At 42.8% G+C, this 72,089-nt stretch overlaps 4 protein-coding genes and 1 pseudogene across 5 annotated transcripts in view; all 5 read right to left on the minus strand.

Moving 5' to 3' along the window:
* The window catches only part of LOC146975404 (protein NLRC3-like), a 4,875-nt gene extending 3,450 nt beyond the window's left edge, over positions 1 to 1,425 (minus strand). The window contains exons 1-3 of the mRNA XM_085796628.1: positions 1,167 to 1,425; positions 715 to 1,014; positions 1 to 543 (exon numbers count right to left, since the gene is read on the minus strand). The exon at positions 1 to 543 is cut by the window's left edge and continues 790 nt beyond it. Of these exons, the coding sequence (XP_085652754.1) occupies positions 1 to 543; positions 715 to 1,014; positions 1,167 to 1,425 (1,102 nt within the window). The remainder of the gene's footprint in view (positions 544 to 714; positions 1,015 to 1,166) is intronic.
* Positions 1,426 to 9,028: 7,603 nt separating this feature from the next.
* On the minus strand, positions 9,029 to 16,419 carry LOC146975405 (NLR family CARD domain-containing protein 3-like). The gene is made up of 8 exons (XM_085794612.1): positions 16,403 to 16,419; positions 16,213 to 16,291; positions 15,824 to 16,052; positions 13,963 to 15,670; positions 13,589 to 13,762; positions 9,426 to 9,472; positions 9,084 to 9,326; positions 9,029 to 9,051 (listed from the first exon to the last, which is right to left on the minus strand). Exons 1-8 carry the CDS (start codon positions 16,417 to 16,419, stop codon positions 9,029 to 9,031), a joined length of 2,520 nt encoding a protein of 839 aa, XP_085650738.1.
* Positions 16,420 to 35,125: 18,706 nt separating this feature from the next.
* LOC146975406 (protein NLRC3-like) lies at positions 35,126 to 45,354 on the minus strand (annotated as a pseudogene). The gene is made up of 8 exons (XR_015037440.1): positions 45,164 to 45,354; positions 41,543 to 41,650; positions 41,279 to 41,357; positions 40,890 to 41,118; positions 38,910 to 40,737; positions 38,360 to 38,798; positions 35,895 to 35,941; positions 35,126 to 35,795 (listed from the first exon to the last, which is right to left on the minus strand). The product of XR_015037440.1 is annotated as a protein NLRC3-like (transcript).
* Positions 45,355 to 46,886: 1,532 nt separating this feature from the next.
* LOC146975407 (uncharacterized) lies at positions 46,887 to 58,869 on the minus strand. Its single transcript, XM_085796629.1, has 6 exons — positions 58,762 to 58,869; positions 57,797 to 58,016; positions 54,342 to 54,452; positions 53,364 to 54,302; positions 52,713 to 53,111; positions 46,887 to 47,023 (listed from the first exon to the last, which is right to left on the minus strand). Exons 1-6 carry the CDS (start codon positions 58,867 to 58,869, stop codon positions 46,887 to 46,889), a joined length of 1,914 nt encoding a protein of 637 aa, XP_085652755.1.
* A 3,936-nt stretch (positions 58,870 to 62,805) lies between these two features.
* Positions 62,806 to 72,089, minus strand: part of LOC146975408 (uncharacterized) — an 11,053-nt gene continuing 1,769 nt past the window's right edge. Inside the window, exons 3-7 of the mRNA XM_085796630.1 lie at positions 68,499 to 68,699; positions 65,103 to 65,226; positions 64,485 to 65,003; positions 63,742 to 64,148; positions 62,806 to 62,825 (exon numbers count right to left, since the gene is read on the minus strand). Of these exons, the coding sequence (XP_085652756.1) occupies positions 62,806 to 62,825; positions 63,742 to 64,148; positions 64,485 to 65,003; positions 65,103 to 65,226; positions 68,499 to 68,699 (1,271 nt within the window). The remainder of the gene's footprint in view (positions 62,826 to 63,741; positions 64,149 to 64,484; positions 65,004 to 65,102; positions 65,227 to 68,498; positions 68,700 to 72,089) is intronic.

Consider the following 72,089-nt stretch of genomic DNA (forward strand, 5'->3'; position numbering starts at 1 on the left):
TCCAGTGTGGATCTGTCTCAGCTCCTCCATCATACTTGACCTTCTTCAGTTTTAGATGAACCACCAGGAAGTGGATGTACATCTCAGTCAGGGTCTTGGGCAGCTCTCCTACCTCTCTGGTCTTCAACAGCTCCTCCAGAACTGTAGCAGTGATCCAGCAGAAGATTGGGATGTGGCACATGATGTGGAGGCTTCGTGATGTCTTGATGTGGGAGATGATCTCTCTGGCCTGCTCCTCATCTCTGAACCTCTTCCTGAAGTACTCCTCCTTCTGTGGGTCAGTGAACCCTCTGACCTCTGTCACCATGTCAACACACTGAGGAGGGATCTGATTGGCTGCTGCAGGTCGTGTGGTTATCCAGAGGCGAGCAGAGGGAAGCAGTTTCCCCCTGATGAGGTTGGTCAGCAGCACGTTGACTGAGGTGGACTCTGTCACATCAGTCAGGATCTCAGTGTTGTGGAAGTCCAGAGGAAGTCGACACTCGTCCAGACCGTCAAAGATAAAGACGACCTGGAACTGATCAAAGCTGCAGATTCCTGCTTCTTTGGTTTCAGAGAAGAAGTGATGAACAAGTTCCACGAAGCTGAACTTTTTCTCTTTCAGCACATTCAGCTCTCTGAAGGTGAAGGGAAATGTGAAGTGTATGTCCTGGTTGGTTTTGTCTTCAGCCCAGTCCAGAGTGAACTTCTGTGTTAAGACTGTTTTCCCAATGCCAGCCACTCCCTTTGTCATCACTGTTCTGATTGATCGGTCTCTTCCAGCTGGGGCTTTAAAGATGTCTACATGTCTGATTGTTGTTTCTGGTCTGTCTGGTTTCCTGGATGCTGTTTCAATCTGTCTGACCTCATGTTCATCATTGACCTCTCCAGCCCCTCCCTCTGTGATGTAGAGCTCTGTGTAGATCTGGTTCAGAAAAGTTGGGTTTCCTGCTTTAGAGATCCCCTCAAACACACACTGGAACTTCTTCTTCAGGGCAGATTTGAGTTCACGTCCACAAACTGGAGCAAAATATTCTGAATGAAAACACAAGAAATAAGATCAATAAGAAAATATAACATTTAATTCCTCTAAATAACGACTAAATGAACATGTTTCCCTCCATGTGTTGATGTCAGTGAACGTCTCATTTGTCCATCATGTTGAATCTTTAGAGAAATCCTCTTACTGCTCTCCAGACACTCAGCCAGCTCCTCCTGCTTAATCCTCCTCAGGAAGTTCACTGTGATTTTCACAAATGCCTCTCTGCTGCTCCTCCTCTGCTCTTCATCCTCACCGTCCAACACCTCCTCATCCTCCCTCTGACTCCCTGAGCATTCTGGGTAATCTGGACTCAGATCCTTGTGGATCTTCTTCAGCTCGTTCTTGACAAAGGTGACCATGTTCTCCTCCAGCAGCTGGAACAGAAACTCTATGAGTGACAGCATCAAACTAAAAATATGGAGCTAAACATCAGATCCATGTTGGACAGACTGACAATCCACTGGTGTCAAAGTGCAGCATGGAGATGATGGTGAACACAACAGCAGCTGTTGGACATGTCCTCACCATAAATATGGAGTCCTGGGGCCGTATTCACAAAGAATCTTAAGGTTAAAAGTAGCTCCTAAGGGCCGAGTTTTTTTTTGTTTTTGTTTTTTGTTACAGTAACATTATCTACAACATTTTCGCTATAAAACGGGAGGAGTGACGGTGACGAACTGTCCAATATAGCGTCACAACGGTCGGACCGAGGTAACTGCGACCGCTGCGATGCAGTCATGCTGATGTGAGCCAAAAATATTTTTAAAAAGTTGGTGGGTGAGCTAGACACACACTATATCAGTTAGTAGTAATAACTCACGTGATAGGGCAGCTCCCCTAGTAAACTAAACTTGTTGTCAGTCTGGGTTCAAATCCTTCTATAGGCTACAAATTTGGGTAATGCATTTTCTTTTCTCATCATTATTATTATCACCATATATAATATTAGGGCTGTCAACGAACGTGAAAATTAATATTCGAATGTGGGAAGAAAAAAAAATCAGCTGCTTTGCGAGTGTGCGCACTGACCCTCATTGAGTTGCATTTGCACAGCGTATTCACAAAGAATCAGAAATGGCTGCAGCCACGCAAATGTATGGAGGACTGCGAATTGCTGCAGAGGGGGGGTGCTGGAGCACCTGCCCCTTTGCCCTTTGATGCCCAAAGTGCCTTTTTGTCGGTGTTTTTTTTTTTTTTTTTTTGGTCATCTACAACATTTTCGCTATAAAACGGGAGGAGTGACGGTGACGAACTGTCCAATATAGGCGTCACAACGGTCGGACCGAGGTAACTGCGACTGCTGCGATGCAGTCATGCTGATGTGAGCCAAAAATATTTTTAAAAAGTTGGTGGGTGCGCTAGACATACACATCTGTTAGTAGTAATAGCTCATGTGATAAGGCTGCTCCCCCAGTAAACTAAACTTATTGTTAGTCTGGGTTCAAATCCTGCTATAGGCCACAAATGTGGGTAATGCATTTTCTTTTCTCATCATTATTATGATCACCATATAGGGCTGTCAACGAATGTGAAAATTAATATTAAAATGTGGGAAGAAAAAAAAACCATGGCACTGGTCCGACCACCCATTAGTCCGACTTCCCATTAGTTCGACCTCCCATTGGTTCGAACTCCCATTGGTCCGACAATCGGAGTAATGAGAGTTCAAACTAATGGGAGGTCCTCATTAGTTCGAACTGGACTAGTTATTAGCATTAGTCCAACTCTCCATTCTTACCGTTTACTATGCATTTATATAATTATTAATATAGGCTCCACCTGTCAATAAGACACACGTGGAAGAAGAGGTGCAGTTTATTGTGTTTCACCAACGAGGAGCTGTCATTACGCAGGACTTTTACGCACTGCTGCGCGCTCATTAGTGTCCGTAATTAAACCTTGACACTCATATCAAATCAAACTTACATTGCAGACAGGTATACAGACAGGTGAATTGGGTTCTCTCTCTCCCACTCCGAACAGACAGACGGACGCAATCAGAAAGGAAACAGAGGCTGAGCATTGATCCTTTTTTCCTTTCTGGGATCAAACGGATCATGTGCAAAACAAGCACTTCATATTAATAACGTATAACGCTCATTATGCTTCCAGCCTGTCTAGCCTCTACCTGGTGTTTTTACTAAACTTAACCAACTCCTTTCTTCATTGCCTGGACCTAACCAAAGCGAAATTTACTTTTTTTTTTTCTCTCAGTCTGCTGTCAGCAGGAGCAGCGGCTGCAGCAGGCTCGGGCCCGTGAAGTGAGCTCAAGCCGGCCTGGTTCAGCCACGCTCGAGCGGAGGGGGGGAGAGAAAAAAAAAGTGTGTTTCTTTTACTTTGTACTCTGGGAGGGGGGGCTTTGATTATCAGTTTACACATCTTGATCAGCATTTATGATGGTTGTGCGCGATCTGACATGATCTGGCTTCTTTCTGGGCCGCGTGTGTGTGATGTGTGTTTCTGTGTGTTTCTGAGAGCTGTCTGTCTTTCAGTAATTCTCGTTATTTTGCTCTCTCTCACAGAGAGAGAGAGAGAGAAAGCTACATGCTCCTATGGTTGTCACAAAGTAGCGTTGACAGTTCGAACTAACGGGACCACCCATTGGTTCGACCTCCTATTGGTCCGATGTGGTTGATTTTGTCGGAGTAACGGGAGATCGAACCAATGGGCAGTTCCCGTTTTTTTCTGCTAAGTCCTGGTTTCTTGCCCTGATAGTGATTTTAACACTGAGGGCCGGTTTGCAGGTTTGCGTGTATTAAAACGTGTGCAAACATGATTGCACGCACAAACACATGTGGAACCTGATCTACTAACCGGGCGCAACGAGGATTGCGTCTCTCAAACAGGCAAAATAGCACGTGCGATCCATTTAGCGTGTTTGCCTTGATGAATATGTAAATATGGGCGTTTCAGCCAGAACGTGCAAAATACTGGGAGGAGTAGATGCAAATAGATTTATTTAGCGCGCGCAATGTGATTTACCAAACCAGGAAGAGATTGTGGTGGCTGTTTTTGCGTCTTTATTTACCACGTCTGAAAACCATGTATACTAACTGATACAACTTTGTGAAAACGTATGCGTTTATTGATTTGATGCCTACTAGAGCCCCATGATCTTACATCTCTGCATTTCCTCACGTCTGGGTAATTCTGTAACAGTTTTTCAGCCCTGTTAAAAGTCTTTTACGCGCCATTACGCACGGGGCACGTCTGTCCTGCAGTGCGCTCCTCTCCTTTCCTCTCCTCTCCTCTCCTCTCACCTGGCTGCTCAGCTCCGTCTCTCAGTCCCGGTCCCAGACTGAGACTGAGACGTCACCGCTGCCTTCACCCGTCTTTGATCCCTCTGGTCAGTGGTCAGAGCGTTTAGATCCGTGTGTCCCACCTGAGCTCTCTATTAATCCACTGGATCATGGGCGACACACACACACACACACACACACACACACATATTATAGGTGTGTGATTGTCGCTGCAGCTGCTGCCTGTTCGTCACTATATGACGAGTTGGGCCCTGTAGCGCTTTGTGTTTATTAATCTAAACAGAGCGCGAGAGAGATGAACACACATGCTGTCATTGTATGCATCGGATCAAATGTCATTCTGTCCCTTCGTCCGTCCAGCTCTCTGTCCACTCTCTCCATGGCGGAAATGATTACCACGCGCAAAACCCTCATTTGAATACTGCGGTTTGCATGTGTTGTCATTTAGCGGGTTACTCTTAGTAGATCAGCTGTTTTGCGTGCACTAACCAAACATGCAATATTTTAGCGGGTGCAAACAATTTAGCGCCCGCTATCTGGGATCTTAGTAAATCCGGCCCTTAATGTGTTGTGCGTACCTGGGATGCATGGATAGTGCGTTTACTGCGTCCTTTCAGGGTTTAAAGTATCAGCGACACATGGGCACATAGCTGGCAAATAATTTTATGTTTAACAGGGTAGGGCCTCATATGAAATATTGAAACGGGCCCCCAGATGTCTAAGGCCGCCACTGGACACGGGAGCTGGGATTCACTCCTCAAGACTGGTGATGTCATGGTGGATAATGGATACGGCGCATCCCATCTGATTTGCAGCCAGTTTCTACCAGTGGCCACTCGTGGTATTGCAACGAAAAATCCCCTGTGGCCCAAAAAGCATTTTCCCCCAGAGACAGCAATAGAAAAGAAAAGAAAATAATCGCTAATCTTTGTATACTTTTAAGCCATGGATTTTTAATCTTTCTTTGACAAATTATAGGAAGATTTCATGTCTGCCTTTGTCAATGCTGGTTGACTTTTTGAAATAAACTTAAAAAAAAAAAATCATAAACTATATGATTTTTTTTTCTTTTTTGCTGTTTAAATTGATACAACAATCAACAATACATGGCACAACCTCAATAGTATGCTACTAGGTAAAATACTGACATGTGCCAAAAGTTAATACTTACTTAATACTAATACTATTATATGTTAAGGTTTTGGTGGTCTAATAGCTATGATAATGCTGTCTGTCTTTGAAGTGATATAACCCAGTCTGACTGATCTCCAAGTTTTTAGAAAGCTTACGGCCTCCTGAACTTGCTCTGGTCACCATGTGTGTGTGCAAAAGGTGAAAAGGTCAAGATAAAGAACGCACAAATGTATGAATTGTCTCTCCTAGGGTGTGAGTTTGAATTTCTCACTTATTTGCAGTGCTGTGTGTTGCAGAGTTGTGGAGCAGCTGCCTACATCCCATATTGTTTTAATGAATAATTGATTCCAATAAAGGCTTGTTTTGTTATAAGCCTACCTACCTGACTGTGGTGAATACTCTTTTGGCTCTGATACTGGAACAGACCAGGGCCCGTATTCCTTAAGATTCTAAGAATCCTCTCAGAGAGCTCCTAACTTAACCTAAAAATTCCTAGCAAGGAGTCTTAGCTTAGGAGTGATTCCAGAACACTCTCAGAGAACTCTGAGCAAGGAGTGGACAGAAACTCCTATCTTAGTGAGGAGGTGTGGTTGACCCCCGTTGCTAGGTATGAGTCATCATTTCAAACGCTGTGATTGGTTGATCCTAAAAGTTAGATAAAGAGCACCCGCCCCATGTGTTGAGGCTATAGTCCTCACTGCAGGTGGCCCCGGTTCGAATCCTGTGTCGAGCAGTCCTATCCTGCATGTCTTTCTGCCTCCCATTTCCTGTCTCTCTCTCAACTGTTCTGTCAATTAAAGGCCAAAATGCCCCAAAAATATACTTTAAAAAAAAGCTAGATAAAAAAATATACTTTTGGTGATAATGGGCAAAGGATGGACCCTCAAATCGATAAATTTAACCATAAAATCCAATCTTATGAAGACTGTGTAATTGTAAAAATGATTTCACATAAAAGAAAATATCTGTTAAATGAATAGTAAGCTATACTTTAAAATTATCCTACAAAATGTGTGAAAACTTGCACAGTATTCACATAGTGAAACTTAGATTTATTTGCTTATATTAATTACCATGCTGGTCATTTTTGCACTTTCAACTTTCCAACTCAATTTGGTATTAACAAGGGTAAAATGGCTCAGCTTTAATCAGTTTCTGTGATTGCTGACCGGCCTATAAGAAGCAGTGTTGGTTGGCTTTGAAATCTACCACAAACCAGTGAACAGCAATGGAGAAGAAAAGAACAAGGAAACCCAACTGGACAGAGGAACAGGAACAATCTGTAGCGTTTCATTAATTCACTGACATCCAGTGTTTGGAGAATATCTCTCCTGCCTCTTCTGTCCACCATTTTGTCCTCTGCTTAGGGAACTCCTAAGCCACTTAAAAGTCCTCTTCCCTACTCTTAACAGATCCCACCTTAGGAGCTCTCTTAAGAGCTATGATTCTTTAGGAATAGCTTTTATCTTTACTAGGATCTACTCTTAACTTTTAGGAGAAATTCTAAGAAAACATCATGATTCTAAGAATTTTCTTAGAATTTGGCCACTAGGAGCAACTCTTTGCACTAAGAATCTTTAGTTAATAAAGGTGGTGGCAGCCAATGTTCCCTCTAATTTTCAAAACTCCTGAGCAGAAATTCAACTCCCCTGATGACCTGCTTGAGCGACTGTGAGCAACAGCTTAAGCGAACACAGTACGTCCACATGCTGGTGCTATGGCCTCACCTCTCCAACTCCAAATATCAATACTATTGGCTATTACTATAATGATTAATAACAGATTATTTTGACAACATTACCTAGGCTACTCCAGTTACAGTTAGTGATAACAAAACACAATATTGTTTTGGCAAAATAGAGTTTGCATTTATTGCCATATGAACAATATGAAAAAAATAACTAACATCAAGTTGGTGTCATCAACTCTTGGCACAGAAGCATTCTTGATATGAACAGTAATAACAATTCTCAAGCAAAAACTGAAATCGTAGTTGCACTACAGACCACGGTTAAGGTCATACATTTCACAATTTGAAGCGCACATTAGGGAGAAATAAACAGTAAACTAGTCGGGTACATTTGAGTGTGCAACTTTTTTTGTCTTCTGGGCAAAGAGGTGTGCAACAGTGTGCAATTGCACAGTAAAACACCTTAGAGGGAACAGTGGTGGCAGCATTTTGTCTTAACATCCTTAGGTCAAAACTCATCACAACATTTTCTCAAACTCTCATGAATCTCATCTTGCTTGTTGTTCTCGAGGCCACATTTCTTGGTGCTAAAAACAGAAATGGAGCAGTACATCTTGACCTTTGTCCATGTACAGAACAAAAAATAAGTTAAAGCTATTCATATTTGCACAAAGTTTAACATCTTTATTTGAAAAGTAATCTTAGATTTATTTGATTATATAATATATATTTTTTTAGGGCTGACCCGATTATCATATTTTGATAATCGAAGCTTCGCAGACATAAAATCGATTTTAATCGAAGCTTCGGTGGCCGGGGGATTGCGCAACCGTAACGTCTGTCCGGGGGGGGGGGAGGGCGCCGCGATCGTAGCGGAAATAATGAAAGTAATGGCAAACAAACACTGCATATCTCCAAAATCAGGCAGGTTTCCAGGATACTCATTTTAATGTAACAATTGCCAATGAGAACCGGTGTCAAAAAGGAAAAAAGGAAGAAAAAAAAAATCGATCACGGACTTCATGATCGATTACCATGGCAACGAACAAAGCTTCAAAGCTTCGATTTTTTTTGGGTCAGCCCTAATTTTTTTGTTCTATTAACCTATGTGTTTGTGTGTATTTATTTCATGTACATACTAAAAACATGTCGGCTAGGTTAATCCTCCAGTCAGTGCCCCTGACCAAAGGCACTGGCTCATAATCTGGAGTTGGTCCCCGGGCGCTGCACCGTGGCTGCCCACTGCTCCTCAGGGATGGGTTAAATGCAGAGAAAGAATTTCACTGTACTAGCTGTATATGTGACTAATAAAGTACCTTTACCTTTAAATGGTAGGATGCTGTGGACTGTTTGAAATTCAAAAAGGAGAGAAAATACATCAACGTTGACATGAAAATATTCATAACTTTATGAAATGAATTTGGCAAATATGAACAGATAAATGAACATAAAACATGTGGATACAAAATTAAAGCTGGAAAAATACATTTTTCATTTCATGAGACCTTTAACACTCTGTGTGTTTGTGACACTGAAGATCCAGTGGTTAAAGCTCTACCTCTGGAGGAAGGATGAAACAGAGCTGAACACAGTGAGACTAAACTGTTTGACAGTGAGAAGGTTTCTGTGACAAGAGGAGACAGATTCACTCAACACAGACTCACTAAGGAATCAGACCAGAGTCCAAACCCAGGATACAGAGGTTGAGTGAAAGAGGTTACAACACCACCATCCATGGTTCCACCTTCCCCCAACACCATGGTGTAGATGTGGATCAGTGAGTCAGAGGAGACTCTGTAGAAGGACAGAGAGCCAGCAGGACAGTCCACATACACTGCTACTCTGTCAGAGGCAGAGGAGGAGGAGGAGGATGAGGAGGTGATGGGTGTCATGTTGTGATTGTGATAAAACCAGTAATGACCATCAGAGCAGATCAGACTCCAGGACTGACTGTTCAGTCCAAACCAACAGTCTCTACTCTCTCCTTTCCTTCGGATTCCTCTGTAACTCACTGATATACGAACCCCTCCGCTGCACTCGACCTCCCAGTAGCAGCGACCAGTCAGACCAGTTGAACACAGCAGCTGAGGACACTGGTCAAATCTGTCTGGATGATCAGGATATAACTGATCCTCCTCCACACATGTCGCCTTCCTGTTGTTGTCAGAAAGTTTGATCCTTCTGTTCACTGTGTTTGTGTCGATTGTGAGTGGACAGGAATCTGATGGAGAGAACAAGACACAGCTGCAGTTATTGATCATGTGATCAGTTATTGACAGTTTGATGAAGACTCCTAGTAAGTAAGTAAAAACACACTTACACTTCCTCAGACCTGGTGTCAACCATGGGACTCCAGCAGGCTCCACCCTGAAAGGAGGAGGGGGGTCAGAGCAGCATGTTCTCTGTCAGCATGCACACATGGACATTACATGGCTCTCACACACACACTGTTTTATCACTGTGTTCACATGGAGGCTGGTATGTATGGATGAACATTGAGCACAGAGAAGAAGGAGCTGGAGTCTTTATCTAGTGATGATACAGAGCAGGAGGAGACGAGGAGGAAACACTTCATCATGTGTTTCCTCCATGTGATGTCACTTCAGTGTGAGACACACACTTTCACTCTCTGACTCTAAAGCTGCACAAACACATGTCACAGCAAAGAAGATGAAGACACAACAGATGATATCCCACAGAAGAAGAATCCACAGCGTTATAGTTTTTTTAGTGAAGATAAATAGATCACCCATCTACTTCAGCCAGCCAGAGTCAGAACAAGTTGCCTGACCGCCTGTGAGTTGCGCCTGCGCGTAGTCCAATCCACCCCCTTGGTTTCAACAAGGTGTTGGAGCAGACTACATGCAGAAGTAAGATGGGTTATCCAGTCTGCACTAAAAAAACGATTCATAACTCCCTTAGGGGTGTAAGAAAACATTGATACTCTACTGGGATCAGTAATTCATCCAGAGATGCTTTGAGCCAGGTTATAGCAACAATTGCTAATTTCCGCCTGTAGTCCCTGGGCAGGTAAAGTGCTAAACAGATACAATATTAAGATTAATTGAAATAAGACATAATAACCATAATATTTTAAAAAAATTGACAGAATGCACTAATAAAAGCAGGGAAACAGGAGCGCCTCATAATGCGCATCATAAAGTGCACAATAGGGCAATAGCAAGTGTAATTCATATATACATAATGTAATACAATTATAGAATAAGAACTCGAAATGTTTTCAGATACAGAAGAAGCATCTTTAAACATCACTTTAAACATCGTTGTTTAAAATGACTTAAGCATCACTTTAAACAACAAATTTTTACATAACAGGGGTGGAACGGTTCACAAAATCCATGGTTGAGTTCGGTGCACGGTTTTGTGGTCACAGTTTTTTTTTTTTTTTGTATTTTTGCCTTTATTTGATAAAGCGCAGTAGAGATAGACAGGAAAGGGGGAGGCAGAAAGAGGGGGAATGACATGCAGGAAAGGGCTGCCCGACGCAGGATTCGCCGCCTGCGTTGAGGACTGTAGCCTCTACATGGGGCGGCCACTTTAACCACTGCGCCACGCACCGTGGTCACAGTTTGGTTTGGTATACATTGATCATTGGGAAAATCATGTCTTCAGTTAAAACTGAAAGAATGAGGCAGCCTGACTACTGATCCATCATTTTGACAGTCTGAGGTTAAAAGTAGGTCAGAGGTATAAAGTACTTGAAAAAAATAACTAAGTAAAAGTAGAAATACCATAACTGAAAATGACTTTGGTAAAAGTAAAAGTCGCCCATAAGAAAATTACCTGAGTAAAAGTCTTAAAGTAGCTCACATTAAATGTACTTAAGTATCAAAAGTATCTTGCGAAAAAATATACTCAAGTATCAAAAGTACAAGTACAAAGTATTTAGCATAAAAAGAAGCAAAACAACCACTTGTTATGCTTGTGTGTTGTTTTATTTCACTTTCAGGTGAATAGATGTGGAATGATAAAACCAAAAAACACCTGAGCAAACATGTACTAGAGTGAGTGAATCAAGTGTCTTGTGACTGCCTGAGAGCATAAAGCAAACGTCTGTCTGTACCGTATATGACCATTAGTGGCCCAGGCGTTTAATACGCTCAATCAACTTGGAGCCCAGGCGTTTATAAGAACCAGGCGGGTATTTGCAACAGGCACTCATGCACGGTAAAAACGAAGCTTATCGGCACGTGAGAGTGATCGATCCTGAGGATCTTTGGAGCCGTCCGCGGCCACAGCAGCTCTCCGCCGCCGCCGCAGCAGCAGCAGCGGGTCGTAGTGACAGAGACTGTGTGAATGCTTCACTATCGCAGATTAAAATACTAGCCTAGTAATCGCCTGGGCATTTAATTGAACAGGCTTTTGACGGCCTTTGGAGCACATGCGCATATTTGCACACAGGCGATTATTTGGTCATATAGCCTACAGGTAGCCTAATTATATTTCTGTTTTAATTTGTAACGAGTAACGAGGTGGCAAACGTAAATGTAACGGAGTAAAAGTATATTTTTTAACTTTTAAATGTAGTGAAATAAAAGTAAAAGTCCTTATTAAAAAAAGAACTCCACTAAAGTACAAATCCTCAAAAAAACTACTTAAGTAGTGTAATGAAGTACATCTACTTCGTTACTATACACTTCTGAAGTAGGTGAGAATCTGGCTGCAAGGGAGGAGACATTGATAGTTCCAACATGATTTTCATTTATTGGGCAAAGAAAGTTATCTAACAAATGCTAAGAACAATTAGTTATTCACTGAAATATATAACCTATATTTATTAATTGTGGTTCTTACAAAAATTATATCTTATAAAATATAAAAAGCAAAAATGTCTCTTATGCTCTGCCCCTTGAATTAGTGCATACAAAATAATTTAACTTTAGCCTACTACTTTTACAACCACATTAGTTACCAGCAACATAAAGTGAAACAGAGGCAGAGGTGTCCTGCCACAGTCTTGTTTGGGCTCTCACCGAAAAAACAACAACACTATTATTATTGGTGTTTAACAGCATTCAGCACTGTCACTGTCAGTCAGTCCCTCCTCCTCCTCCTGCTGCTGCTGCACAGGTCGCACTGGACTCTGGAGCGCTAATAAATGCTAAACGTGCTAAATCGCTAATTGGTCGCGATCATCACGCACACGCGGACCCACGGACATGCGGTCCCATACAGCAGACCTATAAAACGCTGCTGGCGCATCTTCTAGCTCCGACTCTTTCACTCGCCTTGCTCACAAACGTTTCCACAAGTGACCAGCTGATACACTGCTCTGCTTCTACTTCTTGTTTACCCATAGCAGCCATGCTACAGGGCAGATTATTTCTTAGCACATGCATGTTTTGATGTAGCACGTGCAACATGTATATATCGCACTGTACAGCCTTGATGAAACAGTTACAACATTTCACAGACCTGGACAATCAATGAGTGACAGACAAGCAGCCAATAATTTAACAGCTGTGTAGTTGGGTTGCAGCATCATCGTCAGGTTTATTGATAACAGAATAGCTGGTGTGAGAACGTGAGGCCGAAGGAGAGGAGATTAAAAAGGGACTCGTAGCTCGTCGGTACGGTAACCGTAACAGTGCTTCTTTCCCGACTCTACAGCAGCGGCGGCATTAATGACGCAGCGTCAGGCCGCTCACCGTCACTGAAATGCTTGATTGAATCTGATTAAATACGCCGAGCTGCAAGCGTCTTGCATGCCCCACTGCAGCGACCCTGGGTTCAATTCCACCCGGGCCTGGTGGACCCTTTGCTGCGTGTCAATCCCCTCTCTCACTCTCTCGCCCTCCCTGTTTCTCTTCAGCTGTCCTTTCAAAATAAATGTGCAGGAAAAAAAAGATCTGACTCGGGGGCTGGTATATAGCGGTGAGAAATTTAGCGGTGAAGGTGCCAGCGTGCCAATGATTATGCTGCAGCGTGCCAACCGTGGCACGCGTGCCTAAGGTTGTCGACCCCTGATGGTGACTATTTATGGATAGTTTATGTGTGTAAATCTTTTATTATGTTTTGATTGTGAATTTCTGAATTGTATCTTTTTTTTATTGTTACACTGATCGGACCCCAAGAAGAATAGTTTATGTGTACTACATCAGCTAATGGGGATCCAAATAAAATCAAAGTCAGTGGAGTGGGCGGAGCTTCACTGTGGCCTACACCACCTGTGTGTGGCTACAGCAGCCTCTCCATACCTGAGAGAGTCCAGTCTCCAGTCTGGATCCTCCAGTCCAGCAGACAGCAGCTTCACTCCTGAGGCTCCTGGATGATTGTAGCTCAGGTCCAGCTCCCTCAAATGGGAGGGGTTGGAGCTCAGAGCTGAGGCCAGAGAAGCACAGCCTTCCTCTGTGATCAGACATCCTGATAGACTGAACACACACAACAACACACGGGAAACCTCTGTCAACACCTGCTGCTGTGTTCAAGTGTCATCACATAAACAGCTGGATGGATCCTCACCTGAGAGTCTCCAGTCTACAGTGTGGACTCTCCAGTCCACCAGACAGCAGCTTCACTCCTGAGTCCTGCAGGTTGTTGTTACTCAGGTCCAGGTGTCTCAGACTAGAGGACTGGGAGCTAAGGACTGAGGACAGAGCTTCACAGCTTCTCTCTGAGAGGTTACAGCCGCTCAGTCTAAAGAGATGATCATGAGGAATTAAAGAAGAATGGAATTTATTTTCTGTCCTGTTGAAAAAGACAGAAGTGTTGTTACGTATGTAATGATGAATAAATCCAACCATCTCTACACTTACATAGCTTTGATGGAGGCTTTGACCACTGGCACCAGCCTCAGAAGAGCCTCCTCTGAAGCAGAGTATTTCTTCAGGTCAAACTTGTCCAGATTTTCTTCTGATGACAGTAAGATGAAGACCAGAGCCAACCATTGACCAGGAGACAGTTCATTTGTGGAGAGACGTCCTGATCTCAGGGACTGTTGGATCTCCTCCACTAGAGAACGATCGTTCAGTTCATTCAGACAGTGGAACAGGTTGATACTTTCCTCTGCAGAGCGAGTCTCTTCAATCTTCTTCTTGATGTACTGGACTGTTTTCTGATTGGACCGTGAGTCATTTCCTGTCTTTGTCGTCAGACCTTGTAGGAGATTCTGATTGTTCGTCAGTGAAAGACCCAGGAGGAAACGGAGGAACAAGTCCAGGTGTCCATTTGGACTCTGTAAGGCCTCGTCCACAGCGCTCTGGTAGAAAGGTGTTGGTTTGTTTCCAAACCACCGGGAGGTTGTTTGTTGTTGTGACATCAGGTTGAGTCCAGAGTTAATGAAGGTCAGATGGACATGAAGAGCAGCCAGAAACTCCTGAACACTCAGATGGACGAAGCAGAACACCTTGTCCTGGTACAGGCCTCTCTCCTCTTTAAAGATCTGTGTGAACACTCCTGAGTACACTGAGGCTGCTCTGATATCGATGCCACACTCTGTCAGGTCTGATTCATAGAAGATCAGGTTTCCTTTCTGCAGCTGCTCAAAAGCCAGTTTTCCCAGAGACTCAATCATCTTCCTGCTCTCTGGACTCCAGTGTGGATCTGTCTCAGCTCCTCCATCATACTTGAACTTCTTCAGTTTTAGATGAACCACCAGGAAATGGATGTACATCTCAGTCAGGGTCTTGGGCAGCTCTCCTCCCTCTCTGGTCTTCAACAGCTCCTCCAGAACTGTAGCAGTGATCCAGCAGAAGACTGGGATGTGGCACATGATGTGGAGGCTTCGTGATCTCTTGATGTGGGAGATGATCTCTCTGGCCTGCTCCTCATCTCTGAACCTCTTCCTGAAGTACTCCTCCTTCTGTCGGTCAGTGAACCCTCTGACTTCTGTCACCATGTCAACACACTGAGGAGGGATCTGATTGGCTGCTGCAGGTCGTGTGGTTATCCAGAGGCAAGCAGAGGGAAGCAGGTTCCCCCTGATGAGGTTGGTCAGCAGCACGTTGACTGAGGTGGACTCTGTCACATCAGTCAGAATCTCAGTGTTGTGGAAGTCCAGAGGAAGTCGACACTCGTCCAGACCGTCAAAGATGAAGACGACCTGGAACTGATCAAACCTGCAGATTCCTGCTTCTTTGGTTTCAGAGAAGAAGTGATGAACAAGTTCCACCAAGCTGAACTTTTTCTCTTTCAGCACATTCAGCTCTCTGAAGGTGAAGGGAAATGTGAAGTGTATGTCCTGGTTGGTTTTGTCTTCAGCCCAGTCCAGAGTGAACTTCTGTGTTAAGACTGTTTTCCCAATGCCAGCCACTCCCTTTGTCATCACTGTTCTGATTGGTTGGTCTCTTCCAGGTGGGGCTTTAAAGATGTCTTCTTGTCTGATGGTTGTTTCTGGTCTGTCGGGTTTCCTGGACGCTGTTTCAATCTGCCTGACCTCATGTTCATCATTGACCTCTCCAGCCCCTCCCTCTGTGATGTAGAGCTCTGTGTAGATCTGGTTCAGAAGGGTTGGGTTTCCTGCTTTAGAGATGCCCTCAAACACACACTGGAACTTCTTCTTCAGGGTAGATTTGAGTTTACGTCCACAAACTTCTGCAGCATGTCCTGAATGAAAACACAAGAAATAAGATCAATAAGAAAATATAATATTTTACTTCCTCTAAATAACGACTATATAAACATATTTTCCTCCATGTGTTGATGTCAGTGAACGTCTCATTTGTCCATCATGTTGAATCTTTAGAGAAATCCTCTTACTGCTCTGCAGACACTCAGCCAGCTCCTCCTGCTTCATCCTCCTCAGGAAGTTCACTGTGATCTTCACTAATGCCTCTCTGCTGCTCCTCCTCTGCTCTTCATCCTCACCGTTCAACACCTCCTCATCCTCCCTCTGACTCCCTGAGCATTCTGGGTAATCTGGACTCAGATCCTTGTGGATCTTCTTCAGCTCGTTCTTGACAAAAGTGACCATGTTCTCCTCCAGCAGCTGGAACAGAAACTCTATGAGTGACAGCATCAAACTAAAACCATGGAGCCAAACATCAGATCCATGTTGGACAGACTGACAATCCACTGGTGTCAAAGTGCAGCATGGAGATGATTGTGAACACAACAGATGTAACAGCAGCTGTTGGACATGTCCTCACCATAAATATGGAGTCCAGGTGTGTTTGATGCTGCTGGGCAGACTGACCACTGGGAACCTCTGAGCTCTCCTGGTCCACACTGTGGAGGAATCAGTGTCAAGTCAACATCAGTACAGAGAGATAATACAAGATGGACTTTATATGTCCCCTGAGGACATTCACAACAGACAGAAACACTTGGATTTCAGACCTGGTCAAACAACACATCTTGCAAACTGGTTCTTTTCTACAATAACCTGAGTCTGAATGTCAGTTACAGCTTACATCTGATCAGCTGATCCACGTCCTCCTTTAAAGTTAAAGATCACTTCCTTTGATTTGTCACTCTTCAAAGACAGACAGCTGGGTTCAGGAGAGTCTGGTCTCTGCTGCTGGATCCTGAAACAACAACACAACTGATAAATGTGCATGTTGGAGAAAAACTGATGAAAAATATCTTCAATTTTTGAATAAACACAACAACTGACTTTTAGAGAGAAAAAACTAAGATTGTTTTAAATTCTGACCTTCCATCAACAGAATGACTAAAGTTAACAGGACAGTCCATGGAGATGTCACTCTTCTTGGACTCACAGCTGGATCCAGGTCCAGATTCAGATCCAGGTCCAGGTCCAGCAGACTGTGACTTGTGCTGCTGCTTTGGCCTTGGATACAACACACACAGAGTTTTGAGTGTGAATAATGATGGAGCAGTGATCTGAGTCATGGACAGTTAGAGATGCTCATCTGACCTTTGACCTGTGGTCTGGCTCTGACGTCCCCCACACAGAGTGGTTTTAGAGGGAGGGGCTCCCTCCTCTCTGTCCTCACACTGATCCATGCTGCTGAGGTCACATCCACATCAGCTCACACACACTTTGTAGCTTCACCTGCAGAGGAAACACACATCATTCATCTGCACAGCAGCTCACATGTCCATCATGTCTCCAGCTGCTCCTCCACTGATTGGCTCTTCTTCTCTGCTTCATATCAGTGTCAGTTAAATGCAGTCACACAGCAGTGAGGAAGAGGAAGCTGCCATCAGCTGCTGTACTTCTACTATCAGTCCACTAGATGGCGTCATGAAGCTGCAGTGAAGTGAAGAGCAGCCCAGCAACATGATCCATGGACCACTGTTTCCATCCACTGACACACACAAGGACTGAGATCCACTGAGTTGATGTGACACAGTCTCTGTGTGGACAGCGTCCCTGTAGAAAACCACTGGATCAAACACGCTACAGCTGATTATTACACACACAACAACTGGGCCTCGACTTATTTCACCTCACATCTCCACTATCACAACATTCAGTCATTTCACTCACACTGGAAATTCAAAGAGAAAAACACTCTCCAGCTGCCACTGACACTTATTGTCTCTGTCGATGCATTCATCGTCTGCTCCATCAAATGTCACAAAATACAGACAAATGATGCGTTCAAGTTCCTCTCAGTCTGAGGCCACATCTTGAAATTGTCTCATTTTGTCACAGCAACAATTAAAGAGACAAAAATATTCAGTTTACTGTCAAATCAAACAGAGAAAACAAGGAAATTGTCAGTACGTTTTTGAGGCAGAAAACTGAAAATTTCTGCTTGAAAAATGTTGATTGAAAAACTGTTGCTGCTATAAAAGATTCTTCACAACAATATTGATGATTTGTGTCCAATGATCAATAACCCAGAATGTTTGTGGGTGTGAAATACCATACAACCATGGCGGACACGGTTCTGGCAGTCCAGACTTTACAGTTACCGTTCTGACTCAGCTTATAATAACACAACAACACAACCATAAGTTGAAAGGGTGAGAAGTCAGGTAACGATGGGTGTTAATGAGCAAAATTTTAAAATGGTTCACGCTACCTTCACACGAGAACAAAAACTGCTGGTTCAAGGTGAAACTATGAAAGTTGCCTCAGCTGTTGGACATGAGAACGTGGTCTTACCTGGACTGCTCTTTGCTCCATTTCTCTCACTGTCAGTTGATAATCTAAGCAAGTGTAACCCTGCTCCATGAGCAGGTAGCGTGTCTATACAAATTAGTCTGTAATATATATTACTGCTTGTAGTAGTACTACAAACAATAATATTATTACAGACTAAATTAGATTCATAACCTTAACAATATAGGGCCGCAGAGAATGTTGATGTTTTTAAAAAGAAGCACAAGACCCATCTTTTTAATCTGGCTTTTAATTGATTTCTTTTATTTCTTTTTTCCTTTTAATCAGGCTTTGTACTATGTTTAGTTTTTTTATTCTATACGATTTCATCTGATTATATATATATTTTTTTATTTTATTTTTTATTTCACTTATTTTAGGCTATTTTTATTATCTATGATTTTTATATCTTTTATCTTATCTTTTACTTTCTAGCTTATGTTACTGTTGCTGTCTTTAGCTTTTACTGTCTTAATAGTCTTAGTCCGTACTGTACAAGCAGGAGCAGATGCTGAATATGTGTTCTCTATTCTTGGTGGGTATTGGACATGAGGACGTGGTCTTACCTGGACTAACCTGCTCTACTGCTCTTTGCTCCATTTCTCTCTCTGTCAGTTGATAATCTGAACAAGTGTAAACCTGCTCCATGAGCAGGTAGCGTGTCAGGGCCGTTGGTGTTGTGGGTCACAATGGTTCGTTCTTCATAAAAAACATTTGGATACAACAGTGAGACCGTTAATTCACAGCTAAACTTACATGCCCAACTCATGTCACTGCACGCCAGAGAATAACAACATCTTTACCTGTCCCCAGTAAAACAAAGGCAGGCGGAACCAAAATCATTCAGTAAAGGAACAAAAGAACAACGCACCACAAAACATCTATACAAATTAGTCAGTAATTGCTTGTAGTAGTACTACAAACAATAATATATATTACAGACTAAATTAGATTCATAACCTTAACAATATAGGGCCGCAGAGAATGTTGATGTTTTTAAAAAGAAGCACAAGACCCATCTTTTTAATCTGGCTTTTAATTGATTTCTTTTATTTCTTTTTTCCTTTTAATCAGGCTTTGTACTATTTTTAGTTTTTTTATTCTATACGATTTCATCTGATTTCATATATATATTTTATTTATTTATTTTTTATTTCACTTATTTTAGGCTATTTTTATTCTCTATGATTTTTATATATCTTTTATCTTATCTTATACTTTCTAGCTTATCTTACTGTTGCTGTCTTTAGCTTTTACTGTCTTAATAGTCTTAGTCCGTTAGTTTTTATCTCCAGTGTTTCCTCATGGGGGCCTGCCACTCTGGGAGTTGCTTTGGTCTACCGATGGGGGTGCTGTCCCGTGGATGGCTCTGGCCCGGGTGGCTAGAGGGCTCCGTGCCTTGGTGTGGGGCCTCCTGTCTGCCTGGGTCGGGGCTGCCTCTGTGGCAGCGCTCCCTAGTCGTGGGCTGGGAGCCCTCTCAGTGTGGTCGGCCCCCAAAGGTGGCTTCTCCTCTCCCGTCAGGTGTTGGTGCCTGGCCATGTCTCTACAATATCTCACTAATGACAGCTAGTGTGTGGGTGTGCAAGCTTGTGAGTGTGTATGTGAGTGTGTGAGTGTGTGTGTTGGTATGCCTCTACTGTATGTGTATGTATGTCTTTATGCCACTGTGTGTATTTGCGGGGGGTGGAGGGTTGGGGTTGTTTCTTCTTGTTTTCTGTTTTGTTCTCTTTCTTTGATTTGACTAACTGAATAGTTTTGTCTCTTTGATTGCTGTGGTCGCCTAACAATAAGTTGTGTTACTCACACCATTTAAAAACATCAGCTAATTTTGATCTGTAGATTGATATGTCTGGATCCCGGGTCAGTAGACTTAAAGAGGAACTAAGCAAGATTTCTCCCGTGGCTATGCTACATTTTTACCTTCATTAAAAAGCTCTGGAGTAATCAGCCCGCCACACTGAGTCCACACCAGTCCTGTAGTGCAAATCTAATGACACAAAGTCGGCGGCTCATCAGTCAACATGAAGTGCACACAAAGAACCACTCTGTGTTCAGCTACTGACCATCCACTAACTCTGCTTCTGCTCTTATTCCAGTGCTTCTACCGACAACATCCACACAACATGACGGACACGGTTCTGTCGGTCCAGGCTTTACAGTTACAGCTCTGATTTAGCTACAGTAACATTATTATAACACAACAACTACACAATTTCAAGTTGAAGGGCAGAGAACTCAGGTAACGACAGGTGTTAACGAGGAAAACATTCAAACTGTTCACCTTACCTTCACACGAGGAAATAAACTGCGACGCAACCGTTGGTTAAAAGTGAAACTTAAAAGTTGCCTCACCTGTTTTGACGTAAGGGCGTGATCTTACCCGTATGTTACTGACATGCTCCACTGCCCTTTGCTCTCTCTCTCTCTCTCTCTCTCTCTGCATATTTTCTTAAGATTGAATGTCCTGAGCTCTCGGAGACACCGCGAGATTCATCAGAGACTCGATTGACCTAAAAGTTAAGAACACAATTTTAGAGACACAATAAAACAACAAAACAGTTCCGATTGAGTCTTCAATCCAGGGTTTTATGTTTATTTTTTCCTCACTTTAAACGGTAACCGCTACATTAAAGCTTTTATTTTGTTAGTCCCTAAAATATGCATTGCGCATACGGACGTTTTATTTTGAAGGTCTTCCGGTAGTCGTAGCTCCTTGTTTTGGAGCTTCGTTTGAGTTTCGCAGGCAAAAATCATCATCAAAACAAATCAAATCAAATCAAACTTTATGTATAGAGCACTTTTCCTACATAGACATGTAACACAAAGTGCTTTACACACATAAAAAAGAAAATAGAAAAGACAATTACAAATAAAGCCCCTCCCTCCATACTACACACACGCATGCACGCACATGCACACAAACATACACACACACACCTGCACACTCTCACTACTGGCAATAGGGAGACATGGCATGACACTGATGATTGAGGAAGCGCTATCTTTGGGGCCATCCACACTGGGCGGAGTCACAGGCTGTGCCACAGGGGGCACCAGCGCCCAGCCCCCCCGACCCCGACAGACCACAGCCAAGTAACCCTAACCCACAGTCAGCCGAGACAAAGGGACCCAGGGACAGCACCCACAGCAGCCACCCAGGGACAGCTCCCAGTGTGGAAGACCCCCACTGGAAAAGCATAAGATAGGATTAAAAAAACATGAAAAAATAAGTAAAGAGAGTGAACAGCTTAAAAGGATAAAAATATATAAGACAATAAAATAAAATAATACCAATGATAAGTAAAACAACTAAAATTATTTAAGATTAATACCATCAAAAAACAAGATAGAAGCAAAAATATAAAATAAGATAAAATCACATAAGAACGTAAGAAGAATCTAAAATACTAGTTAAAAGCCTGATTAAAAAGGTGTGTCTTTAACCTTCCTTTAAAAATATCAACAGTCTCCGCGGTCCTGAGGCTCTCCGGCAGGCTGTTCCACAGGTGGGGGCCATAGTGGCTAAATGCTGCCTCACCATAGGTTTCAGTTCTGGGTTTTGGTATGGATAAAAGGCTAGTGCCGGAGGACCTTAGGGTCCGCGAGGGTTGATATTGTAAAAGCAGGTCAGATAAATAAGAGGGTGCAAGGCCGTTAAGACATTTAAAAACTAGTAAAAGAACCTTAAAATCGATCCTGAAGCGTACGGGGAGCCAATGCAGCGACTCTAAAACTGGTGTAATGTGCTCCCGCCCTCTGGTCCTCGTCAGCACTCGTGCGGCTGAGTTCTGTAATAATTGGAGATTTAAAATACTCTTTTTGGGAAGACCAGAGAGCAGGGCATTACAATAATCTAAATGACAGGAGATAAAAGCATGCATCATTACCTCCGTACTGGCCTGAGAGAGAAACGGGCGGACTCTGGCTATGTTCTTAAGATGATAAAAACCTATTTTCATCATATTTTTGATATGTGGAATAAAATTCAGCTCAGAGTCAAAAATCACGCCCAGATTTTTTACTGACTGTGCTGGTTTAAGATCTTGTAGTTTTGGTAAAAGTTTCTCTTTCTGGCCTTCAGGACCTATAACTAAAACCTCAGTTTTGTCCTGGTTGAGCTGTAGGAAGTTTGCTGCCCTCCATGACTTGATGTCTAAAATGCAGTTAAAAAGGGCATCAATTGGCCCTGTGTCATCAGGAGACACGGCGATGTACAGTTGCGATAAGGTGAAACAGAGGACGCTCCTGCACACTGTCTTGACTTGCATATATGATGTTTAATGAAATAACAACGTTTCGTATAACATGATGAAGGGGCAGCGACCGAAACGTTGTTCTTTCATTAAACATCTAATTCAAGACGATGTGCAGGAGCTTCCTTTGTTTCAGTTTGTCAGCCTGTCCGACGCTGTCAACACACCCATGTGGGGCCCATGTGGGTTGGATGTGGGCCAGTGAGTGGGCCCCATCTGGGCTGCCCAGGTGGGTCCCAGTCAGTTTTGTCCGGGGGCTCCATGGTGGCCCCATGTGGGCAAGCCCAGATGAGCTGAAGGTGGGTTTCACATGGGCCCTATCTAAAGCCCACATGGGCAACCCAGGTTTCTCCCACATGGGGCCCACACTAGGTGGGCACTAGGTGGGCCCCATGTGGGCTGATTATGGGTCCCAGCTAGGTCTTACACTGTACCCATAAGGGTAATAACCATTATTTTACAGTTCTTAAATCAATCTGCAATAATGAAGAGACAAGCAGTACAATTAATTATCTTTTTATTAAAAAAAAAGATTCCGCATCCGCTTCCGGGGCGCTGCGCAGTAGCGACTCGGGCCGTAGTGCGGTGACTGTAACTCGCCTTTTTATGTTTTTCGTGTGCTTTCGTGCGTGATTCAGTGTTAAATGTTATGTACTATGTGCTACGTCTGCCAACGTCGCAAGTCTGGGCTGTTCAGAGATTAGCAGCAGCTACACGCCGCACGATACGCACGTGAAGCCGACAGCAACACTGGTCAGCTGTTAGGAGCCGCCATTAGCAACCACCGCTACACCAACTTCGTCGAGCCATGGCGCGGCTTACGTCCGTATTGATCCTTCTTCTGGTGGTGGGCGAGCTCCTGTGCAAGAGCGTGTGCCCCCCACCTACGCTGGGAGACCAGCAACGGACGTTAACCTACTCCAGAGAGGCCCTCCTCGCCCTACGGATCGAGGGGAATACTCCGCCGGATGCCTTGCTGGAGGACATCAGAGCCAAACCGACTAGGAAGCCGCGACGAAGGAAAAGAGGCAGCAGAGGAGGTGTGAGACAGCGGCTCCGCCAGCGTGGGAATAGGCCACCTTTGCCCTCCATCATCCTAAGCAACGTAAGGTCGCTGCGAGCCAAGATGGAGGAGCTCCGCGTCAACAGCCGATTCTGTCACGAATACAGAGAGTCCAGCATGATGGTTCTGACGGAGACATGGCTCCGTCAGGATATACCGGACTCTATGGTGAACCTGGAGGGCTTCTCCTGCATCCGAGCGGACAGAAATGATTCGTCTGGGAAGTCTCGAGGTGGGGGCTTGTGTATTTTTGTAAATAACAACTGGTGCAAACAATATACTATCAGACATATCTCATGTGACTCAGATCTAGAACTGCTCTGTCTCTCCTTACGTCCCTTTTATCTCCCAAGGGAGTTTGGATGCATTATTATCTGCGCCGCATACATCCCCCCTAGCGCGAATGCGAGCAGAGCTGCAAATCGAGTCGCTGAATGTGTTCACTCACAGCTCCAGCGTCATCCAGGGGCCCCTCTCTTCGTGTTGGGTGACATGAATCACTGTAAATTAGAACTGGCTCTTCCTGGATTCCACCAATATGTTAAATGTGAGACTAGGAATACTAAAGTTCTGGATAAATGCTTTGGCAACATTACAAGTGCTTATAAAGCTACAGCCCTCCCCCCCCTTGCAAATTCTGATCATTCCACGGTTCATCTTATACCTACCTACATACCTCTCATACCTACTTATAAATCTGTGCTTAAGAGGAGCAAGCCACAACTGATAACCGTGTTGCAATGGACTGAGGAGAGTGTTGAGACACTGAGGGGCTGCTTTCTTAAAACTGACTGGAGCATCTTCCATGACTTGGAGCTGGATGAGGCCACAGAGACGATTACTGACTATATTAAAGCAGATATCAGTGGAATGTTTTTGTTAATATAAGTCCTAAATAGTCCTATTTTCCGTCAGCAATCACTTACATGAAGTATTTCAGCCTAAACACGAGTCTCTCCGTCACTCTGCTCTGCTGTAACCCGAGGAGAAAATTTTCCTTGTGGGATACAAGTGTTATCCAATGAGGGGAGAGAACGGCATGAAGGGCTGTGTGTGCAGCCAAGGGATGCGCGTGAATGTGGTGACGTAGCACGAGGACCAATTGATGCCTGACAAGGGCGGGGGCTGCTAACTCATGGTGCGTTCAAGGAAACTCGTACTTTGTGTTTTTCCTTCCTGTGAAGTCATACCAGTTCGATCTGGTACGAGTTCACGGGTCGGAAGTTACGAGTGGCCGTTATAGGGAACTTTCACAGACAACAGGATGGTAAAAACACGAGCTACGGGTTACCTGGAACGCTACCAAGTCGTAGTTGTGACTTGAAGCTGTAACTTACGGTTTCAAAAGCCTGCCTTGAACACAGCATTAGCCGAAACGGCCGTGCCGATGATATCTGCTTTAAGTTTTGTGTTGATAATGTCGTCGACAAAAAAGAAGTCCTTCATTTTCCAAATAATAAGCCATTCGTCACTAAGGAGGCTAAGACATGTATCATCAAAAAAAAGTTGGCCTTTAGAAATAATGATAGAGTGGGTGTGGCTGCAGCCCAGAGAGAGCTGAACCTCCTCCTGAAGGAAGCTAGGGAGAGGCACCGCTCTGCTATGGAGCAAAGCTTCTCCTCTATGGACAATAGACAGCTCTGGAACTGGATGAAAAACATAACAAACATGAACTCCAGCAGGACACATCTGGTCACTATGGACGACGTAGACAAGGCTAATGAACTAAATGACTTTTTCCTTAGGTTTGAAACCCTGGATTCCCCCACAGTGGGTGAGGAGGTCTTGTTTGATACCTGCCCCACCGACCCGCTTGATGTGGTATTAATTGATCCCAGGGTGGTGCAGGAAACTTTTAGCAAACTATGTAACAAGAAATCCACTGGGCCTGATGGTTTGCCAGCCTTCTTGCTTAAAAAATGCTCTTCAGAACTTGCAGATGCTTGGTGTCCGATTTTCCAGAAATCCTATGACAGTCACATTGTGCCTACTCTCTGGAAAAAGTCTACTATTATTCCTGTTCCCAAGGTGCCTTGTCCATGTATTAACAATGATTTCAGACCGGTGGCCTTAACCTCTGTTGTTATGAAATGTTTCGAAAGAATTATGGTTAACACGCTGAAGTCTGACATTGCTTCTTGTCTTGATCCCTTTCAGTTTGCTTACAGGCAGGGCCGCAGCACAGAAGATGCTGTTGTCAGCGTAACCCACCTAATCAGTAAGCACTTAGAGGACCCTAAGGCCTATGCACGAGTCCTGTTCGCAGATTTTAGCTCAGCTTTTAACACTGTGCAACCATATTTGTTGGTTCAAAAATTAATAAATATGGGTGTCAATGTTTCTACTATTAAATGGTTTTATTCTTTCTTAACGAACAGATCTCAACAAGTGAAGGTGAACATGTCCTTGTCAGATGTGAAGTACAGTAACACAGGTGTGCCCCAAGGCTGCGTCAGCTCGCCTTTACTCTTTACACTGTACACAAATGACTGTAGAAGTTCTCAGCCTAACAATTATGTCATCAAGTTTTCTGACGACACTATTATCTTAAGTTTGCTGCGCACTGATGTCTGCTCTTCTGTGTATCATGGAGAGATCGCCACATTCAAGGCTTGGTGTGACGACCACCATCTTATGTTGAATACTAAAAAGACTAAAGAAATGATCTTCGATCCCAGGGGTGTGACGACCCAGGACCGGGTGGTTATCGATAATAATGTGATCGAGCAGGTGCACACTTTCAAGTACCTTGGTGTTATGATGTGTAGCTCCCTGTGCTGGAGCACACATGTTGATTATCTGTGCTCCAGACTAGCCCAAAGGCTTCATTTCTTACGCAGGCTCAGGCTGTTTGGTGTCCGACCTGAGATCATGCACATTTTCTACAATGCTGTTCTTGGTAGCATCATCAGATATGGAATGGCGGCATGGTTTGGCACACTAACAGTACAGTCGAAAAGTAGATTAGCAAACATAGTGAAAACAGCAATGAAAGTAATCGGGTCAAATAACCAGCCCCTGCCCCTGCAGTCTGTTTATGAGGCTTCTGTAATCAGACAGGCTAACAGAATATTGCAGGACCCGTCTCATGTGTTGTTCTCGGAATACGAACTGTTACCTTCTAAGAAACGTTTTAGACCTACCCGCTGTAAAAGCAATCGCCTTAAACTTTCCTTTATACCCACTTCTATTTCTCTTCTCAATAAATTGCGCCAGCCTAGTTAGTAGGTAGTCACTGCCACTATTTTCTTATTTTTATTATTAACAGTGGTGTCTTTATTATAGCATTGTTTTTATTGTCTGCCCTAACTGCTGCATTTTTATATATATATATATTTTCTTAAATATATTTTTATATTTTTATATATGTATTTTATTTTGTGCTGCTCCTGTAGATTCTAGCAAATATCGAGCTGTGAAATAGCTATTATTGTCTATTGGTGCTGTCCGTCCCTTGTGCTCTTGCTGCTACTGTGTGTCACTGTATGTCTGGTGCTGTCGTTTTGTGCTTGTTCTTGTACTGTGATGTTGCTGTCATGTAGCTGTTGTGTCTATCATGTTATCCTGTCTTATGTCTGCTGTATGGCGAAACAGTCTCTGTCTGCACTTCTGCCCACAATGAATTTCCCTCTGGGACAATAAAGTATATCTTATCTTAAAGTAAAATTAAGTAAACATGCTTTTGATGGATGAATCAGTGTTCCAGCAATGTCACAGACAGAAAAACTGAAAAAAAAATCTGAAAATAAATTAATGTTAACACTGAACATTTTGGGATGCACTACCTATTTCAGACCCATGTCTATATTCCCATTGGAAACCACTGTATTTCACTATGATTTAGAGAGGCTGCCAACCGGTAAAGGGACATTTTTAGAATAAAGTGCAGATTTTATACTTTGCACTGAACTATCTAGATTTGGATCATGATCATTCAATAACATTATTAAAAGTATATACACCGGTTTTCTGCAGATGGAAATGGTTTGGAGGTTTATCTAGTTCAAAGTATGTGAAATGAAAGGGTTCAAAGTGCAGATTCTGAAGAAGATGGTCGTCAGCATTCACACCGAGAGAGAAATTAAGGATAGTCATAGTGTTAAACATCTGGTGGATCTAATAGTTAAAATGTTACAACTAATTCATACCAAGTTCTTTTTCTGTGAGGAATTGCGTGGTTCTTTCAGCTACTCCTCAAAGTGTTCCACCTCTTCCAGTTAGCCAAAGGGAAACTGAATGCCGTCAGGTTCTTCAGTTGGAGCAGTTCATCAGCCATCCTCCCAGGGATCAAGCTGACCATTGCAGTCAGTTGTGTTAGCTGGTGCTTCATGTGTTGAAGTTGTTCCAGGATGTGGAATTCAGCAGCTGAGGGAGAGTGAGAGTGGAAGTTGGTTACTTGTTTATTGCCCAGCATAAACACAACATTATATTAAGAGGAATGATAGATCTGCAGATTGATGAAGTAATGATCACTAAGCTGATGTGGACTTAGGAGAAACAATTGTGGAAACTTACCAGAGCAAGGTATCTGCTCTACTTCTGATCGCCCCACTCTCAAAGATGGCCTGAAGAGTTCAGGAGTGTCTTGAGACCGACTGAGTGGTGTGCCGAGGATGAGGAGGGCTGCAATGATGCTGATGACCGATGAGGAGTTGAAACTGGACAAGACGATGGCCGATGATGAGGAGATGAGACTGGGCGTGGTGATGACCAATATGGAGATGATGGAGATGACACCAAGTGTGATGAACGATGAGGAGACTGAATGGGGCTCAGAGATGACCAATTTGAAGATGGAATTTGGTGTCTAAATATGGGGTGTAAAGAAAGGAGAGACATGAAGAACTGGTGGAGTGAAGGCATAATCAACAGAAACATATAATAGGCTTTATGCACAGCTCCACTACTTCCAGAACTTAAACCAGCTACTTTATTTCCTGTCTTACATTATAGGACAAACCGATTAATCCAGGTGTGTCTGACTCTGACCTCAGTAGTCACAACAATGGTCAGACACACCTGGATTAATCAGATTGTCCAATAATGTAAGACAGGAAATAAAGGAGCCAGTTTAATGCCGCGTTCCAGGCAGGCTTTTGAACCCGTAAATCACGACTAACGACTTTGTAGCGTTCTAGGCAACCTGTAAGCCATGCTTTTCCATAAGTTCAGTAAATAGTGGAGCTGTGCATAAAGCCTATTCACTTATTTTATAACAATAACTCAAAACAATCCAGTCATCTTTGATTTACCTTGGAGAAGATGCCCGAGGAGAAGACACTGGTGGTTGTGGAAGTGACTGTGGCCTCTCAGGAAGTGATGACTGGTAAGGGGATGGTGCTGGTGGTGCAGGGCACGACGAGGATTGCAGAGAATTAGATTTTGAAGGCTGTGGTGATCGGGCCAGGTTGTTTTGAGGAACCTCTTCCTTTAATCTGTATCACCTGAGCAGTGGCTATTAACACAAAAGAAAATATACATTAATACAAAGAAAATGTGTAATATCAACAATAAATATGACTGCTATTGAATGCCAGTTGGCATTAATAATTTCAATGCAAATGTGCAATTGTTCTGCCTTTTCCAATGGCAATGTTCTTCCAAATCATAAACCACAGACTGCTCACATCCCATCAAATATGGAGATCACGATGAACAATGTTGCCTACTGTTTCAATCTTTGCAGTAAAGGCATGACCACAAAATATCTACTTTATACTGCTGACTTGAATGATCAGACAGACATCCTGTGATAAATCCTATATTTAACATACCCTTTACAGCACGGCTGACACAACACATGCGGGAGAAGCAGTTGTGCAGGCGGATGTGCACAAAAACTTTAAAATTAATGCATGTTGTGAACCAAGCATAACTCACTTTTCGTAGCATTAAAGCTCATGTTACCGACATTATAATTAAAATTCAGTAGTGGCTTCTGAGCTGTGCTAAAATTAACTTTGACACTTCCCGATGAGGGCAGACACACAGTTTGATTCATGGTAAAGCTAATGTGTACAGGCTAGGCTACATTAATGATTGTAAGTACAGTTGTACAGTTTGTAAGTTATGCTAGTTGGTGCTTGAAAATGTTTGCACTGCTATCACTTTCACAGTCATGCAGTCCGAACAGAAACAGAGCCATTATGCCACTTGAACTGGATTTATGATGTGTGTAGTTTGTTGTAACGTTTTCAGTAAGAAACTGTAGCACGTTATGCTAACGCTAACGCTAGCAATGCTAAATCGTTTCTCATTCAAAAGATAACTTTAATGAGAGCCCAAGAATGAAAGAGAAAAACATACAGAAACTTTCAAGTATTTTTTTAAATAAAGGAGTTTACTTTGAATGTTTCTCACTCCTCATGAGCCACTTATCCACACCTGCTGCTTGCTGTCCTCCCGATGTCCAACTGCTGCTTGCTTTTTTTTTTTTTTTAACTGCCGCTTGCTCTGCTCGCTGCTGTGACGTCATGCGGACGGTTAAATTTCAAATCGTGGGTGCGTTTGAAAAATTTAAAAAAAATCGCGGATCTGCTCTGCTTTAGGGTTTTAATATTGAGCATTTTTCTGGGAGAGTTGTTGAAAGTTGTAATTCATAGTGGTTAAGACCACTATTCAATTGCTATGGCATAGCCATCTTAATTGCTCAATATTAAAATTCATATAAAAGTAGACCTATAGCCCAGTGGCTGTTGTTTAAATATAGCTAGCATATGTCTGACAATAAATTTTGAATTTTGGAATGATGCCCAGCTGGAGCCCACTTATTACCCATGATTAGTTTAGCCCATCTACTGCCCATATGGGTTGCCCATGTGGGTCCCAACAACAAAGCCCACTCTGAGCCCATGCCCAGCTAAAGCCCAACTTGCCAAGGAAAAAATATATTTTATTGATTTTAACATAAAGCTGCAAAATAACAAATGGTGAAGAATTGAAGGGGGTCTGAATACTTTCCGTACCCACTGTACATACAGTCTTCACAATGCAACAGAGCACTGTTACATTGGCTAATAGCAGGGCTGTGGTGGAATCACTAGACAGTAGAATCACTGCTGTTTGGCATTGGAGAGAGCTTCACCTCAGCCCTGACTGGTTTGGCAGGTGAGTGAGAAGATGTTGCTGACCTCACCTGAACTATCTGAGAAACACATCACACACGCACGCACGCATGCACGCGCGCGCGCGCACACACACACACACACACACACACACACACACACACACACATGCACACACACACACACACACACACACACACACACACACACACACACACACACACACACACACACACACACACACACACACAGTAATTTAATAGAAGATAGATAGATAGATAGATAGATAGATAGATAGATAGATAGATAGATAGATAGATAGATAGATAGATAGATAGATAGATAGATAGATAGATAGATAGATAGATAATTTATTGTCTGCCCCAAAGGGTAGCAGAAATTTGTCTTTGACAGGGCTCATCACTTTACATACACTCAATAAAAACACGGTAAGGCAATAAAAACATTTACAAAAAATAAAAAGCACAATAGCAGCAAGTCATTTTGGGTTGTTTAGGTTGGAGTTCTTCTACTGTTGAGGGCTGTGACTGCAGATGGAATGAATGATTTTTTGTGGATTGATTTTCTGGCCAGGGGGACTTTGTACCTCCTGCCTGAAGGGAGGAGGGTGAATGAGGAATGGAGAGGATGTTACAGTTTTTCTCGATTGCTAAGACACATTTCTCGAAAGCTTCTCTCATTTTCTCTAAACTGTGAACACAAACCCCAATTTTCAAGCTACATTCACAAAACCTCAGACTCTTCTTGCAAAACCAAACTTTCACCTCAAAACAGTTCAATCTGTGCCCAAAACTGAACTTTGTTGCCAAATCGTGCCCCGAGTCAATCAAAATTAAAAACACTACTGAGCAGCCACTAAACACTACATAGAAAAATAGAAAACACAACGCTCAGCACATGAAGCTGTAGAAATAAATGTTTATCGTTCACTGTAGGCTAAATGCATGTTGCAAAACAAAAAACCTGTGCATTTACACTGTAGCACTTTTCTCCTTCCCTTTCTTTCACCCTCCTCCTTACCTCTCCACATCCATTTCATCCCCTTTTCCCTCCTTCTTTTTTTCTGCCCAGTTCATCCCTCCCTCCCTCCCTCATCCTTTCTTTCTTCACCCTGTCACCTCTCATCTTCTCCTCTTGCAAAACAAAAAACCTGTGCATTTAGCACTTGTACATAGTAAAAAAAAAAGGAGTATAAAAACCAGAAATCTTGTGCATTTACACGTAGCACTTGTACAGTACAAAGACAAACAGAAATCTTGTGCATTTAGTACTTGTATACAGTAAGCCTACGTAAAAATAAAGTACAAAAATATAGAAATGAGAAGTGCACAACTCAGCCACAGCGTAATTTCTCTGTACTGGGTCAGGCCACAGGACTTCATCCTGAACTGGCTTACAGTATATGTGCCCTCACATCATTGGACACAAGTGTTATCAATTTTGAGTTGTTGTGTTCAACCGGTGAAACTTGTGCTTTACTTGTGTTTGACTTTTGCCACCTGTGCTCAGCATTTTGCAACACAGGTGCATCACAATGAAAATGTGTTGGTAAGATGTGTCAAAACAGGTGAAAAGTGCTGATGGTTTTGCCAAAAGAGTGACTGATTCAATCAGTGGGTTCAGGCAACTGAGAATTTGGTTCAGACAACAGGGTTTAGTGTTTTAGCAATTGAGAAAAACTGTAAGAATCTTAATGTTGTGTAACTGTGACAATACACAGTTCACAGTGGCAAACACCAGGTGGCTATTTTGACCATTTCTGATCTGCTACAGAGAAACGCATAGACGGATTATCATGACCACGGGCCCTGGACACAAACTCGCCACGGGCCCCTGCCTACACATGCAAACACACATGCAAACAGTGGCAAAGGCGCTCTTCCCATTACGCACACCGGGCAACACACAACAACACAAAATTACTGTCATTTTAGGTCTTTTTTGCGAGGGGGTTGGGGGGGTTGTGCTCCCCTGAACCGGGCTCTACAAACACTGGTGCGCATCATGCCACGTAGCAATGGGATTGGATTATTAATAAGAGCCTATTGCACAACTGAAAAACTGTAAATATTGTAGCGACCCCGCAGTAACGTTCTTGTTATGATGTTTAAGTTCTGTGATTTCTGACTGACTGTGAATGTGTACGGTACAGTATACGGGCAGGTAGGGTATGGTTGGATGAGGGGCCGGGGTGAGTGTGAGGAAGACAGAGTCCTGTGTGTAGGTGAGTTAGTGAGGAGGAGCAGATGACGAAGTGAGAGCTGTCAGATACATTTGTGTTATGGTGTTATAGTTACGTCGGATCGGACACGACAATGTCAATAAAAACGTGGGTTTACCATAGACGTCGGACGTGAAATAGCGGCGCAGTGGAGCCAGTTTCCTTTCTGCGCCGTTAACAGATTGTGCCAGATGCGCCAGAGCGCGCACCTCTGTGCCAGGCTCGCGCTCTGCAGCGGTTTCTGTTTATTCATTTAACAACGCGAGAGAGATTACACACACATAACCAGGGGGTCGGACTGCACTCGGATGCCGAGTAACCTACTCGAGTAGCTATAGACTCACCAAAACCACCGGCTTTTTCCTGGTCTTCTTCGAGGAAAAGTCCTTGATAAGGTAGTCCAACACTCGGATCAGTCTGTCCTCTACGGCCACTTACATAGCGCAGTTTCAGCCGTTTCAACCGTTTCAGCCTTTTCTTTCCTTTGTTTTCGTCTAGCAGCAACAGCTGATCCACTGAGCGCCCGCGTCTCCATTTAAAAAACGCACTGTATATTTGACCCCAGCGCACGTAGGCTACGTCATTGTGTCATCACACATTAGCCTACTGATTTATAATTTCTAAAGCATTCAATTGATTTTATAATCATACTACATTTTCAAAACCACATTCATTCCAATATATATATATATTTTTAATTGTACAAAAAAAAAAAAACTCTGAAGGCCAAGGGCCCCTATTGGATCTGGGGCCCTGGGCACACGCCCACTTTGCCCATGCGGTAATCCGTCTATGGAGAAACGTCTTGGCATCAGAGCTTTGTGTCATGTAGTTTAATAGGTTCAGGTGAAATTCTGCTGAATGGGACGCCACTGCCACCTACTGTCATAAATCTGTACCTGCATCACAGAGCGAAGGAGGAATGACACAGGATTATGGGTAATCGCCAAATTAACAGAGGATTTGCTTTGAAGAAAAGAGTGAGAATCTGTAAAGATGACAAAATAAATGTATTAATCTGAAGAAAAGTAAATAAAACACTTAACAAATTATTTTTGATAAGCCAGGCTGCCAATCAAAAGCAAGTTATGAATGTGATACGGTTATGTGAATCCTGGTTTCCTGATCTCTAACTACTCGCCTACCAGAACACACCGCTTCCACTTTCAATCCATGGTTGCAATCAAAGTGCTGCTGATTAACAAACACTGACAGTAACTTCTCATAGACATGGAGCAGTGGACTGTCTCCTCGACAGCATCACACCAACACTTAGTAACTTCTTCAGTGGACTAACACAACTATACTACTAACAGTGGTTTACACAACTGACATGGTCCCAAGGAGAAGGGTTTATCTAAAGATTGAGAAAAATGAACTTCAGCTAGTATCACCACAGTAATGAACCTGCAAAGAAGGAATTGATGACACCAGGAGACAGAGCTGCTCTCAGGTCATCTGAGGTCACAGGTGACAATGATGATATTAAAGACATCATGAAGCGACTGTGCAGCTCTGCATGCTCATGTGTTTCTGGTAAACACAGGAAACAAGGTGGGGAAATGTCACGGATATTGATTGCTGTCTATGATAGTCAATCACACTGAATGTAGGCTGCTCAAAAACACCACCTGTAGGATTGTCTCTCCCTCACTGTATACACAGTGATAGAGATAAAAACGATGAATGTTTTGGACTGAGACCATGCAGATTGTTTGAGCCTAGCTGAAGAAAACACTTATGCCAGCAAGGGGAGAGATGCCTTTCTCCTATTCAGTAAATCTTTATTGGCAATAATATTTTCAGTACAAAGGCAGTTATTAATGTACATACGAACATCAGGGGAGATGCAGGTTCATGATGTTCAACAGCGTTAACAGCTTGGGGTTGTCATGGTGATGGACAGGATTTAAATTTCAGGGGAGAGACATATAAATTCAACAAATCGTTGTAATTATTGAACGTGATAGTGTGTATAGTTCTATTATGAATATTTGAATGTGTACATATAAATATATGAGAAGTCTTGGACCAGTCTTTCAGCAGCTGGAGAGACTGGGACAGAACCAGTTCTTCTTCTGGAGAATTTCAGTCTTTCCTCTGTTGACTTAATTCTCTCATCAACCTTCATTTCACTGTCTCTGTCATTTCTTAAAGCTTTAAAACAAACTGACAAACTGGAAGGAATTCAAAACTGAATCAGCCCAGAGACTGATGGTTTTAATGTGAAAAGACAGGAAACTGAGAATCATGCCAAAGTAAAAGTCAACGAACACCCCTACATTGTTAAAGAAAGAGGAAGAGGTTTACAAGAATCAATTGAATAGTTTGGGGAAAAATTGACTTCATCCATGAATGTGAAAACGTGAGTGAGAGACAGAGACAGACATGTAGAGACTGAACTGTCTGTTCAACAGTGAGAAGGTTTCTGTGACAGGAGGAGACTCTGATTCACTCAACACAGACTCACTGAGGAACCAGGTCTGGACCAGGACCGAGACAATAATATGGACCAGAATCCAAACCCAAACCCAGGATACAGAGGTTTAGTGAAGGTGGTGTTGAAGGTGTAGAGGTGGATCAGTGAGTCAGAGGAGACTCTGTAGAAGGACAGAGAGCCAGCAGGACAGTCCACATACACTGCTACTCTGTTAGAGACAGAAAAGAGGGAGGAGGAGGAGGTGGAGGAGATACCTGTCACTCTGTTATTGTGACAGACACTGTAACCACTTTCAGAGCAGTTCAGACTCCAGGACTGATCGTTCCTCCCAAACCAACAGTCCATACTGTTTCCTTTCCTTCTGATTCCTCTGTAACTCACTGATATTTCAACCCCTCCTCTCCACTCGACCTCCCAGTAGCAGCGACCAGTCAGACCAGTTGAACACAACAGCTGAGGCCACTGGTCAAATCTGTCTGGATGATCAGGATATGACTGCTGCTCCTCCATCACATATGTCGCCTTCCTGTTGTTGTCAGACAGTTTGATCTTTGTGTTCACTGTGTTTGTGTCGATTGTGAGTTGACAGGAATCTGATGGAGAGAACAAGACACAGCTGCAGTTATTGATCATGTGATCAGTTATTGAGAGTTTGATGAAGACTCCTAGTAAGTAAGTAAAAACACACTTACACTTCCTCAGACCTGGTGTCAACCATGGGACTCCAGCAGGCTCCACCCTGAAAGGAGGAGGGGGGTCAGAGCAGCACCTTCTCTGTCAGCATGAACACATGGACATTACATGGCTCTCACACACACACACACACACACACACACACACACATACACACACACACACACACACACTGTTTTATCACTGTGTTCACATGGAGGCTTGGATGAACACTGAGCACAGTGAAGAAGGAGCTGGAATCTTTATCTAGCGATGATACGGAGCAGGAGTAGACGAGGAGGAAACACTTCATCATGTGTTTTCTCCATGTGATGTCACTTTGGAGACGCTGAGAGACGAATGTCTCTGAGCAGTGGACATGGTTTCATTCTTGTTGCTGTGTTGTTATTTGTGTGTCCACACTCAACAGGTGTCCAGAGTCTCTGGGACTGTTCAGGTCAAACACTCTATTGTTTCAGGAGCTCTTCACCTTGGCTCCAACGACGCCACCAGATGCCTCCGCTGCCATGCCGCCGGCATCACCCTCACCACCCTCACCGTGGAACTCCATCAGTTTGCCAACCTCAAACTCGGGCTTCTTTAGCCGTGTAGAGGGTTGATGGACCGGTAGGCCTTCTCAATGTGCTTGCCAGCACGTGCAGTCCAAAAGGAGCCAACTGCGCAGCCGGCGTCAGGAACCTCCGCAGCACATTGCACAAACAGGTCCGGAGACGGGTTCTGGCCGCAGCACCGTCACTACACTCGCCAGTTGTCTGTGATGTTGCCGCCGCACGCGGTTAAGCACATTGCAGTCCAAAACGATGAAAAAACACTTCGGTGCGTAGAGTTGTACTGTTTGTCCATGAAAGATCCAAGGAGAAAAGAAAAATGTTCGGGCGCCACTTGTAACAGTTCGTTTGTGAGTGGTGGTGTGAGCAGGAAAAAAAAGGAACGTCCACAAAATAGTTAACTTGGGACTTCACGACTGTTGCTTTTTTATTGAGCAAAACACCACGTTATATCATACATGACAAAGCAGTCTCACATTACTCACTGTTAGCTGAGTTGAGAATCAAAGAAAAAGAGAAATACGGGAGCTCAGTAATGGCTTCCACTCATCGTGTACTCGTCTTCTCAACTGAACAAAACAAAGGCGCCGCTCAGTAACGTCCTGTAACGTCCATGTTAACGTTGTTAAAGGAACATTACAACTGTTACAAACCGTCCACTTTTAAAAGGAGTAATGTAATTTAAAACAGGATGGCGGAGCAAGCCGAGCCGACACTCTGTAGCCTGTGTGGGTGAGATTGAGATGGAGCACCAGCCGCTCTGCTTCATCCCTAGGGTTTTTTGAAGCTCTGAGCCAACAGGCCCATTCTGCTACGGTCTAATGTCTCGAGAAATACGGTGTCAAGCCACAGCCGCCTGCCGCTACAAAGTGGGGCTTCTCCACGGCGGGGGTTCGTCATAAGACGCTGAGGCAGACTGGCATCTCGGTCTTGGTGCTCTCCGTGGTCCTGTTGCGGCACAGGTGAGATGGACATGCCCTGTCTCCGTTGGTCGACGGACCATCACACTCCGCCGCGGACAGCTGTGGCACAGTGTTTCCCGAGACAGGACGGCCGACTGACCGACCAACCGAACCCTTCCTGACCGGCTCCAAGCTGCAAAAACCGGATGTAACATAGCAACATGGCTTGTCCGCACCGGCCGGCTATTTACAAAAACTAAAACTAAACTAAGATAATACAATGGTTGGGGCGTCGCGTGGCGTAGTGGTTAGAGCGGGCGCCCCATGTATAGAGGCACAGTCCTCGCTGCGGTCGGCCCCGGTTCGAGTCCCGCGTCGGGCGCCATTTGCTGCATGTCATCCCCCCTCTCTCTGCCTCCCCATTTCCTGTCTGTCTCAACTGTACTATCTATAAAGGCATAAAAGCCCAAAAAATATACTTTAAAAAAAAAAAAGATAATACAATGGTTTTCGTAATATTTATCTCTCTATTAACAAAGAAAATACTATATGTAGCTCGGTTTCTTTGCAGCTTTAGTTTGGTGAAAATACGCAATGCATTCAGGGTAGCCCTTGCTCCCAAGGGTGGTGTCGTAAAATCTCAATATTGAGGGCTATACAGCCCTTAAACTTGTCCCTCAATTTAACTTTCTGAGAAACGGGACAGCACTCGCATTTGTGGGAGTGCGCATTTTTTGAGATTGAGGGTTAAGATTCAAGGCTACAGTATAAACTGTGTTGGGACAAGTCGGACTGGGACAGAGGACGTCAGTGGAGTGGGTGGAGCTTCACTGTGACCTACAGCACTTCTGGATATGGTCTGAGTGATCGGATCTGATGTCATCAATGCATCAATCACCTGAGACAACAGATGTTAATACCAGGTGTGACCAAGTGTGAACAGGGCCATAGAAAATGTTCCAGCTCCTCCTCCTCTATCAGACAGTGTGTGTGGCTACAGCAGCCTCTCCATACCTGAGAGAGTCCAGTCTCCAGTCTGGATCCTCCAGTCCAGCAGACAGCAGCTTCACTCCTGAGGCTCCTGGATGATTGTAGCTCAGGTCGAGCTCTCTCAGATGGGAGGGGTTGGAGCTCAGAGCTGAGGCCAGAGAAGCACAGCCTTCCTCTGTGATCAGACATCCTGACAGACTGAACACACACAACAACACACAGGAACCCTCTGTCAACACCTGCTGCTGTATTGAAGTGTCATCAGATAAACAGCTAGATGGATCCTCACCTGAGAGTCTCCAGTCTACAGTGTGGACTCTCCAGCCCACCAGACAGCAGCTTCACTCCTGAGTCCTGCAGGTTGTTGTTACTTAGGTCCAGGTGTCTCAGACTAGAGGACTGGGAGCTGAGGACTGAGGACAGAGCTTCACAGCTTCTCTCTGAGAGGTTACAGCCGCTCAGTCTGAAGAGATGATCAAGAATTATAGAAGAAAGGAGTTTATTTTCTGTCCTGTTGAAAAGACACAAATGTTTTTATACAATGATGAATAAATCCAACTATTTCTACATTTACAGAGCTTTGTTGGAGGCTTTGACCACTGGCAGCAGCCTCAGAAGAGCCTCCTCTGAAGCAGAGTATTTCTTCAGGTCAAACTCGTCCAAATCTTCTTCTGATGACAGTAATATGAAGACCAGAGTCGACCATTGAGCAGGAGAAAGTTTATCTGTAGAGAGACGTCCTGATCTCAGGGACTGTTGGATCTCCTCCACTAGAGAACGATCATTCAGTTCATTCAGACAGTGGAACAGGTTGATGCTTTTCTCTGCAGAGGGAGTTTCTTCAATCTTCTTCTTGATGTACCACACTGTTTTCTGATTGGACCATGAGTCACTTCCTGTCTGACTCATCAGACCTCGTAGGAGATTCTGATTGGTCTCCAGTGAAAGACCCAGGATGAAGCGGAGGAACAAGTCCAGGTGTCCATTTGGACTTTGTAAGGCCTCGTCCACAGCGCTCTGGTAGAAAATTATCAATTCAGGTTTGTATCCAAAGACTTTAGTCCACAGGATGGACATCAGTGGAGCCACCCAGGATGTTCTTTGTTCTTCTAAGTTCAGGTTGAGTCCAGAGTTGATGAAGGTCAGATGGACATGAAGAGCAGCCAGAAACTCCTGAACACTCAGATGGACGAAGCAGAACACTTTGTCCTGGTACAGGCCTCTCTCCTCTTTAAAGATCTGTGTGAACACTCCTGAGTACACTGAGGCTGCTCTGATATCGATGCCACACTCTGTCAGGTCTGATTCATAGAAGATCAGGTTTCCTTTCTGCAGCTGCTCAAAAGCCAGTTTCCCCAGAGATTCAATCATCTTCCTGCTCTCTGGAATCCAGTGTGGATCTGTCTCAGCTCCTCCATCATACTTGACCTTCTTCAGTTTTAGATGAACCACCAGGAAGTGGATGTACATCTCAGTCAGGGTCTTGGGCAGCTCTCCTCCCTCTCTGGTCTTCAACAGCTCCTCCAGAACTGTAGCAGTGATCCAGCAGAAGATTGGGATGTGGCACATGATGTGGAGGCTTCGTGATGTCTTGATGTGGGAGATGATCTCTCTGGCCTGCTCCTCATCTCTGAACCTCTTCCTGAAGTACTCCTCCTTCTGTGGGTCAGTGAACCCTCTGACCTCTGTCACCATGTCAACACACTGAGGAGGGATCTGATTGGCTGCTGCAGGTCGTGTGGTTATCCAGAGGCGAGCAGAGGGAAGCAGTTTCCCCCTGATGAGGTTGGTCAGCAGCACGTTGACTGAGGTGGACTCTGTCACATCAGTCAGGATCTCAGTGTTGTGGAAGTCCAGAAGAAGTCGACACTCGTCCAGACCGTCAAAGATGAAGACGACCTGGAACTGATCAAACCTGCAGATTCCTGCTTCTTTGGTTTCAGAGAAGAAGTGATGAACAAGTTCCACGAAGCTGAACTTTTTCTCTTTCAGCACATTCAGCTCTCTGAAGGTGAAGGGAAATGTGAAGTGTATGTCCTGGTTGGTTTTGTCTTCAGCCCAGTCCAGAGTGAACTTCTGTGTTAAGACTGTTTTCCCAATGCCAGCCACTCCCTTTGTCATCACTGTTCTGATTGATCGGTCTCTTCCAGCTGGGGCTTTAAAGATGTCTTCTTGTCTGATGGTTGTTTCTGGTCTGTCTGGTTTCCTTGATAATGTTTCAATCCGTCTGACCTCATGTTCATCATTGACCTCTCCAGCCCCTCCCTCTGTGATGTAGAGCTCTGTGTAGATCTGGTTCAGAAAAGTTGGGTTTCCTGCTTTAGAGATCCCCTCAAACACACACTGGAACTTCTTCTTCAGGGCAGATTTGAGTTCACGTCCACAAACTGGAGCAAAATATTCTGAATGAAAACACAAGAAATAAGATCAATAAGAAAATATAACATTTAATTCCTCTAAATAACGACTAAATGAACATGTTTCCCTCCATGTGTTGATGTCAGTGAACGTCTCATTTGTCCATCATGTTGAATCTTTAGAGAAATCCTCTTACTGCTCTCCAGACACTCAGCCAGCTCCTCCTGCTTCATCCTCCTCAGGAAGTTCACTGTGATTTTCACAAATGCCTCTCTGCTGCTCCTCCTCTGCTCTTCATCCTCACCGTCCAACACCTCCTCATCCTCCCTCTGACTCCCTGAGCATTCTGGGTAATCTGGACTCAGATCCTTGTGGATCTTCTTCAGCTCGTTCTTGACAAAGGTGACCATGTTCTCCTCCAGCAGCTGGAACAGAAACTCTATGAGTGACAGCATCAAACTAAAACCATGGAGCCAAACATCAGATCCATGTTGGACAGACTGACAATCCACTGGTGTCAAAGTGCAGCATGGAGATGATGGTGAACACAACAGATGTAACAGCAGCTGTTGGACATGTCCTCACCATAAATATGGAGTCCAGGTGTGTCTGATGCTGCTGGGCAGACTGACCACTGGGAACCTCTGAGCTCTCCTGGTCCACTCTGTGGAGGAATCAGTGTCAAGTGAACATCAGGACAGAGAGATAATACAAGATGGACTTTATATGTCCCCTGAGGACGTTCACAACAGACAGAGACACTTTGGTTTCAGACCTGGTCCAACAACACGTCGTACAAACTGGTTCTTTTCTACAATAACGTGAGTCTGACTGTCAGTTACAGCTTACATCTGATCAGCTGATCCACGCCCTCCTTTAAATTCAATGAGCCTTCCCTTAGACCGGTCGCTCCTTAAAGACAGACAGCTGGGTTCAGGAGAGTCTGGTCTCTGGATCCTGAAACAACAACACAACTGATAAATGTGCATGTTCGAGAAAAACTGATGAAAAATATCTTCAATCCTTTAATAAACACAACAAATGACTTTTAGAGAGAAAAGTCTTTCTGACTGTTTTTTGACCTTCCATCAACAGATCGACTGAAGTCAATAGGACGATTAACGGAGATGTTGCTCTTCATGGAATCACAGCTGGATCCATGTCCAGGTCCGGCAGACTGTGGCTTGTGCTGCTGCTTTGGCCTTGATCACAACACACACTGAGTTTGAGTGTGAATAATCAGTGTTGGACCTGTGCTATGGCTCTATGGGCGGGGCGTATAAATAGTTTCCTATGCCTTCCCTAGAATCGTCATATCACAACTTTGTATACCTAATGCCCACCTATAGACCTCACTTTAGGAGCCTCGAGCGCACTGAAAAGACACTCAAAACTTGGTCCGAGGATGCTGTCTCATCCCTCCAAGTCTGGAGTGCACTGACTGGGACTGTTTCTTTTCTGATGCTTGTGATGAAGTTGCAGATGCTGTATCATCTTACATCTCCTTTTGTGTTGATTATATTATTCCTACTAAAAAGATAATTTTATACCCAACTAACAAACCATGGGTGACAAAGGAACTTAAATCAGTGATTAACAAAAAGACAAGAATATTTTACTCAGGAGACCCTCTTGAGAAGCGGGATGTCTCTGGGGAAGTTAGGAAAGAAATAGTCAAGGCCAAAAAGGACTATAAAAACAAAATAGAACTGCAATTTACCAACAACAACATGAGAGCTGCTTGGCAGGAAATCAAAACAATGGCATCCATCAACCACCACCGAGATGTGGCAAAAGATCCTATCAGAATCACAGGAGTTGGAGATGGCGACCTGCCTAACTGTTTAAATGCTTTTTTTTTACTCGTTTTGAAAGACCTGATGCTGCACAAAATATCTCCATGGTTACAAACTCTCTAGAACCCCAAAAAACGTTAGTGATATCACAGGAACAGGTAGCAATCTTATTCAAAAAGACTAACATTAGGAAGGCAGCAGGCCCTGATGCTATCTGTGGGCGCACTTTATGCTTCTGCGCAGATCAGCTCAGTGGAATCTTTTCAAAATTATTTCAATTATGTGCAGACAAATGTGTGGTGCCTTCAACTTGGAAGACTTCTACAATAGTGCCTTTTCCCAAAACAAACAAGGCCAATAAACTGAATGAGTTTCGGCCGATCGCCCTCACATCACTGATTATGAAACACTTTGAAAGAATCCTGAAAGATGAGGTTGTGTCCTGGGTTGCAGGTAAACTTTTTTTTTTTTTTTTAATCAACAGCTTTATTTAAAAGAAGTTGTCAGGTACAAATAGTATACAGGGAACAGTATGAGTTGCAGGTAAACTAGACCCCCTGCAATTTGCTTACCAGGCTGGGAGGGGGGTAGAAGATGCCAAACTTTTTATCCTTGAGAAGATTTATAAGCACCTACTGTAGAGAAACCAAATTCACACGCAAGACTTCTGTTTGCTGATTTCTCATCAGCTTTTAATAAAATGAAACCGGATATTTTAATCAATCATCTTGATGCTTATTTTAATCTTCCAGCTTTTGCTTCTTATTTATAATTTTTTAACAGAGAGGAAGCAAAGGGTTTTAGTAAATGGAGCTATATCAGATGTCCTGATATTGAGCATAGGATCACCCCAAGGGTGTGTTCTCTCACCCCTTCTTTTTATTTTGTACATGGATAGTTGTAGGTCCATTCAAGGGAACAGCTATATAGTTAAAGGGATAGTTCACCCTAGAATGATATTTCGCTCATTATCTACTCACCCTCATGTTGACTAAGGGCTGGAAGAAGTTTCAGATTCCTCCGTGGCTTCTCTGAGTTACAGGGGGTCTCGGCATAGCAGTGCATGTCCATATAACGGTTGCAAAGGGACACCGGAGCTCTTCGTAAAAAAACACACACAAAAAAACATCCAAATACCTCCATGATGCTCGTATGTAATGTCCGTCTTGTGCTGAAGCCCCAAATTGCGTAATTGTCCCGAAAAAAATTAAATAAGTCTATATTTTAAGCTTGTTTGTAGCGGAAGCTTCTCGAAGCTCCTCTTCCTGGTCCGTCCAAATCTCGCGTGATTCGCAGTAACCGCACTGACGCATACTGACGCCGGCGCAAATCACGCGAGATTTGGACGGACCAGGAAGAGGAGCTTCGAGAAGCTTCCGCTACAAACAAGCTTAAAATATAGACTTATTTAATTTTTTTCGGGACAATTACGCAATTTGGGGCTTCAGCACAAGACGGACATTACATACGAGCAGCATGGAGGTATTTGGATGTTTTTTTGTGTGTGTTTTTTTACGAAGAGCTCCGGTGTCCCTTTGCAACCGTTATATGGACATGCACTGCTATGCCGAGACCCCCTGTAACTCAGAGAAGCCACGGAGGAATCTGAAACTTCTTCCAGCCCTTAGTCAACATGAGGGTGAGTAGATAATGAGCGAAATATCATTCTAGGGTGAACTATCCCTTTAAGTTCTCTGATGATACAATCCTTCTGTCCCTCCTTCAAAGTCCTGTATCTGGTCACGGGGGTGCTCTTCCAGCATTTGTCAACCGGTGTGACATGAATTTCCTAGACCTTAACGTGTCCAAAACAAAGGAAATTATTATTAATTTTGGAAAAAATTATACTAAGCCCCCTGCAAATTTTATTCATGGTAAGGAGGTAGAAATGGTGGCTTCATACAAATACTTAGGAACAGTTTTTGACTCACAGCTAAGATTTGGTGTCAATGCAGAGCCATTGTTAAGAAGGGCCAACAGAGGACTTACCTAATCAGGAAGTTAAATTCATTCAATGTCTGTAAGAGGATTCAGTCCTTGTTCTACAAGTCTTTTATTGAAAGTATCTTGACCTTTTCTTTTATTTGTTTTGCACAATAGCTTGGGTGCTAAAGACAAAAATTGTCTGAATAAGATTGTAAAGGTGTGCTCCAAAATAATAGGGGTGCAGCAGGATGACTTGGGTTCCCTTTGGGATAAACGTGTGGCTAAAAAAGCAAAAGCAATTATTAATCAGCATGACCATATTCTGTCGTCTGAATTTGTGCTGATGCCTTCAGGGCGCCGTCTTAAAGCTCCACTACGGAAAACCAACCGTTACTCCAGATCATTCATCCCGTCAGCTATCAGACTCTTAAATCTAGACCCAAGCTTGTGGAAATAATATATATATATTTTCAAACGGGAGACAAAGGTGGACATCTTTTGCTTCCACTGACATATTAACAATCTGGCACCTGTGCGTATGTATGTAGCTACGAATGTGGATGAGTTTGTATTGTTGAGTTTGTATTGTTGTATTGTTGTGGATGAGCTTGTATTGTTCTTGGTGGACAGCTGAACAGAAGTGCCCTCTGGGATTAATAAAGTTGATCAAATCAAATTAAATCAAATCAAATCAAATAATGATGGAGCAGTGATCCGAGTCATGGGCAGTTAGAGATGCTCATCTGACCTTTGACCTGTGGTCTGGCTCTGACGTCCCCCACACAGAGTGGTTTTAGAGGGAGGGGCTCCCTCCTCTCTGTCCTCACACTGATCCATGCTGCTGAGCTCACATCCACATCAGCTCACACACACTTTGTAGCTTCACCTGCAGAGGAAACACACATCATTCATCTGCACAGCAGCTCACATGTCCATCATGTCTCCAGCTGCTCCTCCACTGATTGGCTCTTCTTCTCTGCTTCATGTCAGTGTCAGTTGAATGCAGTCACACAGCAGTGAGGAAGAGGAAGCTGCCATCAGCTGCTGTACTTCTACAATCAGTCCACTAGATGGCGTCATGAAGCTGCAGTGAAGTGAAGAGCAGCCCGGCACCATAATCTGTGGACGACTGTTTCCATCCACTGACACACACAAGGACTGAGATCCACTGAGTTGATGTGACACAGTCTCTGTGTGGACAGCGTCCCTGTAGAAAACCACTGGATCAAACAAGCTACAGCTGATTATTACACACACAACAACTGGGCCAAGACTTAGCTCCACTATCACAACAATCAGTCATTTCACTCACACTGGAAATTCAAAGAGAGAAAAACACTCTCCAGCTGCCACTGACACTTATTGCCTCTGTCGATCCATTCATCGTTTGCTCCATCAAATGTCACAAAATACAGACTAATGATGCGTTCAAGTTCCTCTCAGTGTGAGGCCATGTCTTCAAATTTGTCGTTTTGTCACAGCAACAATCAAATCAAACAGAAAAAAAACAAGGAAATCCTCTGTTTTTAAGACTGAAAACTGAAAATTTCTGCCTGAAAAATGTTTATTGAACAACTGTTGCAACAATGTTGATGATTTGTGTCCAGTAATCAATAACCCAGAGTGTTTGTGGGTGTGAAAATACACATAATAGTAATCATCTTTAATCGTGTGTTTATGAGCTCATCGGGTGTTTTTAATCTACAACCTGCAGCTGGAAAGTGACCAGTAGCTTCATCTGTCAGGTACATGAGCTGCAGTACAAGCAGGAAGTAGCACAACAAGGAAATACTCAAGGAAAGTGCAAGTACAGTACTCAGTTACTGTGAAGAACCTGATGCTGCTGAACATTGATCAACACTGGAAAATCAGTCATCACTAAAGTCTCAGATAAACCGTGATAACAACATGAGGTGTTCAGTATTGATCACATTGATAGGCAGCAACAGTCAGATCATTGATCACTCATTTGATGCATCTAGACTGTAGATGATGTTCACAAAGACAGTGAACACCGCATCAAATGAGTAAAGCCTTAAAAACCCTGTGAGCCCCTCAGGGCGGCACGGTGGCACAGTGGTTAGCACTGTTGCCTCACAGCAAGAAGGTCCTGGGTTTGAATCCCCGGCCGCCCAGGTCCTTTCTGTGTGGAGTTTGCATGTTCTCCCCATGTCTGCGTGGGTTTCCTCCGGGTGCTCCGGTTTCCCCCACCACTAAAGACATGTCGGCTAGGTTAATCCTCCAGTCAGAGCCACTGACCAAAGGCACTGGCTCATAATCTGGAGTTGGTCCCCGGGCGCCGCACCGTGGCTGCCCACTGCTCCTCAGAGATGGGTTAAATGCAGAGAAAGAATTTCACTGTACTAGCTGTATATGTGACAAATAAAGTACCTTTACCTTTACCCGCCACACTGAGTCCACATCAGTCCTGTAGTGTAAATCTAATGACAGACCACTCACCACAGACAAAGTCACAGTTGTTCTCCAGCGGCTGTCCGGACGAGCTCAGGCCGCATGGCCCAGACAGCGGGAGACCAGCGGCTCATCTCCGCCTCCTCCACAGGCTGATTCAGGCGGTAAAGCTGCCTCCAGTCATCAAAAAGAGAAGCTGCACACAAAGAACCACTCTTTTCATGTTACCTCCAAAGGAGAAAATAAACTGCGATACAACTGTTGGTGTTAAACTTTGTACTGTGACTGCATTAATTCAAAAATGCTCCACTGCACTTTGCTCCATGAAATAAAATCCCAAGTTAACAAACAACTTTTATCACACATGTCACAAAATGTTCTTTAAGATCTCTGGGTCAAGGATACACAGATCACGAGGAAGTTGAGTCACTGCACAGTTTATTTTTCTTTAAAAGATGATCATAAAAAGCTAAAAGGGCATTAAAAACGTCTGTCGTTGGAATGAGCAGTGGGGGGGCTAATACACAGTCTTTGATACAGTCCTTTTGTGCGCTGACAAGTCCCAGCGCCGTAAATCCTTGGGGAGGGCTCTTGGGTGCGTGGCTGTAGGCGTGGGCTGCGTTGGGACCCTCTCTGGAGATGCGAGGAAGGTTCTACGGAGTAGAATGAACAACCATGTGTGCACCAATCACAATATAAATTTAGGAACTGATTTGGAGATACACTCGCCTGATGCCAATAAGGCATGAAGCATATCAGCCAAGTCCCGTGGGACTCGATCTGACCGCATCCTTGCTGGCTCTTCTCATGCAGTCCCTCTGTGTACCCGCAGCTACTCTCACTAGCTGGGCTGCTCGTCGCAGACAGGCTCCTCTCTGCTTGCCACCCCAGGGAAGAAAGAAGAAGACGCTGTATCCTCTGGCCTTGCCCCTTCATCCAATCAGATTGTCTACTACTGATTAGGGAAATTTCGTAAATCTCTTCACTGGAATGGAGACGCCACCACAGCTGCATTGGGGAGAGTTAATTGGCACTGCACACAATATGATCACACACACACACAAAAAAAACAAATAAACAAAGTCATAGGCTCTCCCAAAACAGACTGTGACACACACACACACCATGTTACAGACATAAAACATGAGGGAAGTCAGCTACAGAAGCAAAAAATGACATTTACCCAAGTTAAGTGAACCAAATAGTATGGAAATTATGTGATAAACACAAAACACTCAATGGATAATTTTGATGGCATCAGATGATAATTATAATCATTAACAGTTATTGGTAGTCCAACAGCTATAATAGTGCCATGATGTAAATTATTGTCCAGCAGGGGGTTTAATACAAGTAGATACATCAGGAGGAAACCACTCAAGTGAAATTACCAAGTCTGACTGATCTCCAAGGTTTCAGATAGATGATGACCTCCTGAACATGCTCTGGTCACCAAGGAGATGTGTGCACTCAACAGGTGAAAAGGTCAAGATTTAGGAGAATTTGCAACCAATGGAAACTCCATTTACAACACAGCAAGAAATGAACTGAAGACATAAACCACAGAGTCAGATCTGAGTTCTCATAGAAGAAAGGTAAGGAAGAATTACTACTATTACTACTAATTAAGAGGATGAGTCACTGTGAGCACAGAAATCATCAGTGTTGACCACAACTGTGGAACAAATAAAGGAATCTTAATCTTAAAAACTGAGCAATAAACAAGCAATAAACAATTAATGAGTAACAGGAAAGGCAGCAGCTTCACCAGCTCTTCCACCACTAAGGCCAAAATCTGTCTATTGTTATAGCAAGTGTGATATAGTGCGGCTCAGAAACAAAGACGACTCAGATGTGATTCTTTTCCTGGATTTATTCACTACAGAGGACGAAAAAACACATGTACAGTACATACAGTCTCCTGGTCTTTCCTGTGCCTATACAACACAGCACTGTTGCACTGGCTAAAGCAGTGCTGTGACGGCTGCACCGTCCCCTAGAATCAGTGCTGTGGTTATTTGGCCTTGGACAAACAAAGATTGTACATGAAGTAAATAAAAGCATAAATGTTGCGTTGTGTAAACATAAACAAAATGCATCGCTAACACAAAGAAAAATACCTCGTTAGCCGCTGGTCTGGTTCTTGACACACTTTAGGCCATGCTTAGCAGTAGTAATAAACATTGGTTCCGGGCCGAAACACAACAGCACCGATAGAAACAAACTTATAAAGTACATTATGAAATTAACCCATGTTTTAACACACACATGAATTTATTTATTTAACATTTTTATCTAAATTATTCAACTACATGAAATAATGAATTATTATTTTAACACAATTACAACAGCACTTACACAGGGCTGGCGGTTTGAATCCTGCTCTCTTCCAGTCTCTGTCGTAGTGTCCTTACCTTGCCTTGTGTGCATGCGTATGAATGATCGTGGTGGTGGTTGGACGGGCCGTTTGGCACACATTGGCAGCCACGCTTCCGTCAGTCTGCCCCAGGGCAGCTGTGGCTACACATGTAGCTTACCACCACCGGTGTAAATGTGGTATGAATGAATAATGGTTACTGTACGTGCTTTGGGTATCGGGTATCAATAGAAAAGCGCTATATAATTGTAAACCATTATTATTATGATGTTTTTAGCACATTTTAACAGGGATTGTCGTTATTTTAACCTCTGTCTCTGCCTCAGCTGTATTTCAGACCAGAGTGCTTTCCTTTGTTAATATTCCTAATAATAATAATAATAATAATAATAATAATAATGGTTTACATTTATATAGCGCTTTCCATGACACCCAAAGAGATTTACAGAAACCATTATTCCTTAATACCACATTCACACAGGTGGTGGTAAGCTACGTCTGACTGACAGAATCATGGCTGCCATTTTGTGCCAAATTGCAGCTCCGACTACCACCAAACATCCACACACTCTCACGCGGGGCAAGGTGTCTTGCCCAAGGACACTACGACAGCTAAATAGGAGAGAGTGGGATTCGGACCTCCAACCCTCTGATCATTGTCGGCCACAGCCGACAGCTTTTAAAACAGTGTTTCCCAACCTTGGGGTTGGGACCCCACGTGGTTTCGCCTGAAATTCAAATGAGGTCGCCTGAAATGTCTAGTAGCCTAATTGATTAATTAAAAAAATCCGACCAAAAAAGGTTAGGAACCACTGTTTTAAAAGACACTTGGGTTTTTTTGGAATGTACTTGCATAGATCTTTCAGCACTCACAATGGGCCACGATATAGGCCTAAATGAAAAACTTTATATAACTTGTTGTGCTTTTTTGATGAGCAACGGCAACTGGAATATTCAAAAACTGTCAGAAATAGTTAATAAACATTTACTTTCTTTGAAAATTAAGGATAAAAATATTGTAAAAATATTTCATTTAAAAACTTTATAACCGCTTTCGGTATTCGGTATTATTCGGTTATTCGGCCAAGCGTTTTGATTTTATTCGGTATTCGGCTTCGGCCAAAAGATGCCATTCGGTGCACACCTACCTCGTTCTGTAACAGCAGTGGACACTGACATTCTGCGTGTTGTGGAAATATTGTAAGGCTGTATAACAAAGAGTCTCATCCACCTGAAGGCTTGATGAAACTATGAACACAACCAGTAAGACAATTATTAAAAGGAAGATGCATTTTCCAAAGAGCTCTTATTTACTTTAATCACACAGTGTGGCTGATAAAAACAAACTACGTGTGACTGAGTTTATGATAACATCCTGTAAATACAACTGGTGAACTGTGCAGCAAAGAAGTTGATGTGTATACTCTTCAAATTGAAGAGTATATTACACATCAACTTATTTTATATTGAAGATATAAAAAAGTAAGAAGCCATGACAACATTATCTGAGGTGTTCTGGGTTATCTGTCATGTTTAACATTCAGTTCTCATTAAAACGCACAAAATACAGTTAATTATGATTTATTTTCCATTGTGATTTAAGCTCTACAGGTTCGGACTAACTCTTTTTCAGTGTAACATTGTATATTAATTAACTGTCAAAACAACTTAACAATCAAATAAACGATCGATTAATCCTAGGTTTATTTAAAGCAGAAGTAAGTGGTCCGGTCGTTTTCGCTAATGCTGCGTTCCAGGCAGGCTTTTGAAATCGTAAATTACAGCTTCAAGTCACAACTTACGACTTTGTAGCGTTTCAGGCAACCCACTCGTGTTTTTCCGACCTGTTTTACCGGTGAAAGTCACTATAACGGCCACTCGTAACTTCCGACCAGTGAACTCGTACCAGATCGAACTGGTACCACTTCACGGTCGGAAAAATACGAGTTTCCTTGAACGCACCATAACAGTCCTCGTCGCTACGTCACCACATTCACGGCGTTCCTTGGCTGCACACACAGCCCTGCATGCCGTTCTCTCTCCTCATTGGATAAAAACTGTGGGATACGATAAATGTTTTCTCTTCGGCTCAGAGCAGAGCAGAGGGACTGACAGACCCGTGTTTCAGTCCAAACACTCTATGTAGTGATTGCTGTCGGAAGATATTTAAGACTTATATTAACACAAATATATCACTTACTTCTGCTTTAATATGAGAATCTTAATCATGGTCAGTCCTATTGAGCGTGTGTGTGTGTGTGTGTGTGTGTGTGTGTGTGTGAACCCCCCACCACCACCACACAAACATTTGTGTTTATAACGTTGATATTTAAAGGGATAGTTCAACTTTTGGCAAATTGGCCCATTGCCATAATCGCTATTGTCATAGCAGTAGGTTCGTTACCTTTAATTGTCGGTGTAAGCTATTTTTAGAACAGCGGAGCGGAGCCGCAAGCTGCTCAGGGCTACGCTACGGAGGCTCATGGGAATTTCTTGGTTTCCCTCATCAAACTCATCAAATAGCCTATACAACCCAACAACTCCAAAACGCTGTCGTGGACAAGCTGTGAGCTGCACAATCACCACGCTATGAGATAATAATGGAACGTTACGAGACGGAGCCGTTTTAGAGGTAAATTCATGCAAAACCGCTGATGTGCGTTGCATTCAGGGACAGTTTTTCAGCAAGCAGACTCTGTATTTACCCTGTATTTACCTCGAAAATGGCTCTGTTTCGTAACGTTCTGTTATTATCTCATAGTGTGGTGATTGTGCAGGTCACAATTTGTCCACAAAAGCGTTTTGGAGTTTGGGGATTTTGTATTTGATGAGTTTGATGAGCGGAACCAAGAAATTCCTTTAGCCTCCATAGCGTAGCTCTGAGCAGCCTGCTGCCCCGCTCCGCCGTTCTAAAAATAGCTTACACCGACAATTAAAGGTAACGAACCTACTGCTATGACTATAGCGATTATGGCAATGGGCCAATTTGCCAAAATGCTTAACTATCCTAAGTTATATGATATCCGTGAAAAGTAAACATTAGCCTACCACTTAGTGATTAGTGTAGGCTTCTAGCTTTACAGTAGCCTATAAACTTGCGGAGTTAATTAACCAGTCAATCATACCGTTAAGATAAACATGTTAAAAATGCATAGAATTATGTGTAAACGTACATGCTTTTATTTTGTTTTAGCTCGGAGCGGTGTTTAACTAACTTCCGCTTGAGACTTCCGGTATGGATTGGATGTATGACGGTGCCCTGGTCGGCCATTGTAACTGCAGGAAGGTACTCTTGGAAAAACTTTTATTGACATCTACTTTATTTATTTATTTTTACCACTGGTTATCACAGTCAAATGGCTTCTCTTATTTATGGACTTTCATATGTTCATTAAGACTCATTTTAGAAGTAAAAGTTTTACCACAGATAGCATAGTCAAATGTTTTTTCTCCTGTATGGATTATCATGTGTCTTTTGTAATTCTCTTTTCTGTTTATTTTTTTTTACCACATATAGCACAGTCAAACGGTTTCTCTCCTGTATGGATTCTCATATGGAGTTTAAGAGTCCTTCTTTGACTGAATTTTTTACCACAGAGAGCACAGTCAAATGGTTTCTCTCCTGTATGGATGCTCATGTGGCGTTCAAGACTCTCTCTTAGACTAAATGTTTTGCCACAGGAAGAACAGTCAAATGGTTTCTTTCCTGTATGGACTCCCATGTGTTTTTTAAGATTACTTTTCTGTGTAAATTGTTTACCACAGAGAGCACAGTCAAATGGTTTCTCTCCTGTATGGATTCTCATGTGGCGTTGAAGATTCCTTCTTTGACTGAATTTTTTACCACAGAGAGCACAGTCAAATGGTTTCTCTCCTGTATGGATTCTCATGTGGCGTTCAAGACTCTCTCTTAGACTAAATGTTTTGCCACAGGAAGAACAGTCAAATGGTTTCTTTCCTGTATGGACTCCCATGTGTTTTTTAAGATGACCTTTCTGTGTAAATTGTTTACCACAGAGAGCACAGTCAAATGGTTTCTCTCCTGTATGGATTATCATGTGGAGTTCAAGACTCTCTCTTAGACTAAATGTTTTGCCACAGGAAGAACAGTCAAATGGTTAGTCTCCTGTATGGACTCCCTCGTGTTTTTTAAGACTACCTTTATGTCTGAATTGTTTACCGCAGGCAGCACAGTCAAATGGTTTCTCTCCTGTATGGATTCTCATGTGGACGTCAAGACTCCCTCTGTGACTAAATGTTTTGCCACAGGAAGCACAGTCAAATTGTTTCTCTCCTGTATGGACTCCCATGTGTTTTTTAAGATTACCTTTCTGTGTAAATTGTTTACCACAGAGAGCACAGTCAAATGGTTTCTCTCCTGTATGGATTCTCATGTGGCGTTCAAGACTCTCTCTTAGACTAAATGTTTTGCCACAGGAAGAACAGTCAAATGGTTTCTCTCCTGTATGGACTCCCATGTGTTTTTTAAGATTACCTTTCTGTGTAAATTGTTTACCACAGAGAGCACAGTCAAATGGTTTCTCTCCTGTATGGATTCTCATGTGGAGTTCAAGACTCTCTCTTTGACTAAATGTTTTGCCACAGGAAGAACAGTCAAATGGTTTCTCTCCTGTATGGATTCTCGTGTGGCGTTGAAGATTCCTTCTTTGACTAAATGTTTTACCACAGAAAGCACAGTCAAATGGTTTCTCTCCTGTATGGACTTTTGTGTGGTCTTTAAGATCCACATTACGTTTAAATGTTTTCCCACACTCTGAGCAGCTCAGAGACTTCTTACCAGTGTCACATTCTTCATCACTTACATGAACAGCTTCACTGTTCAAACCTGACTCAGGTGCTCTGGTTTCTCTCCAGTCATCATCATTGTCTTCAGTCTCAGCAGACGACACTGAGACCTCATCATCCGTATCTGGTTGAAGATCTTCAAGCTGATCTGAGTTCCTGTCTGGTTCAGATCCTCCACAGTCGTCTCCATCGGCCTCTATCTGTTCAGCTGAGCTGCTGGTTGGAGGCTCTGCCTCAGTTTGTCTTTGATGAGGTTGTAGGGACTGAGGTTTCTCCTCCTCTTCGTCACTCCTCACATGAAGAGAAGCGAGGGAGAACGTTGGAGTGGTCAATAGTTCCTCCTTTTCATCTTTAATATGTAGACTCTCTGGGTTCTCCTGATCCAGACTAGTGGTCAACTCAGGAGGATCTTCTGCTTTAATCATCAACAGGTGCTGATCACCTGCAGAAACAATGAAACACACATCATGAACAACAGTGTCTTCATACTGTCACTCGTATAACTGGTGTCTGTATGAACCCCAATATCTTCTCAGTGGACACCAACAGCATTTTATGCAGCCAGCTGCACCCATTCATCAAGTAATCCATAAAGTCACGCTAACAGAATCCTCCAGTTACCACCATCAAAGTACACCTTCATAGAAAACGACTAGTATAGGAATAAAGTATTGTAGACTATTGGACTCTAACCAAAGCCCTAAGAGCCCTGAGCTACATCAAAGCTTTCAAACTGAGATAAAAATTATACTGAATGAGAAAAACAATTACGAGTGTGATCAATACTATTGTTACTCTTTAGTAGAACTTCAAGTTTATTTACACTGCCCGTCCAAAAAAAGAACACACACTAATATTTGCTGTGGCCCATTGCCATAATCGCAGTAGTCTTTGCAGGAGGTGCGTTGCCTTTATTTGTTGGTGTGAGCTGCTCAGAGCTACGCTACAGAGGCTAATGGGATTTCTTGGTTTCCCTCATCAAATTCATCAAATACACAATCCAACAACTCCAAAACGCTCTGGTGGACAAGTTATGACCTGTACATTCACCATGCTATGAGATAATAACAGAACGTTACCAGACAGAGTTGTTTTAGAGGGAAATCCATGAAAAACCGCTGATGCGCGTTGCCTTCAAGGGCAGTTTTTCAGCAAGCAGTCTCTGCATTTTAAAACAACTCTGTCTGGTAACGTTCTGTTATTATCTCATAGCGTGGTGAATGTGTAGGTCACAATTTGTCCACCGGAGCGTTTTGGAGTTGTTTGATTATGTATTTGATGAGTTTGTTGTAAAACAAGAAATCCCATTAGCCTCCGTAGCGTAGCTCTGAGCACCTCGCGGCTCTGAACCTACTGCTATGACCATAGCAATTATGGCAATTGGCTAATTTGCCAAAATGTTGAACTATCCCTTTAAGAAATGGGACAATGCATATTAATGAACATTTAAAAAAATGTAAATATGAAAAGAGATTGTAGCCATACGGCTCATTTCCATCTCTTGTCCCATAAGCAGGTAGGTGTAAGATGGATAAGAGAAGAGAAGATAGGAAGGACAATAAATCACAAAACTTTCCCACAACAACCACAACAATAACAAAAATGCACAACAATACAGACTATAAGTTTGGGATGACACATGATTAACTAGCTCAATGTTAAAATTCTATTGTTAACATGGATTATACAGTAAAGTGCTAATTTGCATTGCAGGAGTGCCCATAATAAAGTGCTAGATTGTGGGGGAAATGTGCTTGTGTAAGGTGCTAAATTATGTACCACTGTATTCTATTCATTTTGCACTTGTTCAGTTGGTCCAACATGTCCCGTTACAACATGAGTGGCGGTTAAATCCTGAATTAGCAAAGTATAGCCTAATTCAAATCATAAAATTTACTACTCAAATGTTCCTTTTCTAAAAATGTATATCTGTGTGTGACATGGGGTAGGGATATCCCCTTTTAGTTTAAATTAAACTCAGCACCCCTAAAAATTTGAGTAAGAAATGTTGTTGTTCTAAAATTTTTGTTTGTCTTTTACACGTGTTGTGTATCTATGTGTTGATGAAAAAGAAGTGACCTCCTCTGACATGTTTTCTTTTGCAGGCCAAGAAGAGTTTATTACAAAAAAGGACAATGTCAAGAAAATGCAGAATCCTGGAGAGCCTCTGGTGTTGTTCTATCCCCAGAATCCCACCTTCTCCTGACAGAGAGGTGCCACTGTCCAGATAGTTAAATCAGCCTTTCTCAAAGTGGGTGCCGCGGCACCCTGGGGTGCCGTCTGACTGCGTCAGGGGTGCCGTGAAAAAAACTTCTGACATTTCATAGAATACATTCTTTTTACATATAGGCCTATGCAAAGGGGCCGTGTCCACCGGACGCCCTTTTAACCCGCCCTCGGCGGGAAAAAAGCTCTCGGGTCGGGGCTTCTCTTTTTTTGTCGCGGCGCTCAGAGCGCTCAGAGTTGAAATAATCAACTTTTGGAACAGCGCCGCACTTATCAAGCGGCTCGGACGTGAGGCGGCTCGTTTCAGCAGCGTTCAGAGAGAGAGAGGGAAGGGAGGGAGAGAGAGAGAGAGACCGCTCCGTGGACACAGTCGTTGGTCACGGGCGCTCAGAGCAGCAGGGGCCGTGTCCACCGGACACAGGACGCTATGAAAAAAATGCGTCGTACAGACAGGCACACATCACGAGTCACACCCCCTCCTCTCTCCAGTGGATCTGTGTCCGCTCTGTTCCGACTCCGGTGCGTTTGATGTATAAAAACACTCTGCAGTGACACGGTAGAAACTCTCTGATTGAGAGAGTCAGAACGGAGCGGAGACGCCGGTGGATTCATTTGAGCGCGTGCCTGCGCGCTGCGCGCATGTAGACCTTTCTCTCTTCCTCTCACATTGCGGATTATTGTGTGCGTGTGCGTGTGTGTGCATATGTAGGCTACAGAGGCACCTATGCACCCTGCATTTACAGTTTGTATTATGCTCTGTTAAATAATACTGTCTCATCTAAATAAACAGGACATTTACATTTAGGCTATGCAGTGTTATTTTGAATTACATTTTACACAGGGGTGCCCTGAGATTTTATTCACTTTTGAAAGGTGCCCTGACTGAAAAAAGTTTGAGAAACGCTGAGTTAAATGACCTCTGACCTAACTTTCAAAGAAAAACCCTACCCCCACAGGAAAAGGAAGAAACACATTGCTCAAGACACATTCCACAAAACAGGCAAGATCCAAGACACATTTCATTAAACAAAGAAGATCACAACAAGACTTTGAATCAGTTACCTTCATCTATTAGACCAAGCTCCTAAACAACTTATCTAACATCTTTATGTAATTTATGCTCGTATGTGCGTGCCTTTCTCCCTTTTAACATTTCTGTTTAAACATAAACTGTGGCTCTTCACAAATGAAGTTCCTAACGTTCTTCAGATTTGAATTGAGCTGAGTTGAGGATAATACAACACAAAGTTAACCTGTGTGGTGTCATCAAAGATGTGTCTCACACTTATTTCCTTTTACCACTCTAGTACAAACCACAGATTACTTTTCGTATTGTTAGGAATAGGGATGTAAACATAAGGGTACTACTACTATTAGCCTAAATGAATGGTCAGTTAATCTATGTTTTTCCAGGGGAATTGTTCCGTGAAATGTAAACTAGCAACATTGTAGACAGCCTTATAAAAGCTAAAAGATGAATGTAGTAGGCTACAACATGTCCTCTTTCTCTACAAACCGAGACTCGCATGATGTTAATGGATTTAAACCTGAATCACCAACCGGTTTTGTGCTGCAGGAGAACATCCAGCAGGTTCCTCTGCCGCTCGATCTCCTGTCTGAAGCCCGAAGCCTGCGCCTCGTAGCCGGCTACGACTCTGTCCACGGCCGCTAAGATTTCCTGGGAGGCGGCGGTGAGTCTCTCGGTGACGAATCCTCTCAGAAACTCCACCTCAGACATTTTACTCAAACTCTCGGTTGCTCCCGCCCAACAACAACTAGGCTGTATTGTTTCCCCCCTGTAGAGTCAAATGATGAGAGGTGATGTCGGTCCAAGGTAACGTTTTATTAGCAACCAGCTTCAGGAACCTAGTGTGATCACCACCGCTAACAACAACATTCCTGCTAGTGTGTTCTTCCACACGTTACTATAAGCTCTCGCGGGAGTACCTATATTACGGCAACACCCGGCCACCAAACAGTGCGACTATGACAATACTGTCTACATCCCCAAATCAATGACAGTAAAGCATTTTATAACTTTTCACTATTGCACTGTGAATCAAAATTTAAGGTTGAGCTTATCCAAAACATATTGAAATAGAGTGGTGCTTACATTTCAATCCAGTGCAATGACATTGCCACTTTGTAACCAACAAATTAAATTCAGCTCACTCAATATTTGTATGCCTTGTAAAGAACACATTAAACAAAATTATCCAAGTCATGTGCTAAACTCACATCTTTGTATTTGTATTATCTAAGTATTTGTGCTTTAAGTTCAGATCTCAAACTCAGTCCAAGTATTTTCTGTTTGGCTTGGAGACTCTTCCACTTCTGGTGACATACATGGAAGTGGAAGGCTGGGCTGCACCTTGTTCCTGTGTCTCTGCACTTGTTGGTGTTTGACAATGTTCTGGTTGTGCATGTGTGTTGTCAGGGTTCTCTGTTTGAGGTGCATGTGTGTGTTGTGGTTCATTTCCATGTGTGATGGAAACTAGGGGTTGTGGAGGCTGCGGCTCCCTCACTGGCAGGAGGTGCTGTCTGTTGCGTCTGTACTCCCTCCCTTCAGACTCAACCACATATGAACGTGGCTCGATGCAGCTTCTCTTCACTGTGCCCAACTTGTCGTGCATCTCTGCAGAGCCTCAGGCCTGTATATTAAATGGAAGGATCAGAGGGGACAGTTTGGGGCACTTCACCTACTGCTCAGCTCTTGGGAGAAGTGTCGTCGATTATGCCATCTCAGACATGGACCTCATTTACAAGAGAAACAACATAGTCATTCCATATGTTTCTGGAGTATCAGAAAAACTCAGGATATAAAAAAAAATTATCACTCAGGTGATAAGTGTGGCTCAGAAACAAAGATGACTCAGATGTGATTCTTTTCCTGGATTTATTCACTACAGAGGACGAGAAAACACATGTACAGTACATACAGTCTCCTGGTCTTTCCTGTGCCTGTACAACACAGCACTGTTGCACTGGCTAAAGCAGGCTGCACCGTCCCCTAGAATCAGTGTTGTGTTTATTTGGCCTTGGACAAACAAAGATTGTACATGAAGTAAATAAAAGCATAAATGTTGCGTTGTGTAAACATAAACAAAATGCATCGCTAACACAAAGAAAAATACCTCGTTAGCCGCTGGTCTGGTTCTTGACACGCTTTAGGCCATGCTTAGCAGTAGTAATAAACATTGGTCCCGGGCCGAAACACAACAGCACCGATAGAAACAAACTTATAAAGTACATTATGAAATTAACCCATGTTTTAACACACACATGAATTTATTTATTTAACATTTTTATCTAAATTATTCAACTACATGAAATAATGAATTATTATTTTAACACAATTACAACAGCACTTACACAGGGTTGGCGGTTTGAATCCTGCTCTCTTCCAGTCTCTGTCGTAGTGTCCTTACCTTGCCTTGTGTGCATGCGTATGAATGATCGTGGTGGTGGTTGGACGGGCCGTTTGGCACACATTGGCAGCCACGCTTCCGTCAGTCTGCCCCAGGGCAGCTGTGGCTACACATGTAGCTTACCACCACCGGTGTGAATGTGGTATGAATGAATAATGGTTACTGTACGTGCTTTGGGTATCGGGTATCAATAGAAAAGCGCTATATAATTGTAAACCATTATTATTATGATGTTTTTAGCACATTTTAACAAGGATTGTCGTTATTTTAACCCCTGTCTCTGCCTCAGCTGTATTTCAGTCCAGAGTGCTTTCCTTTGTTAATATTCCTAATAATAATAATAATAATAATAAAAATAATGGTTTACATTTATATAGCGCTTTCCATGATACCCAAAGAGATTTACAGAAACCATTATTCCTTAATACCACATTCAAACAGGTAGTGGTAAGCTACGTCTGTAGCCACTGCTGCCCTGGGGCAGACTGACAGAATCATGGCTGCCATTTTGTGCCAAATTGCAGCTCCGACTACCACCAAACATCCACACACTCTCACACGGGGCAAGGTGTCTTGCCCAAGGACACTACGACAGCTAAATAGGAGAGAGTGGGATTCGGACCTCCAACCCTCTGATCATTGTCGGCCACAGCCGACAGCTTTTAAAACAGTGTTTCCCAACCTTGGGGTTGGGACCCCACGTGGTTTCGCCTGAAATTCAAATGAGGTCGCCTGAAATGTCTAGTAGCCTAATTGATTAATTAAAAAAATCCGACCAAAAAAGGTTAGGAACCACTGTTTTAAAAGACACTTGGGTTTTTTTGGAATGTACTTGCATAGATCTTTCAGCACTCACAATGGGCCACGATATAGGCCTAAATGAAAAACTTTATATAACTTGTTGTGCTTTTTTGATGAGCAACGGCAACTGGAATATTCAAAAACTGTCAGAATACCGTAGTTAAAAAACATTTACTTTCTTTGAAAATTAAGTTTAAAAAAATATTTTATTTAAAAACTTTACAACCACTTTCGGTATTCGGTATTATTCGGTTATTCGGCCAAGCGTTTTGATTTTATTCGGTATTCGGCTTCGGCCAAAAGATGCCATTCGGTGCACACCTACCTCGTTCTGTAGCCTAACAGCAGTGGACACTGACATTCTGCGTGTTGTGGAAATATTGTAAGGCTGTATAACAAAGAGTCTCATCCACCTGAAGGCTTGATGAAACTATAAACACAACTAGTAAGACAATTATTAAAAGGAAGATGCATTTTCCAAAGAGCTCTTATTTACTTTAATCACACATAAAACAAACCACTGATAAAAACAAACCACGTGTGACTGAGTTTATGATAACATCCTGTAAATACAACTGGTGAACTGTGCAGCAAAGAAGTTGATGTGTATACTCTTCAAATTGAAGAGTATATTACACATCAACTTATTTTATATTGAAGATATAAAAAGGTAAGAAGCCATGATAACATTATCTGAGGTGTTCTGGGTTATCTGTCATGTTTAACATTCAGTTCTCATTAAAACGCACAAAATACAGTTAATTATGATTTATTTTCCATTGTGATTTAAGCTCTACAGGTTCGGACTAACTCTTTTTCAGTGTAACATTGTATATTAATTAACTGTCAAAACAACTTAACAATCAAATAAACAATAGAGAATCTTAATCATGGTCAGTCCTATTGAGTGTGTGTGTGTGTGTGTTTGTGTGTGTGAGTGAACCCCCCACCACCGCCACACAAACATTTGTGTTTATAACGTTGATATTTAAAGGGATAGTTCAACTTTTGGCAAATTGGCCCATTGCCATAATCGCTATTGTCATAGCAGTAGGTTCGTTACCTTTAATTGTTGGTGTAAGCTATTTTTAGAACAGCGGAGCGGAGCCGCGAGCTGCTCAGGGCTACGCTACGGAGGCTCATGGGAATTTCTTGGTTTCCCTCATCAAACTCATCAAATAGCCTATACAACCCAACAACTCCAAAACGCTGTCGTGGACAAGTTGTGAGCTGCACAATCACCACGCTATGAGATAATAATGGAACGTTACGAGACGGAGCCGTTTTAGAGGTAAATTCATGCAAAACCGCTGATGTGCATTGCATTCAGGGACAGTTTTTCAGCAAGCAGACTCTGTATTTACCCTGTATTTACCTCAAAAATGGCTCTGTTTCGTAACGTTCTGTTATTATCTCATAGTGTGGTGATTGTGCAGGTCACAATTTGTCCACAAAAGCGTTTTGGAGTTTGGGGATTTTGTATTTGATGAGTTTGATGAGCGGAACCAAGAAATTCCTTTAGCCTCCATAGCGTAGCTCTGAGCAGCCTGCTGCCCCGCTCCGCCGTTCTAAAAATAGCTTACACTGACAATCAAAGGTAATGAACCTACTGCTATGACTATAGCGATTATGTACGGAAGCCGAGAACGGCCAGGTCCGTATACATTTTTTTTATTACCGTTTTCTCGTGATAACGACTTATTATTTCGTTATCTCGAGATAACAAAGTCCGTTTTCTCGTGATAACAAATTAATTTATTTCGTTATCTCGAGATAACAAAGACCGTTTTCTCGTGATAACGAAATAATCATAGAATGTGTCGTTGACATGGTTGCCTAGCAACAGAAGGCTACTGTTCAGCTCGAGCATGGGGCAGTTAACTTTTCTACTCTAGCCTACTCACTGGTGTGATTATTGTCCACACCAGCTGTCAACAATAACTTACCAGTAAGTTACACTTAACGTTAGTTTGTATAACGTCACTGTGCTGGGTTTATTTAAGGGGCTACCGGCCGGTGGTCCCATCTATCCTGTTTCAGCTAAGCTAACGTTAGCTACTGGCTGCTGCTGCTGTCAGAAATCACAACCTTATCTCGAACCATCAGACACCTGTTGCCTGCGACCACTGACATGTAGGCTAATGTTAATTTGGCAAGACAGCAGTGTTCATGAGCTTTATCTGAGCAGCAACTAGCTAACATTACCTTAGCTGGAGCTGCCATAACGTAGTCTACTCTCATGTGTTTATGCTAACCTGTAGCCCAGCTCAGTAAACAAACTAACGTTAAGTGTAACTTACCGGTACTTCATTGTTGACAGCTCCTCAGAGCAGACTAACGTTAGTGGCAGCTCTTGAAGGCTGAAATCAGGATGATGTGATCACATTAATCAGCTCACTGATTTGAGTTCTACACATGGTTCTGGGCAATTATCCCACGAAAAACATCTCTTCTGTTACGTTAGATCTGTAGATGTGTAGTGTTTCCAACAGACTCGCTTTAGTAGCCTCCTGCTACGAACATACAGCGGCTAACCAGCTGCTACTTCCCCGTAAGCAGAAGCGATTGCACCGGGGAAACATGTTGCTAAGCAACCATGTCAACGACACATTCTATGATTATTTCGTTATCACGAGAAAACGGACTTTGTTATCTCGAGATAACGAAATAATAAGTCGTTATCACGAGAAAACGGTAATAAAAAAAATATTATGGACGTGGCCGTTCTCGGCTTCCGTAATTATGGCAATGGGCCAATTTGCCAAAATGCTGAACTATCCTAAGTTATATGATATCCGTGAAAAGTAAACATTAGCCTACAACTTAGTGATTAGTGTAGGCTTCTAGCTTTACAGTAGCCTAAACTTGCGGAGTTAATTAACCAGTCAATCATACCGTTAAGATAAACATGTTAAAAATCCATAGAATTATGTGTAAACGTACATGCTTTTATTTTGTTTTAGCTCGGAGCGGTGTTTAACTAACTTCCGCTTGAGACTTCCGGTATGGATTGGATGTATGACGGTGCCCCGGTCGGCCATTGTAACTGCAGGAAGGTACTCTTGGAAAAACTTTTATTGACATCTACTTTATTTATTTATTTTTACCACTGGTTATCACAGTCAAATGGCTTCTCTTATTTATGGACTTTCATATGTTCATTAAGACTCATTTTAGAAGTAAAAGTTTTACCACAGATAGCACAGTCAAATGTTTTTTCTCCTGTATGGATTATCATGTGTCTTTTGTAATTCTCTTTTCTGTTTATTTTTTTACCACAGATAGCACAGTCAAACGGTTTCTCTCCTGTATGGATTCTCATGTGTCTCTTGTAATTCCCTCTGTCACTGAATTTTTTACCACAGGAAGCACAGTCAAATGGTTTCTCTCCTGTATGGATTCTCATATGGAGTTTAAGACTCGCTCTTAGACTAAATGTTTTGCCACAGGAAGAACAGTCAAATGGTTTCTCTCCTGTATGGATTCTCATATGGAGTTTAAGAGTCCTTCTTTGACTGAATTTTTTACCACAGAGAGCACAGTCAAATGGTTTCTCTCCTGTATGGATGCTCATGTGGCGTTCAAGACTCTCTCTTAGACTAAATGTTTTGCCACAGGAAGAACAGTTAAATGGTTTCTTTCCTGTATGGACTCCCATGTGTTTTTTAAGATTACTTTTCTGTGTAAATTGTTTACCACAGAGAGCACAGTCAAATGGTTTCTCTCCTGTATGGATTCTCATGTGGTGTTGAAGATTCCTTCTTTGACTGAATTTTTTACCACAGAGAGCACAGTCAAATGGTTTCTCTCCTGTATGGATTCTCATGTGGCGTTCAAGACTCTCTCTTAGACTAAATGTTTTGCCACAGGAAGAACAGTCAAATGGTTTCTTTCCTGTATGGACTCCCATGTGTTTTTTAAGATGACCTTTCTGTGTAAATTGTTTACCACAGAGAGCACAGTCAAATGGTTTCTCTCCTGTATGGATTATCATGTGGAGTTCAAGACTCTCTCTTAGACTAAATGTTTTGCCACAGGAAGAACAGTCAAATGGTTTCTCTCCTGTATGGACTCCCATGTGTTTTTTAAGACTACCTTTATGTCTGAATTGTTTACCGCAGGCAGCACAGTCAAATGGTTTCTCTCCTGTATGGATTCTCATGTGGACTTCAAGACTCCCTCTGTGACTAAATGTTTTGCCACAGGAAGCACAGTCAAATGGTTTCTCTCCTGTATGGACTCTTGTGTGGTCTTTAAGATCCACATTACGTTTAAATGTTTTCCCACACTCTGAGCAGCTCAGAGACTTCTTACCAGTGTCACATTCTTCATCACTTACATGAACAGCTTCACTGTTCAAACCTGACTCAGGTGCTCTGGTTTCTTTCCAGTCATCATCACTGTCTTCAGTCTCAGCAGACGACACTGAGACCTCATCATCCGTATCTGGTTGAAGATCTTCAAGCTGATCTGAGTTCCTGTCTGGTTCAGATCCTCCACAGTCGTCTCCATCGGCCTCTATCTGTTCAGCTGAGCTGCTGGTTGGAGGCTCTGCCTCAGTTTGTCTTTGATGAGGTTGTAGGGACTGAGGTTTCTCCTCTTCGTCACTCCTCACATGAAGAGAAGCGAGGGAGAACGTTGGAGTGGTCAATAGTTCCTCCTTTTCATCTTTAATATGTAGACTCTCTGGGTTCTCCTGATCCAGACTAGTGGTCAACTCAGGAGGATCTTCTGCTTTAATCATCAACAGGTGCTGATCACCTGCAGAAACAATGAAACACACATCATGAACAACAGTGTCTTCATACTGTCACTCGTATAACTGGTGTCTGTATGAACCCCAATATCTTCTCAGTGGACACCAACAGCATTTTATGCAGCCAGCTGCACCCATTCATCAAGTAATCCATAAAGTCACGCTAACAGAATCCTCCAGTTACCACCATCAAAGTACACCTTCATAGAAAACGACTAGTATAGGAATAAAGTATTGTAGACTATTGGACTCTAACCAAAGCCCTAAGAGCCCTGAGCTACATCAAAGCTTTCAAACTGAGATAAAAATTATACTGAATGAGAAAAACAATTACGAGTGTGATCAATACTATTGTTACTCTTTAGTAGAACTTCAAGTTTATTTACACTGCCCGTCCAAGAAAAGAACACACACTAATATTTGCTGTGGCCCATTGCCATAATCGCAGTAGTCTTTGCAGGAGGTGCGTTGCCTTTATTTGTTGGTGTGAGCTGCTCAGAGCTATGCTACGGAGGCTAATGGGATTTCTTGGTTTCCCTCATCAAACTCATCAAATACACAATCCAACAACTCCAAAACGCTCTGGTGGACAAGTTATGACCTGTACATTCACCATGCTATGAGATAATAACAGAACGTTACCAGACAGAGTTGTTTTAGAGGGAAATCCATGAAAAACCGCTGATGCGCGTTGCCTTCAAGGGCAGTTTTTCAGCAAGCAGTCTCTGCATTTACCTCTAAAACAACTCTGTCTGGTAACGTTCTGTTATTATCTCATAGCGTGGTGAATGTGTAGGTCACAATTTGTCCACCGGAGCGTTTTGGAGTTGTTGGATCATGTATTTGATTTGTTTGTTGTAAAACAAGAAATCCCATTAGCCTCCGTAGCGTAGCTCTGAGCACCTCGCGGCTCTGAACCTACTGCTATGACCATAGCAATTATGGCAATTGGCTAATTTGCCAAAATGTTGAACTATCCCTTTAAGAAATGGGACAATGCATATTAATGAACATTTAAAAAAATGTAAATATGAAAAGAGATTGTAGCCATACGGCTCATTTCCATCTCTTGTCCCATAAGCAGGTAGGTGTAAGATGGAGAAGAGAAGAGAAGATAGGAAGGACAATAAATCACAAAACTTTCCCACAACAACCACAACACTAACAAAAATGCACAACAATACAGACTATAAGTTTGGGATGACACATGATTAACTAGCTCAATGTTAAAATTCTATTGTTAACATGGATTATACAGTAAAGTGCTAATTTGCATTGCAGGAGTGCCCATAATAAAGTGCTAGATTGTGGGGGAAATGTGCTTGTGTAAGGTGCTAAATTATGTACCACTGTATTCTATTCATTTTGCATTTGTTCAGTTGGTCCAACATGTCCCGTTACAACATGAGTGGCGGTTAAATCCTGAATTAGCAAAGTATAGCCTAATTCAAATCATAAAATTTACTACTCAAATGTTCCTTTTCTAAAAATGTATATCTGTGTGTGACATGGGGTAGGGATATCCCCTTTTAGTTTAAATTAAACTCAGCACCCCTAAAAATTTGAGTAAGAAATGTTGTTGTTCTAAAATTTTTGTTTGTCTTTTACACGTGTTGTGTATCTATGTGTTGATGAAAAAGAAGTGACCTCCTCTGACATGTTTTCTTTTGCAGGCCAAGAAGAGTTTATTACAAAAAAGGACAATGTCAAGAAAATGCAGAATCCTGGAGAGCCTCTGGTGTTGTTCTATCCCCAGAATCCCACCTTCTCCTGACAGAGAGGTGCCACTGTCCAGATAGTTAAATGACCTCTGACCTAACTTTCAAAGAAAAACCCTATACCCCCACAGGAAAAGCAGGGTTGCCAACTTTTGGTCCTGGGCTGGAGTGAGATTCTGTTGGCGGAGGGGGGGGGCTGTCTATGATAATAATAATAGTTATGTTTATTGTAGTTTTTCTCTCTGTGTCTCTCTCTCTCTTACACACACACACACACACACACACACACACACACACACACACACACACACACACACACACACACACACACACACACACACACACACACACACACACACACACACACACACACACACACACACACACACACACACACACACGTTGCTGCGCTGTCTCTCTCTCCTCTGCTCTCTGGACTGAGCTGCCTGGCTGTACTTTTGTGCTACCAAGTCTGCATCTTGATTTTATAGTTTTCAACGGACTGGCCCAACCAGCCCGACCGCAGGCGTCAGTTCGAGCCGCGTTCAGTCTGAAAACATAACTCGGTCAGGTCAGGTTGTGTCTCGGGCTTCGCTCTCTCCCTCTTTTTTTTGGCCATCGGATTCGGACCAAGTCGGGTCCAGGCTTCAGCACCGTGCCGCTGTTGGTGGAGGGAGGGGAGGGGGTGGGGGGGTCGCGGATCGACAACTCCCCGTCCTACTGTGCTGTGATCACAGGCTTGAGCAGCCGTCCAATCGACACGCGGATAAGCATCACGCACACCAATCAGAGAGCCTATTGATGAGTGCCAAAGCTTGCTTTAATTTTTTTTTTTTTGCCGAATCGCTTGATTTTGGCGTGAGAATTGTTTGAGTGGCGTGAGAGCGTGAGACAGGACCTAAAAGCGTGTGACACACGCCAGATGCGTGAGAGTTGGCAACCCTGGGAAAAGGAAGAAACACATTGCTCAAGACACATTCCACAAAACAGGCAAGATCCAAGACACATTTCATTAAACAAAGAAGATCACAACAAGACTTTGAATCAGTTACCTTCATCTATTAGACCAAGCTCCTAAACAACTTATCTAACATCTTTATGTAATTTATGCTCGTAAATGTATGTGCGTGCCTTTCTCCCTTTTAACATTTATTCTGTTTAAACATAAACTGTGGCTCTTCACAAATGAAGTTCCTAACGTTCTTCAGATTTGAATTGAGCTGAGTTGAGGATAATACAACACAAAGTTAACCTGTGTGGTGTCATCAAAGATGTGTCTCACACTTATTTCCTTTTACCACTCTAGTACAAACCACAGATTACTTTTCGTATTGTTAGGAATAGGGATGTAAACATAAGGGTACTACTACCATTAGCCTAAATGAATGGTCAGTTAATCTATGTTTTTCCAGGGGAATTTTTCCGTGAAATGTAAACTAGCAACATTGTAGACAGCCTTATAAAAGCTAAAAGATGAATGTAGTAGGCTACAACATGTCCTCTTTCTCTACAAACCGAGACTCGCATGATGTTAATGGATTTAAACCTGAATCACCAACCGGTTTTGTGCTGCAGGAGAACATCCAGCAGGTTCCTCTGCCGCTCGATCTCCTGTCTTAAGCCCGAAGCCTGCGCCTCGTAGCCGGCTACGACTCTGTCCACGGCCGCTAAGATTTCCTGGGAGGCGGCGGTGAGTCTCTCGGTAACGAATCCTCTCAGAAACTCCACCTCAGACATTTTACTCAAACTCTCGGTTGCTCCTGCCAAACAACAACTAGGCTGTATTGTTTCCCCCCTGTAGAGTCAATGATGAGAGGTGATGTCGGTCCAAGGTAACGTTTTATTAGCAACCAGCTTCAGGAACCTAGTGTGATCACCACCGCTAACAACAACATTCCTGCTAGTGTGTTCTTCCACACGTTACTATAAGCTCTCGCGGGAGTACCTATATTACGGCAACACCCGGCCACCAAACAGTGCGACTATGACAATACTGTCTACATCCCCAAATCAATGACAGTAAAGCATTTTATAACTTTTCACTATTGCACTGTGAATCAAAATTTAAGGTTGAGCTTATCCAAAACATATTGAAATATGGTGCTTACATTTCAATCCAGTGCAATGACATTGCCACTTTGTAACCAACAAATTAAATTCAGCTCACTCAATATTTGTATGCCTTGTAAAGAACACATTAAACAAAATTATCCAAGTCATGTGCATAATAAACTCACATCTTTGTATTTGTATTATCTAAGTATTTGTGCTTTAAGTTCAGATCTCAAACTCAGTCCAAGTATTTTCTGTTTGGCTGGAGACTCTTCCACTCCTGGTGACATACATGGAAGTGGAAGGCTGGGCTGCACCTTGTTCCTGTGTCTCTGCACTTGTTGGTGTTTGACAATGTTCTGGTTGTGCATGTGTGTTGTCAGGGTTCTCTGTTTGAGGTGCATGTGTGTGTTGTGGTTCATTTCCATGTGTGATGGAAACTAGGGGTTGTGGAGGCTGCGGCTCCCTCACTGGCAGGAGGTGCTGTCTGTTGCGTCTGTACTCCCTCCCTTCAGACTCAACCACATATGAACGTGGCTCGATGCAGCTTCTCTTCACTGTGCCCAACTTGTCGTGCATCTCTGCAGAGCCTCAGGCCTGTATATTAAATGGAAGGATCAGAGGGGACAGTTTGGGGCACTTCACCTACTGCTCAGCTCTTGGGAGAAGTGTCGTCGATTATGCCATCTCAGACATGGACCTCATTTGTTAAACAAGAGAAACAACATAGTCATTCCATATGTTTCTGGAGTATCAGAAAAACTCAGGATATAAAAAAAAAAAATTATCACTCAGGTGATAAGTGTGGCTCAGAAACAAAGATGACTCAGATGTGATTCTTTTCCTGGATTTATTCACTACAGAGGACGAGAAAACACATGTACAGTACATACAGTCTCCTGGTCTTTCCTGTGCCTATACAACACAGCACTGTTGCACTGGCTAAAGCAGGGCTGTGACGGCTGCACCGTCCCCTAGAATCAGTGTTGTGTTTATTTGGCCTTGGACAAACAAAGATTGTACATGAAGTAAATAAAAGCATAAATGTTGCGTTGTGTAAACATAAACAAAATGCATCGCTAACACAAAGAAAAATACCTCGTTAGCCACTGGTCTGGTTCTTGACACGCTTTAGGCCATGCTTAGCAGTAGTAATAAACATTGGTTCCGGGCCGAAACACAACAGCACCGATAGAAACAAACTTATAAAGTACATTATGAAATTAACCCATGTTTTAACAAACACATGAATTTATTTATTTAACATTTTTATCTAAATTATTCAACTACATGAAATAATGAATTATTATTTTAACACAATTACAACAGCACTTACACAGAGGGTTGGCGGTTTGAATCCTGCTCTCTTCCAGTCTCTGTCGTAGTGTCCTTACCTTGCCTTGTGTGCATGCGTATGAATGATCGTGGTGGTGGTTGGACGGGCCGTTTGGCACACATTGGCAGCCACGCTTCCGTCAGTCTGCCCCAGGGCAGCTGTGGCTACACATGTAGCTTACCACCACCGGTGTGAATGTGGTATGAATGAATAATGGTTACTGTATGTGCTTTGGGTATCGGGTATCAATAGAAAAGCGCTATATAATTGTAAACCATTATTATTATGATGTTTTTAGCACATTTTAACAAGCATTTTAACACCTCTGTCTCTGCCTCAGCTGTATTTCAGACCAGAGTGCTTTCCTTTGTTAATATTCCTAATAATAATAATAATAATAATAAAAATAATGGTTTACATTTATATAGCGCTTTCCATGATACCCAAAGAGATTTACAGAAACCATTATTCCTTAATACCACATTCAAACAGGTAGTGGTAAGCTACGTCTGTAGCCACTGCTGCCCTGGGGCAGACTGACAGAATCATGGCTGCCATTTTGTGCCAAATTGCAGCTCCGACTACCACCAAACATCCACACACTCTCACACGGGGCAAGGTGTCTTGCCCAAGGACACTACGACAGCTAAATAGGAGAGAGTGGGATTCGGACCTCCAACCCTCTGATCATTGTCGGCAGCCGACAGCTTTTAAAACAGTGTTTCCCAACCTTGGGGTTGGGATCCCACGTGATTTCGCCTGAAATTCAAATGAGGTCGCCTGAAATGTCTAGTAGCCTAATTGATTAATTAAAAAAATCCGACCAAAAAAGGTTAGGAACCACTGTTTTAAAAGACACTTGGGTTTTTTTGGAATGTACTTGCATAGATCTTTCAGCACTCACAATGGGCCACGATATAGGCCTAAATGAAAAACTTTATATAACTTGTTATTGGCAACTGGAATATTCAAAAACTGTCAGAATACCGTAGTTAAAAAACATTTACTTTCTTTGAAAATTAAGTTTAAAAAAATATTTCATTTAAAAACTTTACAACCACTTTCGGTATTCGGTATTATTCGGTTATTCGGCCAAGCGTTTTGATATTGTTCGGTATTCGGCTTCGGCCAAAAGATGCCATTTGGTGCACCCCTACCTCGTTCTGTAACAGCAGTGGACACTGACATTCTGCGTGTTGTGGAAATATTGTAAGGCTGTATAACAAAGAGTCTCATCCACCTGAAGGCTTGATGAAACTATGAACACAACCAGTAAGACAATTATTAAAAGGAAGATGCATTTTCCAAAGAGCTCTAATTTACTTTAATCACACAGTGTGGCTGATAAAAACAAACCATGTGTGACTGAGTTTATGATAACATCCTGTAAATACAACTGGTGAACTGTGCAGCAAAGAAGTTGATGTGTATACTCTTCAAATTGGAGAGTATCTTACACATCAACTTATTTTATATTGAAGACTTCAATATAAAAAGGTAAGAAGCCATGATAACATCATCTGAGGTGTTCTGGGTTATCTGTCATGTTTAACATTCAGATCCCATGTCGTGTGTGTGTGTGTGTGTGTGTGTGTGTGTGTGTGTGTGTGTGTGTGTGTGTGTGAGTGAACCCCCCACCACCACCACACAAACATTTGTGTTTATACGTTGATATTTAAAGGGATAGTTCAACATTTTGGCAAATTGGCCCATTGCCATAATCCCTATAGTCATAGCAGTAGGTTCGTTACCCTTAATTGTC

The sequence above is a fragment of the Trachurus japonicus genome, chromosome 13, assembly GCF_045865225.1.
Source record: "Trachurus japonicus isolate A0001 chromosome 13, Traja_1.0".
NCBI classification, from domain to species: Eukaryota; Metazoa; Chordata; class Actinopteri; order Carangiformes; family Carangidae; genus Trachurus; species Trachurus japonicus.

Bases quoted from the DNA above. Each gene is read 5' to 3' on its own strand.
- LOC146975405 (XM_085794612.1), bottom strand. The intron at 16,053-16,212 runs GTGAGGACATGT...TTTCTGTTCCAG, and splicing joins ACCTGGACTCCATATTTATG to CTGCTGGAGGAGAACATGGT. The intron at 9,473-13,588 runs GTGAGGATCCAT...TCCTCCTTTCAG, and splicing joins TGTAGACTGGAGACTCTCAG to GGTGGAGCCTGCTGGAGTCC.
- LOC146975407 (XM_085796629.1), bottom strand. From the start codon at position 58,869: ATGCACGACAAGTTGGGCACAGTGAAGAGAAGCTGCATCGAGCCACGT. The intron at 58,017-58,761 runs GTGAGGGAGCCG...GAAACAATACAG, and splicing joins ACAGACAGCACCTCCTGCCA to CCTAGTTGTTGTTGGGCGGG. The intron at 54,303-54,341 runs TGACCACTCCAA...CTCTTCATGTGA, and splicing joins AGATGAAAAGGAGGAACTAT to GGAGTGACGAAGAGGAGGAG.